Source organism: Alexandromys fortis, unplaced genomic scaffold (assembly GCF_014885135.2).
Source record: "Alexandromys fortis isolate MF-2015 unplaced genomic scaffold, M_Fortis_MF-2015_v1.1 scaffold_27, whole genome shotgun sequence".
Taxonomy (NCBI): domain Eukaryota; kingdom Metazoa; phylum Chordata; class Mammalia; order Rodentia; family Cricetidae; genus Alexandromys; species Alexandromys fortis.
Genome location: NW_026067952.1, coordinates 13,040,810 through 13,110,342, shown reverse-complemented (window position 1 = coordinate 13,110,342; position 69,533 = coordinate 13,040,810). Strand labels below are relative to the sequence as shown.

At 50.2% G+C, this 69,533-nt stretch overlaps 3 protein-coding genes across 3 annotated transcripts in view; all 3 read left to right on the top strand.

Annotated features, from left to right (window-relative positions):
• Bpifb6 (BPI fold containing family B member 6) overlaps nucleotides 1-6,124 on the top strand; it is a 10,923-nt gene extending 4,799 nt beyond the window's left edge. Inside the window, exons 8-15 of the mRNA XM_050151192.1 lie at nucleotides 309-482; nucleotides 1,628-1,678; nucleotides 2,034-2,207; nucleotides 2,687-2,754; nucleotides 4,102-4,147; nucleotides 4,849-4,912; nucleotides 5,258-5,334; nucleotides 5,947-6,124. Of these exons, the coding sequence (XP_050007149.1) occupies nucleotides 309-482; nucleotides 1,628-1,678; nucleotides 2,034-2,207; nucleotides 2,687-2,754; nucleotides 4,102-4,147; nucleotides 4,849-4,912; nucleotides 5,258-5,334; nucleotides 5,947-5,979 (687 nt within the window). The 3' untranslated portion in view covers nucleotides 5,980-6,124. The remainder of the gene's footprint in view (nucleotides 1-308; nucleotides 483-1,627; nucleotides 1,679-2,033; nucleotides 2,208-2,686; nucleotides 2,755-4,101; nucleotides 4,148-4,848; nucleotides 4,913-5,257; nucleotides 5,335-5,946) is intronic.
• A 6,808-nt stretch (nucleotides 6,125-12,932) lies between these two features.
• On the top strand, nucleotides 12,933-27,970 carry Bpifb3 (BPI fold containing family B member 3). The gene is made up of 15 exons (XM_050151351.1): nucleotides 12,933-13,044; nucleotides 13,836-13,992; nucleotides 15,523-15,627; nucleotides 15,946-16,086; nucleotides 17,183-17,246; nucleotides 18,962-19,022; nucleotides 19,828-19,919; nucleotides 20,044-20,223; nucleotides 22,791-22,844; nucleotides 24,096-24,266; nucleotides 24,761-24,828; nucleotides 25,951-25,993; nucleotides 26,726-26,789; nucleotides 27,186-27,262; nucleotides 27,941-27,970. The coding sequence occupies exons 1-15, from the start codon at nucleotides 12,933-12,935 to the stop codon at nucleotides 27,968-27,970; spliced, it is 1,419 nt and encodes a 472-aa protein (XP_050007308.1).
• An 8,037-nt stretch (nucleotides 27,971-36,007) lies between these two features.
• Nucleotides 36,008-63,332, top strand: LOC126506848 (BPI fold-containing family B member 4). Its single transcript, XM_050150733.1, has 17 exons — nucleotides 36,008-36,111; nucleotides 38,126-38,246; nucleotides 38,947-39,009; nucleotides 39,580-40,093; nucleotides 40,966-41,070; nucleotides 41,742-41,885; nucleotides 44,096-44,159; nucleotides 44,502-44,562; nucleotides 45,507-45,598; nucleotides 47,155-47,358; nucleotides 49,353-49,406; nucleotides 51,629-51,799; nucleotides 53,699-53,766; nucleotides 55,582-55,624; nucleotides 57,527-57,590; nucleotides 60,203-60,279; nucleotides 63,230-63,332. The coding sequence occupies exons 2-17, from the start codon at nucleotides 38,135-38,137 to the stop codon at nucleotides 63,251-63,253; spliced, it is 1,860 nt and encodes a 619-aa protein (XP_050006690.1). The 5' UTR covers nucleotides 36,008-36,111; nucleotides 38,126-38,134; the 3' UTR covers nucleotides 63,254-63,332.
• Nucleotides 63,333-69,533: the final 6,201 nt, after the last annotated feature.

Below are 69,533 nucleotides of genomic sequence, written 5' to 3'. Positions count from 1 at the left end.
TGCCATGCTGGGGCCTCTCTCCTTGCTTGTGAGAATGATGTCGCGGGGCTCATACCACACTCTGCACACATAAGGGCCCAAGCCAGAGTCAGAGCCACTAAAATGACCTAAACACTCCTAGGAGAAACTGCAAGGGACCTAGTGGCTGATGCTCTTGTCTTTTCAAGCCACCTCTACCCACTGCCACCTGTTCTGCTCTGACAGTGTCTTGTTGACTTGAGGTCTGACCCGAGTCCCAGTGGTCAGAGGACCAAGACTCCCCTGGTCTCATTCCCACATGGCTGAGTATCCCTCCTGTTGTACCCCAGCCTGTAGTGCAGCTTCAGGAAAGTCAATTTATCCAGCTTGCCACTGATGGGTCCGCCCTGGAGTTCCCCGAGGACACAGCCAAGGGGTCGCAGCTGCTGCTCTCAGCCTCCTTCCTCACAGCTGAGCTGGCCCTCCTGCAGAAGTCCTTGGAAGTGAACCTCAATGACAAGAGGGTGAGCCACCCCCTCACTCCCACTGCTTTCGCCCCTGCACCTGGGAATTGTCCAGGGTCAGACGCAGGACCAGAGTAGGAGAAGTGAGGCTGATGGGGGCTTTGAAGGCAGCTGTCCCTGCCTACAGCTCCCTCCTCTGCCCATGTGACCGGTGTCTACCCGTCTGCACAACCAACCATTTAGTGACCCACCTACATCTTTTTTAAAGGAAAAAAAAATAAGTGTACATGTGGAGGTCAGAGGTCAACTTTCTGAAGTTGGTTCTCTCCTTCCATGATGGTTCCAGGTACTGGGATCAGGTCAAGGCTTGCGTGGCAGGAGGTTTCATCCTCTCGTCACCTCAGCACCCTTCTCTCTACATTTCTCACACCCTGCCAACCACTACTTTCCTTTGATCCAAATCATCATCCACCTGTGTCTTCATGACCTGGTTCTATTCCCCACCTCACATCAACACCACAGACTGTGGATAAGTGCGCCTCTACGTCACCATCAACACCACAGACTGTGGATAAGTGTGCCTCTACGTCACCATTACCACTCATGGCTCACCATTGTCCCTTCTGTCACCCACCTGTTCATCCAGCTGGGTACCCACCTGCACACCCTTCCCTCTCCTCCATTGCTCCAACACACCATATTACCACCCATCTTGCCACCATCCATCCGTCTTCTCACCAATCGGTCCATCTATTTCGTCCCAGGCACCATCTGGTTCCCACTCAGCTACTCCGCATCCATCCCACCCATTACCACCCACACTGGTCCCTTCCCCCCACTCCCATCTACTCATCTACCCACCCTCCCCCATTCCCTCGCTCATCTGTTATTCTGTGCCCCCTTCTATTTGCCTGCCTGTCTATATACTTGCCTCGCCCTCTCGTCCCTCACACACACCTGGTCATGCTCCCATCCATCTCCCTGCTTTTTCATTTAACGTTTTCTCAGTATTTGACCTTGGGTCAGGAGCCATGGGAGCTGGGGTGTGTAAATAATGGTTGGGGGCCGGAGGGTCCTCCCCAGGTTGATCACAGATTTGTATGTGAGATGAAGGAAGAGGCTCTGAGGCCCCAGCTTTCCTGAAGCAGAGTGGTGGGTATTGGATAATGACTTTACACGGTGTCCACTTTGACTTTGATTTGTAGGTTGGTAAGCTGTCACACACCACTAGGACACTGGCTGGCTTCATCCCAAAGGTGAGTACCCCAGCTACCTGTGACCACCGCGCTCATTTTGTCCTCCAGGCAAAGGAGACTGGCTTGGGAGGCAGCCGCTCAATGTGCTTGCCCTTTGCCCAGTGTGGAGACAGTCCAACCTTTCCACAGAGCACCTTCTGGGCTCAGCCACAGACAGCTCAGCTCTAGTATGTTGTGAGTCCTGCGTTCGTCATGGAAATAGTTAAAATGTCGTGTTTTGCCTCTTTCCTTTCCTAAGAGGCACAGCTGGGCCTTTGCATACTGAGCTTCTAGCAGCAGAAACCAGCAACTCCCTGAGACACCCTTGGGCTGAAGTCCAAGGGCTGGCTTTGAGAATATGCCTTGGACTTTGCAGGTGGCCAAGACCTATCACAAACCAAAGCCCTTGCTGATCAAAGTCAAGATAAACAAAGCCCCCAAGGTCACCATGAAGGCTGGAAAGAGCCTGATGCACCTTCACGGCAGCCTGGAGATGTTTGTAGCACGGCGACGTGGCAAGCACCCGAAATCCCTCTTCCTCTTGGAGACTGTGAGTGGGGCCCTCTCACCTTGGGGATGCTCCCAGGCTGAGGGGTGCTAGGATATTAGTTAAGAGTCAAGGCACAGATGGACTGACCTGATCTTGGCATTACAGCAAGCTATATGGTGGTTTAGTGTCTCCTTTCTCCCTCCAACACTCCTCAACCCCCAAGGATAGTAAAGCCTGCTCCAGAACTGTGGAAGACTAAAGAAACCCCCACACCCAGTGCTTGCTGAGAGAGGTTTGAAGGGTTGAGCAGGAGCTGTGCAGGGGAGGAGGTGTTGTTGAGAAGCATCTGTTACTACCATGTGCAGACATTAGCCATGGGTCAGGTGCTTAAGAAAGTTCATGCTGATCCAGGATAAGGAGAGATAAGGATCCCGGGAGAGGGGTGTAGAGAGGCTTCTGGGTTCAGTCCCAGGACAGGACAGGAAGCAGAGGTGCCAATGGAGGACCAACTGCCTTCTCTGCTCCCTCCCCCATGCCAGCACCTTGGTCTGGAAATTCACTACTCAGTGCATGAGAACCGGCTGCAGATGGCCAGCTCTCTGGACAGGTAGGAGCTCTGGTACCATGGTGACATCCCTGTAGTAGCCCTGGCTCTATTCCCCACCTCACACCCCTCTCCATTACCAGGTTCTCCCCCACTCCCCCAGATCCATCCACCATAACCCACACTACCAGGATGCTCTCGTCATTCAGCCTGCTTTAGAACCCTCGCTAGCTCCGCACTGCCTATGTGGTCTTATCTTAAATCTTAGCTCGCCACTCCAAGGCTTTCTAAAATCTCCTTCCACCCTTACTCTTCCACTTTGCTCTTCCATAGTGAGTTTGGATTTGGTCTTTAGCCCCCTTCATTCACAGGCCTTTGCCATTTCTTCCAAATGAACCAGGGCCCATCTCAACTGCTACATCCCCCAGGGCATCTTTAGCTCTATGCTTTCCTCTAGTGAAGCACCGGCCACACAACCTCACTTCCACTATCCTGCTTGGTTCTTACACTCTCAGGGAATGGATCCTTACACCAGGGTTTACACTCAGCCACTCACTGACTCCTCTGCTCGCCTCAGCAATTCATCTGAATTGAATTGTCAGGACTCTTTCAGTCAGAGTCCAGCTGGAGCTGCTTTGCAGCCTGATAGGGAATCTTTTGGCTCATGTGCCCTTGGGATCCAGGCACTCAAAGTTCTCAAGACTCTGGCTCCCTCCTTCCCTTCCTCTGCTGAGCTCTTTGTTGCCTAAATTCTCAGGCAGCCTCTCCCCACCATCAGGTAGTAAAGGCACCCCAACAGAAAGAGGTGACCCCAACTGAAAAAGGTGCCCTGGTCTAGCAGTTCTCATAGTCACCAAGGCCTGGAGTCTTGTTTGGGTCACAGGGGCAAGGCTAGACCAATCATCGTTACCAAGAGAGGGAGTGCTCGTGGGTGGCCTGGTCCTGGGCTGCTGTCTCTGCTGGGGATTGTTTGCCCACACGGTTGGCTGTAGAGACATAGGGTATTTTGCTAAGACGGGTCATGGCCAGGCAGAATCCAGATGCCTGCCCAGTGTCCTGTCCTGATGCTGGTGTGTGTTAGTGTCTCCTGGGAGCTATGCTGTGGAGGGGAAAGGAAGAACTTGTGTCCTTCAAGGATCTGGGTCTGGCCTGCTGAGCTATAAATGGAGCTGCATACATGATCAAGGACCCAGAGTTTGGAAGAGCAGGGTTCATGAGAGGCCATTCAGGAGGGCTGTGAGCCATGAGGACAGAATGGGAGGGGACGAGTGGTGGTCACCATCTCATCACAGATCACATGCAAGCAGGTGGCAGAGAGAACACCTGTAGGGGGCTGTGACACTGAAGAGCCCCTCTCACAGTGACTTGTTCTGACCACGCTTTCTCCATATCCTTCCCTCTGCTTTGTAGTTTACTGAGCCTGTCCCGAGTGTCTTCTTCAATTGGCAACTTCAATGTAAGTGTCCCACGTGCTTTCGCCTGGCCATCTGAAGGCAACATGGGTTTACAGGGATTGGGCCCTACAATGGAATCAGAGTAAAGAGAGCAAGGCCACTCACATTCTTTGGGGCTCCTGACACTATCTGACCTTGATGAAGGCCTGTAACCCTTCTGAGTCCTTGTTCCCTTTCTCATATAGAACTTGAGCAATGCTATGGATTTATTTTAAAAGCATTACCATGGTAGTGGCTTGACTGGCCTTCATTGGCCAGGATGTTATTTCAATTAGTCTCTAGCCCCAGGGCCACCTGCACAGCACCCAATCAAGTAGGCACTAATATGACATCAGCCTCTATCTGTGTGGACATGTGAGCATTCTTGGGAACCAGGGAGTAGACATGGCCATAACTCACACTCATTGGCCCAAGGAGCTGGTGGACACATGGCCAATATGAGGTCTGAGTTTTCTGTCAGATCAGGAGTGCAGGCCATGCACCCCTCCTTCCTCCTGAGTGTACCCATTCCTGCACAGAGACCCATCACCCTACACATCACCTGAACAGGGATTAGGAGCAGGGTAGGGCTTAGCCCCCAGGCCTGAGGCTGCTTAGACAAGCTGTATGCTGTCTCTAATGTTCTCTTTTGTGTTTCCCAGTGAGGGCAGGCTGAGGAGGGATGCTGAGCTACCTTGGGGGGTTTCCCGTCTTTCTCTTCCAGGAGACGAAGTTAACTGACTTCATCACTGATTATCTCCAGAAAGCCTACATCCCTGTGGTGAACGGTGAGGCTTCTCCGAGAATCAGAATGCACGTCACCAAAGGGAGCTTTCACCTGTGAAATCTCTCAAAGTTTTGGGAGTAAATGAGCAATGGCTAAACATTGAGGACAAAGTAGGCTTAATGGCACCTTCTTGGAGGCAAAAGCCCATTTCATAATTTGGGCTCTGACCCTTGACCTCCTATCATGAATGTGATTTTGGCCTGTGATATAAAGGCAAGGCAGATAGGTGCTCTCTGACTGTGTGGCCAGCAGACATCAGGAACCCATCATGACACTAACCCCTACCATGCAGCTCCAGGCAGCGTCTTACTAATTGCCAAGCAGTTTTCCTGTGTTTGTTTCTCAGGTGTCCTCCATGTTGGGCTTCCACTCCCAGACCTTCTGGCTATCAATTACAACCTGACTGAGTTGGACATAGTAGAGGTGAAGGAGGGGCTGGGGGAGGCCATGTTAATGAACACTTTGGCCAATGGGAGATCAGGAAGAGCTAGCCTCTGGCCAACTGGAGGGGAAGAGTGGGATAAGGGGAAGGCTATCCCTGTAATCTCTCCAGTCCCAGAACAAGGGCCTTGGCCAGGACTGCACAGAAGGATTCTCCATCTTACCACTCTCTTGCTCTGTCACCTCAATCTTTCTATGTCCCTCCCCATTTCTGGATTGAAATGGGGGTGAGAATGTGGACATCAACCTCAGAGAGCTGTCCTGATTTTCTGAGACAATGAACCTGAAGGCGTATAGTAGTGCTCAGTAAATACGAGCTTCTCATTGCATGTTGGGCTTTGAGCCTTGAGTGTTAAGTGGACGTTTCCCTCATGCTGTCTCTCTACTCTAGGAGGTGACAAGGTATGTTCCTATTTGACAGTTGAAAAAGTGAAGGCTCAGAGGGGCAAAGGCACCTTCCAGGTCACAAGGCCTTTGCTTATAAAGTGTTGTTTTTCATCTCCTGGGCACGGCTGGTTCCATCTGTTCCTGAGCCTGGGTGTCTCTTTTCATCGCTCCCAGCCCCCTCGTCACTCAGCCCTTTTCTCCCATCAGGGTGCCCTGGTGTTGGACTTGAAGATGGAATGACCGTGGCAAGACTCTGACAACTGCCTTCAACTGCCATGGTTCTGTACCAGCCAAGGAACCCAAGTGTGAGCCAGATGTGCCTGGCCCTGCCACCACTGGTTACTTCCTGTGACAGGAGAAAGTAAGAGGCCTGGTGGGCCTCGGAAATAAACAGGAAGGAGACTCTCACACAATTCAGTGTTTCTGTCTCTTTTTGTAGCCAACAAACATGTGTGGTTTTTTTTTGTTTGTTTTTTTGTTTTTTTTGTTTTGTTTTGTTTTGGTCCCCTTTGATGGGTTAGGGTCTAAAACCAGCCTGGGATCTGAAGGAAAGCTGTCCCAGATTTCGGGTGGGTTAGGTATGTGTCAAGCATCTGCTAATAGTTACTCTCCATTCTTTCCCTGCCTTCGATTATTCAGAACCCATGGGAAAGACAAGTGGAGTCACCCTTATTCACTGAGCAGGTGGAAGCCTGGAGTGGCTCACTTTCTGTCCAGAGCCTTCCTGCTTCAACTCCGTGCCCCAATCCTTGGTAATCTGAAGATGTCTCTGTTCACATGGAGCCTGTGCCCAAGGAGTCTCTCCATGTGACCTCCTTTAGTCCTTATGACTGAGGAGGTGATTGTCAACATTTCCCAGACAGGGAAGTTGAAGCTCAGAGTGGCCTGACTGGCACATAGGGCTCATCAGGGCACATAGGGCACATCACGGCACATAGGGCACATCAGGGCACATAGGGCACATCACGGCACATAGGGCACATAGGGCACATCACGGCACATAGGGCACATCAGGGCACATAGGGCACATCACGGCACATAGGGCACATAGGGCACATCAGGGTACATCAGGGCACATCATCAGGGCACATAGGGCACAGGGCTGGGATTGGAACTTGAGCTCTGCAGCTAGCCTGCCTTGGCTTGACTAAACCCTGCCTCTTTCTCTGCTGTGTGTTTTGGGTGAATTATGGTACCAATGGGAGCCTCATTTTTTCCTTACCTGTACCAGTGCCAATCCCAGCAGGGCTGTTATAAAATTTATATGACTGGCATCGTAGGTAGTGCTCAGACAGAGGAAAAAGTGCTAGCTCAGATGGGGTTCTGAGGCCTCAAGTGAGCAGGTGTCTCTGAGCCAGGGTGTGGCTGAGCACCACAGAGTGAATGAGCATCTGGCCATGTACAGTGGGTTTGGGATCTGGGGCCACAATAAGCACTTGAGGGTCATGTGTAAGAGAGGCCTGAGCGTCTGCAGTATTTGCCTGTGTCTGAACAGCCCCTCCATTTACACATAACCTGGCCAGAATGCTCCTGTGCCTCCCATCTGCCCTCTGCCCCTTTCTTGTATATATAAATATATATACACACACACATTCTTAATATATATAATATTAATATAATATATATATATATATATATATATATATATATATATTCCAGCTAGGGCTGGAACCCAGGGCCTCACCTAAGCTGGGAAAGAGTTCCACCATTGAGCAAATTCCTAGTTTCATGGTTTTTAAATTGACTCTTTTTTTTTTTTTTTTGAGACAAGGTTTCTGTGTTACAGTCCTAGCTATCCTGGAGCGAGCTCTTATAGACCAGGTTGGCCTCTAACTCACAGAAATCTGCATGCCTCTGCCTCCTGAGTGCTGGATTAAAGGCGTGAGCCACAAACGCCTGGCTTTAAATTGACTCCTTTTAATCTACATGCACATTTACACATAGCTAAGTTAAATGTGTATGCTTTAAGTTAATGCTGAAAATGAGTATGACCTGCTAGAATGTAAAATTCATACAAAACCAGCCATGTGTATTGGACTCTTTCTGTGATCAGCCCTGGAGAGCATCCATACTCTGGTGTGTATGTGTGTCACAACACTGTGTCTGCACACGGCAAGGCTTTGGTGTAGGAGTTGGGGGCAGATGTGAGTGTAAGGAGCCTAAGTCTGGCACCTGCCCAGAGACTGGTTGGATACCAGTGCTCCTCAAGCCTGTGGAGCCTGACAGGTGGCTCTCTTCCAACCTGGCATAGATCCATACCACAGAGGAGGAAGGTCCGGATGCCAGGGCCATGCCCTTGTCCCTCACTGTCATCTAATCCCATCAGCCATCATCCCCTGGGCTGTGGAACAATAGCAACCTTGAAGCAGTACTGGCAGGTCCCGATGTCTAGTTAATCCATGGGCGGTGACACTTGACACGGTGTTAGAGATTTCTCTGTCCCTGTGTGTTCAGGAACATACTCACGGCCGCTTACAGACTTACAGTCATCTTCCCAGGTCCAGTGTGCAGCTGGGAAACCAAGGCACAGCGTGTTAGAGGGAAGTTCTGGGTCTACTGGGACCCCAGGCACAGTGTAGCTTCTCACACATGGCTGCTCCTGCCCGAGTCTCTGTTTCTTTGGGCAAGCTCTGTATGCTTGCTGTGTGTTCAGACCCTTTCAGATTGGCTCTGGGAAGGACAAGACCAGGCAAGGGAGCTTGGTGCCTTCATTTGGCTCCATAATGGATGCCCTCTGCCCCAGACTCTCTCATCTTTCAAGACTCTGCCAACTGCAGCAGATGAAAGCGAGGCTCAGAGGAATGAGGTAGCTTCCCTGATGGCCCACACGTGTACATGAGGCTGGCCTTGAACTCATCTGCCTGATTCCTAGCCAGTCTCCTTCCCGCTCCTCTCTGAGCACTGAGCACTGCATAGATCATGTAAAGAAGCTGAGATGCAAGGCCCCAGAGCAGGCAGGGAGCTGAGCTAGGTCTTCAGTGCAGATCCACGACTACCAATCTCCAGGGACATGCCAGGGTAGCCGACACGGTGATGCTCCTCAAAGCAGTGTCCCTCATACTGCTGCAAGTAGGGATGGAGACCTTGGGAGGGGGATGTAGACCTGGAGGAAAAAGAGAGAAAGCCAGCAAGGAACCAGCAGCATTTTCTTGCCTTCCAAGAGGCTGAGCCAGGCAGGTGAGCAGGATCAGCGTGGAGTGAGAGAGGTCAGGTGTGTTGCTTTTGTTTCCTCCCAGGATTTTTGTTTGTTTGTTTTTGACACAAGGTCTCTCTAGACAGACTAGGTTGGCCTTGGATTCACAGCAATTGTTGTGACGTGGTGAATGTGGACCCAACAAGGCAATAGTGCCTGTGTCCTTCTCCAAGGCTGCCTGGACCCTCACATCCTCTGTTGTCTATGTAGTTCACTGGGTGGTCAATAACTTGGATGCTGGGGCTGCATTGTGATGGCCTTGGGCCAGCTGCTTCCCTTCGGCCTGCCCTGGGCTCCTGGGGGAGTAGGAGATGATATAGAATGAAGGTCCCTGGGCCAGGATGGCACCAGTCGCAGTTACCCATGCAGAGGCTGTGTGCACAGTCAATGCTGAATAGACGAGGGAGGTTCCCTTCCTTCTTCCTCCTCCAGAGTGTCTTCAATGCATTGTGGCTACCTAGTGCTGGTGGGCATGGAGCGGAAGCAATGGTGGCACCCACACGCCTGGCTGGAAATGAGGGACCTCTTAGCATAACCACTCAGGAGAGGCCTAGCTGGTGTGCTCATGCCAAGAGGTCCCCCGCTCCCACCGCTTGTGAGTGGACTTGTGGACTCTGCTCCTGACTGTTCACCCAAGAAATAGAAACTATAAGTACACGTCCATAAAAAGATGTGCCAAAAATGTACATTGTCGCTTCATTCATAATAGCCAACTTCCTGAAGGCCCTAATGCTTCTAGCTGGAAGATGGCAAAAGCAACCGAACCTTGGAGCATCCGTGTGTGGAGTAGCCCCAGATGGAGAAACACTGCTCCTCACATGACCATGTGAAGCAGTTATGTGGACATGGAGCGTCAGAAGGAGGGAGCTCATAGGACACAGACACCATTGTACGCTATCCCCAGCCACTGTGTCAGGACAGTGGTCAGCTTTGGTGGGCCGTGATTTGGAGGGACACTAGGGGACTTTGGGAGCGCCCAGTTTAAAAGTTCAACAAGCTACACACTTGAAACCCACGGCCCCTTTCTGCTTGGGTTCCATATTTCAAGATGCTTGCTGTTCAGAGAGCTGTGGTGAGAAATGGACCAGGCCTGCATCAGGAAGAATGTGGGTCCCGGCTTTAGCATTGCTGTGAGCAGCCAGGTTAGTGCCGTTGCTCTTGCTCATCTCCCTGAAGGGCCCTCTAGGAGACACCACAGACACATGGTGGTCACCTGGGCTGTCACAAGCTCTCAGGAAGGTCCAGGGGACAGAGCTGGGCTCAGAGGTGGTGCCTCTTTCAGTATAGAGTTCCAGAAGACCTCTTGGTGGAGGTGATGTTAGGACAGACCCCTGCAGAACTAAGGCCCCTAGAATCCCCTCCAAATCATGGCCCACCAAAGTTTTATTTCTGTCCGTGGTTGTTGACTGGTATGTGTGTGTGTGTTCCCTTCAGAACTGTGTGCCCACAGGCTGCCATTGCTTAAAAAGAAGGAAAAGCCGCTCATCCCAGTGTTCTGAGAACACATTAATTGGGAACATGCTGGCTATCTGTGCGTGGTTAAATGAATCATACTATGAAGATTAATTTTATCAACCTCTGTCATTTTTAATTCATGACTGCTGAAATGCTAAAGGGTGTGGCAGCCCTGGGGATCAAGGTTGCTTTTTCTGTTCACAGGGATACCCCACATCAGGTAAACAGTAGGCACCCCACAATGGACCTGCTGTAGAAGGACTGACTGACTAACTGACTAACTGACTAACCGAATATCTCTGCACCATTTTCCCGAAACTGCCTGCTCTGGAGTCCTGGATACCCCAAGTCTTGGGGGTGGTTGGAGTTGTCGTCCCTTCCCCAAGTAGCCCCAGTCCCTTTCCCAAGGCCTGGATTTCTCCATGGTAGGCCTGCGGCTGGTCAAGAGGTCCAGTTGTTTAAGCAGCTTCCTTCCCTCCAGGCCATTTTAAAAGGTGGGCAAGGGAGGCGAGGTGGACCCTGTGCCATTGGGGTCACTGTTAGGGACCAAAAGAGAACTGTATGGGACTGCCAGAGCCCTGCTCACCCTAGCTGGGGAGAGGGGCTGGCCCCTGTGGCTTCTATGCATTTCTTCCTGCCCCTGGGCACTGACCCCAGCCCCTGGCTTTTTCTACAGAAGGAAGGCTTAGTTCAGGCCCTCGGGGAAAACCGCAATTTGCTCCTGACATGACATATTGACGGGTTTCTGGCGGCTGTGTCCCCTTTGTGTCCCCGAGCGGCTGTGGATATATAAGGGCTGCCCCTGGGCTCAAGAGTGGAGGAGTTGACAGGAGGCTGGAAACCCACCTGCAGAGCAGGAGGAACAGGCTGGTAAGGCGGCCTCAGGTGGCCTGGCCCCATCCTAATCTCTTCCTCAGACCCAGTGACTCTTGCTGTTCCATCTGAATAATGGGTATAGAATGAATCTCTCTCAGAGGGAAGAGGGGCCTGGGAGCACCTGGAGGGCAGCAGGAGGGAACCTCCCAACTTACAGGTCTGGGGTCCTTGCTATATAAGGCCATGGCAGGGCTGGATGGACAAGGGCCTAAATCACCCATAGATAGAGTTCCAGGCTAGCCTTTCTTTCTCTAAATGGTGGGACCCAACTGGTCTTCTACAATCCTGGTGTTCCCTCCACGAGAGACCCTAAGGTGACAAGGCCACTCAGGACCATGTCTTAGTAAACAAGGTGTACGGTCAAGTTTGTTGTTGGGTCACACGGTGCCCATGGGACACCTTTGTGCCAGGGAGAAGGTGCCTGTTCTGGGTTGACTCAGTCTGTACTAGAGCCTGCAGCTCGGTGAGTGACGAGCTACTGGGTCCTGCCCTCACCCCATGACAGGTGCCTTCCTGTGCACAGGCCAGTTACATTGAGACACAAGACACAGTCCCCTCCTGCCTGTAGCTTACAGAGTTGGCCAGCCAGGATATGGACACATTTGAATAAATGCAACTTGTGAGAACTTCCTCAAAATAAATATCTCAGTGATCGGTAGGATTCTCGAGACAAGGCAAGGGGAGGGGCCTCTTCCAGAAGGCGGCTAACTGGATGGACTAGGAATCGATACAGAGACTTCCTAGCGACTGGAATAACACGTGCAAAGGCCCTGGGGTGGGGCGGATTTAGAATATTTAAAACTAAGGTGGTAAAAGAGATTTGTGGGTAATGGTGCGGAGTCCTGGGCCTCACTCAGCCTTGGGTAGTAGGAGTCACGGAGGGTATCCAGAGGGAGGAATAGATGGAGGTGTGCCTAAAGAGAAGTCAGCTCTGTGGATTTAGAGTTACAACCAGATATTTTTGCTCTGCCTTCAGCCCCTTTCCCATTGCAGTGACAATCAGAATAGAGGTGGAGAGGAGGGATAGGTGAGGCGGAGTGCTGCGTATCTCTGACCAGCCACTCCTGACATGGGATTGGCAGCCGGCAAGGAAGCAACCTGGAGCCACAGAGGATCTCACTGAAGCGTGTACCCTAGACCCTGCCAGGCTTACAGCGTCACATGACAACTTTTTTTGTTTTGTTTTTGTTTTTGTTTTTGAGACATGGGTTCTCTGTGGCTTTGGAGCCTGTCCTGGAACTAGCTCTTGTAGACCAGGCTGGCCTCCAACTCGCAGAGATCCGCCTGCCTCTGCCTCCCGAGTGCTGGGATTAAAGGTGTGCGCCACCACGGCCCGGCTCACATGACAACTTCTAAGCCACATGGATTCAGACTGGAATGTTGGTCCTGTTGGTGGTTAGCTCTTGATTGAGTTCCCTCTAATTTCTGGGCCTCAATTTCCCCCCACCCCTGCAAAAAGGGATCCAATGCAGGCCTCAGAAGTTGTGCTGGGCAGTGCAATGCTTGCTCTGTGTGCTGGCTGGATAGGGCAGGAATAAAGCCACACGGGCTGTCCAGGAAGGAAAGAGGGCCACAGAGCAGCAGTGACAGCGATGGAGAACAAGAGGGGACAGGCTGGGTGTGTGGAACTGGTCAAGTCTTTCCCCCCAACCCAGGTGTGCAGCTGACAATGCTGGGCGTGTACACACTGCTCCTGCTCTGGGGCCTGGCCACTCCGAGCCTGGGCTTGCTTGAGACAGTCGGCACACTTGCTCGGATCGACAAAGATGAACTGGGCAAAGGTGAGTCAGGGGCAGGTGGGCAGACTGGAGGGACCCCTCTGCAATTGTCTGCATCAGAGGCAGACATTCGAGCTGAGGCTCTTAGTGCTCAGCTGGCACTTTCTGCTATATTCTGTGGGGACCCTGGAGGATCCAGCAGCACACACTCTGACATGGACTTGCTCTCCAACTCCTCCAGTGGCCACTGTTGCCATTTCCTCTGAGCAGAGAACTGAACTGTGTGGAGTTGCCTGGAGCTGGGGACAGGCATGGAGAAGGGCCTGGCTGGGTCATATCTCTACTTCATGTTTTTGAGGTGACCATCTTAGGGACAATGCAGGGTTACCCATGGTAGGGCTTTTCCACCCTGCCCTCCCATAGCTACAGAGCCAGGCTGTGGACCTCAAGGCTGGGGTTGCTACTGCACTGACTTCAGTCCCTGGGTCCACTCTCCAGTCCGGTTCCAGGGTAGCCCTGGGTCCACTCTCCAGTCTGGTTCCAGGGTAGCCCTGGGATCTGGAGCTGAGTTTAACTCCAGGCCCTCACATCACATTTGCTCTGACACTGGGCAAGTTTCTGCCCCTTTTGGCTTTTTGTCTGTCTCAGATGAATGGTTTGTCAGGGGGTGTGGTCATTTATTCCTGGCACTCCCTGGGTACCATAAGTGGGGCCAGTGGGAGGAGTTCCTACCCCTTGAAGTGACATGTCAATCCTAGTGGAAACAGCTAAAAGGAAAAGGCAGCGGCCTCGGTCCTGGTCCTCAGTGTGGAAGAAGAGTTTATTGATCTTCCTCCTTCCCACCCTCTCTGCAGCCATCCAGAACTCGCTGGTTGGGGGCCCTATTCTACAAAACGTGTTGGGAACCGTGACATCGGTGAACCAGGGCCTCCTAGGCGCAGGCGGGTTGCTTGGAGGAGGTGGTCTGCTGAGCTACGGGGGCATCTTCAGTCTTGTGGAGGAACTCTCGGGGTGAGGCGGCAGGGCTCCGCGGGGTTCTGCAGGAAGGCTTGCCACCCCCCCCCCCCGCTTGCTGCTGGGAGGAACTATGGTCATTGGTGGGCAGTGAGGGTGGTGCAGGAAGGGGAATAATGACTGTGAGCCTGGCAGGGCATGGACAGCCTCTTGCCACTGTCACTCAGGGGCTGGAGACAATTGTAGTCACTTGCTGTGTGACCCTGGGAAGGTTGCTTGATTTCTCTGGGCTAAGCCAGGTGTCTGTCTGGCTCCTTCCCTCATCTCTTTTGGGAGTCTCCTCAGAAGACCCTGGGCCTGCTGAGCTCCTCCTCATCTCCTGTACACCTCAGGGTCTCTCGATGACACTCACTCTGTCCACACACACATTACTGGTGTGTCTTTGTCACCATGGCAGATTATAAAACCAAGGAGGGGAAGAATTCTCCTCTGGGCTGTTCATTGGAATGCCCTTGCCATATAAACAGGGTGTTGTGATAATTTTAGGATGAAGGAAATGGCAGGTGGCTAATACATTTAGCAGGATAGTCCCCAGCAGGGGTTTCTAGGTGACCCTAAGGACTGCTGGTAAGTTGGTCTACTAAGTGCAGAGATGGGACAAGTGTCAACTCCCTCCACAGGTGAGCAGGTGGAAGCCCCACAGGGAAGGAAGGTTTTTGCTGTGCTCACTCAGGGGTAGAGAGGACTCTGTATGTGACTGCAGCCCACACTGCTTACCCATCGCTGGAGTGAGTCAGGGCAGCCAGTAAGTTGAGGAGCATGGGCTTGTAATGGCAGAGGAGATGGGGGCCTGGTCCCCATGTAGCACCCATATCTACTAAGGGGACTGGTGATGGCTGATAGCATTGAGCTTCATCGAATAATTCTGAGATAGACCTTATCAATGCCCGGGTTTTACACTTACAAATACTGACCTGCAACAGCGGTATGACACTTCCGTAGTCACAGGTAGCCACAGAACACGGGTGTGAAGTGTTGGTTGGATACCATGATGTTAGGACAGCATTAATATGTATGCAACAGGCCAAAAAGAACCATGTATTCAGTGAGCACTCAATAAATGCTATCACTGTTATTAGATTCCCCATCTCTGTGGACCTCCCTGACTGAATGAGTCTCACATTGTCCTTGCTTCAAGGAGCCGTAGAATGTGCCAAAGCCTGATATGGCAGGGCTATAAGCTGCAGGCTGAGAACCAGGAAGGAGGACTTCCTAGAGGAGGGGATGTCTGACTGAAATCAGGAGGCCCAGGACTCAGGTGGAAGAGGACGCTAAGTTAAAGAGAGTCAGGAATGAGTGCTCCAGACAGGAATAGTGAGAATGAGCTGGAAGGAGAACAAGAAATCCCGTGTAGGGTGTTCTCTGTATGGGACCCCGTGTCACAGGCTGCCAAATAGGATCCGGCCTCCAACTCTGATGCTGGGGTTACACTGCTGAGCATGGACCATACTTGGAATCTGCCAGTCAGCTTCTCCCTGGCCTGGCGGCATATGTAGGAGTGAGCAACCCACTTCACCCCTTCTCCAGGCTGAAGATAGAGGAAATTACTCTGCCCAAAGTGTCACTCAAGCTGCTGCCGGGGTTTGGGGTGCAGCTGAGCCTGCACACCAAGGTTAGCCTGCATGGCTCTGGGTGAGTGTACTTCTGGGAGCCCCTATCCACTACACCCCCTCCCCCCATTTCCTCTACCTTACTTCCTCCCCAAGGGACTCCTATTCTGTTTCTCTTGGGCCCCATGCTATTCCCTTCCCCCAGAGAACCCCACCTCATTGATGATCCTCATGCTTCCATGGCGTTTCCCTGGCCCTCTTCCACGGCCTGAGGTGGGGCGAGGGGAGTGCCAACGCTTGGGAACCAGGCCCCTTGCCATCCAGACCCAAGGATGGAGTGGGCATGGTGAGATGGGGAAGGTCTGGAAGGCAGGCCATATTCATTCTGGGAGTTTTGCAGTCCCCTGGTGGGCCTCCTGCAGCTGGCTGCAGAGGTGAATGTGTCCTCGAAGGTGGCACTGGGTATGAGCCCACGGGGGACACCCATCCTGGTCCTTAAGCGCTGCAACACTCTCCTGGGCCACACCAGTGTGATGTCGGGGTGAGTCTGGCTTGTACGCATTCAGCCTGGGATGCCTGTCTCCCAGCTCTGCCTGAGAATGTCATGCCGCCCTGCAGTCCCAGGCTTTGTCCCAGACGTGAGAATCAAGTCATAGCGCACAACACACCTAGTCCAGAGTGATGTCCTCCTGTTTCTAGGGTCCCGCTCAGGGCTCCTTGTCCCCAAGAATCATCTCTGCTCACAGCATGTAAGAGCCTCAGCTGTGACTCTGACTTGTGTGATTCTGGCCTCAGTGTCTCCTGTGTACGTCTGCAAACACCTTCATAGGTACCACTTTCTGCGGGCACCCACTCACCTGCCCATACTCATGATCTGCCTCACTCCAGGGAGAGAGCAGAGCCCACATAAGGGCAAGGGGCCTGCCCAAGCTCCCACACACAGATGAGACAAACATGGAAGGTGGTCTCTGACCACTGCACTGCCCTCCCCCGACCCGCTCCTCCTCTGCCTCCCTGGCGCTGTCTTCATCCTAGGCCAAGTCCCAGCTTCCTGACCTTGCTGGCTTAGTTTTAGCTCCAGCAAAGGATGGGGTTCCTCTGTAAAGGCTTTACCAAGGGTGGGGTCTTTGGGCTCCTTAAATTCTAGCATGTGTTCTGATGCACTGGATGTGGTAAGCCCAGGGAACTGCTGCTATCTTGGAATGTGGCTTTGTGGAGATATGACCCTGTACCCCCATAATTCCCAGACAGGCCTGAATCCAACCAGTATCACTTATTCTGAGGCCATCTTCCTGTCATTCATTCATTCATTCTTTCATTCATGTTTATTAAGCCCCATGCTAAGCCAGGCATTGCTGCCCATGCAAATGACCCTGTTGGATGAAACCTGGGTTCAGACACTTCCAGAGCACAGGTTGCATAGTAGGCTTGTGAGGGATCCTCACAGTGGCATAGGATAGGGTGGGGCTGTCTAGCCAGGGAAGCTGAAGCCTTGGATGGACCAACGTAAGGCAGGGCCAGGGCTTAAATACAGGTCCCTAAAGCCCCAGCCAAGCTCACAAAAGGAAGAGACAGGAGAAAGGCAGAGGCCCTGGTCCACCTGCCCTGATACCCACCTTCATGTCTCCTCCATCCAGGCTGCTGCCCACACCGATCTTTGGACTCGTAGAACAGACACTCTGCAAAGTGCTGCCTGGCCTGGTGAGTGTGCCCCACCTCCTGCGCAGGCCACCAAGGGTAGTTATCTGGCATCACTGACTGAGGAGAACTGTGGTAGGTGGAGTGGATAGATAGTCTGCCCTGGACTGAAGGAAGCCGTGTAGCCATGGGAGGGGAGAAGACAGCTCGGGTGGACTCAAGGACGTTCACCTGGGCTCTGGGGCTGAGCATGGGCTCCTGGTTCTGTGTTCTGGCAACACTTTCTTTTCTTCCTTCTTTCTTTCCTTATTTTCTCCTTCCTTCCTTCCTTTGTAACATATTTCAATTGTTTTTATTGAAATATATATTTTTATATTTATAAATAAATATATAATTATATATAATTTCTCTGAGCCCCTCCTTTCCTTCCCTTCCCCCTTCTACCCTCTCCCACGATCCCCACACTCCCAGTTTACTCAGAAGATCTTTTTCTACTTTCCATGTATATTAGATCCATGCATGTCTCTCTTAGGGTCCTCTTTGTTGTCTAGGTTCTCTGGGGTTGTGGATTGTAGGCTGGTTATTCTTTGGTTTATGTCTAAAAGCCACTTATGAGTGAGTAGATATTATTTTGTCTCTCTGGATCTGGGTTACCGCACTCAATATGATGCTTTCTCGATCCATCTTTTTGCCCACAAATTTCAAGGTGTCGTTTTTCCTGCTGTGTAGTACTCCATTGTGTAAATGTATCACATTTTCCTTATCCATTCCTCGGTCAAGGGGCATTTAGGTTGTTTCTAGGTTCTGGCTATGACAAACAATGCTGCTATGAACATAGTTGAGCACATGTCCTTGTGATATGATTGAACATCCTTTGGGTATCTGACAATACTTCCGCCCAGAGTCCTTGGTTGATATTCTGGGTGGGTTTGTGCTTCGAGGTCAATGCTGCGCTATGGCTTCTCTGTCTAGTCTTCCTGGCTGCCCAGGGCTGCAGGTTACACCAGCTGGCTGCCCAGGGCTGCGGGTTACACCAGCTGGCTGCCCAGGGCTGTGGGTTGCACCAGCTGGCTGCCCAGGGTTGTAGGTTACACCAGCTGGCTGCCCAGGGTTGTGGGTTACACCAGCTGGCTGCCCAGGGCTGTGGGTTACACTAGCTGGCTGCCCAGGGCTGTGGGTTACACCAGCTGGCTGCCTGCAGCCATTCTCTTTCCAGTGCTGACCGGAGCTAGTGCACCAGTCTTGCCTCAACCCCATCTTAGGTGTCTGCCAGTAACTGTGACCTTGGCAGGTAGCTCTTCATCTCTGACCCCAGCTGTAGACTGAGGTGCTGGGCTGGAATCTCACGTGGATGGTAAAGTGCCTGCTCAATGCACTCAGCGCTCAGTGAGTGGAGGGCAGGGTGTGATGGGTTTTGTGGATGACAGAGGAGATGAGGTACCCTGGGACTTCTGACCACAGACCTCTCTCTGCACTGGGGTGGCAGGATGGAGCTGCAACGGTAGAGGGAGCAGTAGCCGCTGTGACATTGCTTCAGTTGCCCCTGTAATCTCTACTGCACCCCCAGTAATCTTTAGCACTTTAGAAAGTGCTAACGTGGGGTTCATGTAACAAAGATGTGAGGCTGTGTGCCCATATGTCCCCTCCCCATCTCCTGCCTGTCTTCATCCCCTGCTTTGCTTTGAGACCCAGCACCAGTTGGAGAAGGGGCTGCTATCTCTTGCCCCAAGCAGGGCGCACCCTTATCTCTGTGATAACTTCTGTCTCCTCCTATACAGCTCTGCCCTGTGGTAGACAGCGTGCTAAGTGTGGTGAATGAACTCTTGGGGGCTACACTGAGTAAGTTGGGGCCCTGCCCCGCCTCTGTGATTCTTTCTCTTGTCTGCCTTCCCTTATCACTGAACAGGTGACCATGGAGGGAAGTGGGGTAGAGGGAACACTTTCTCTTCAGACTGCCCACTCCACTTTGGGGAGATCTCTGGAGAAGGCCTAGGGTGGAGACTTAAGGAAGGGGTGCTAGCGAGGATGTCAAATGCAGACAGACCCACTGAGCTCTGCAGACAGACAGCCAACACCCACTGAGCACCCAGGCTCTGCAGACAGACACTCACTGAGATTCAGGGTCTGCAGACAGACAGACACTCACTGAGCACCCAGAGTCTGCCACAGACAGACACTCACTGAGCACCCAGGCTCTGCAGACAGACAGACACCCACTGAGCACTTGGGACTGAAACAGGCAGCAAAGGTTCTCTGGGGAGAAGGAAGCCTCAGCCCCAGAGGGCTTCAGCAAGGCAAACCCGGTCAGGCAGTCCAGTGGCTATCCTCTTCTGTGGGGTCCTCTGTACTCGGGGAAGTAGGCTAAGGAACAGGGCAGCATGGCGCTCTGGCCACACCTCCATCAGGGAGCCTGGGAAAGAGGCATGGGCAGGCATGGGTCAGTCATAGTAGGCCCTAAAACAGGAACACAGACTTTGTCACTTTGTGTGGCCTCGGGCTGTGGACGTCCTCGGGAGGTGGGGTGACAGCAGCACCCAATGAGTTCTGGATTAAAGGTGAGTATGCAGCAGGTGCTCAATGGATGAAGGGGGGACTGTTCCTGGTGGCTAGGTTGAGGTTGTACTGTCTGCCCTCTTTCCTGCAGGCCTGGTGCCCCTTGGGCCTCTGGGGTCTGTGGAGTTCACCCTGGCTACGCTGCCCCTCATCTCCAACCAGTACATCGAACTGGATGTGAACGTGAGTGTCCCGAGACCAAGGCAGCAGGGTCCATGAGGGAGCTGCAGAGGTTGATGGGCATCACTGGCAAGGCCAGGAGGCTGAGCAGTCACATATCTTCCTGTCCCCGTCTCCTGCCCCGTAGCCCATCGTGAAGAGCATAACTGGTGACGTCATTGATTTTCCCAAGCCACGCCTCCCAGTCAAGGTGCCCCCCAAGGAGGACCACACCTCCCAAGTGACTGTCCCTCTCTACCTCTTCAGCACCGTGTTTGGGCTCCTGCAGACCAACGGTGCCCTTGACCTAGACATCACCACTGAGATGGTGAGTGGGGTATGGGGATGTTGGGTAGGGACACCTGTAGTCAGACATACGCTAGAGTCATTGGCCAAGCATCTTTATTCATCAACCAGTAAAAGCAACACACACAGAAGGGACCTCCCACATCAGACACCTGATCCCCGGCCTTGGAAGACCTGGTGTTGGGTTTTCCTGTGGTCACTCACAGCCTTGCTTAGCCTGTTCTCTGTAAGTGAGGGTTGGGCATGTTTAGAACATACACACTGTCGTCCATGCTGTCCCAGAGGAGGATGCCAATCCTCCATGGCACGTCTGAAACCTTCTAAACTCAGCCCTCCAGAAAGCCACCCCCAGCAGCCAGAACTGGCACAGAGTCAACCTTCCTTCCAGCCTTGGGTCAGATGAACCTTTCCTGAGTGTCAGCTATTTTACACTAAAGCAGGAATGGCTGGCATCCCATCTGCTTTCTTAAGAATAGGTTTGAGGGGGCTGGAGAGATGGCTCAGTGGTTAAGAGCATTGCCTGCTCTTCCAAAGGTCCTGAGTTCAATTCCCAGCAATCACATGGTGGCTCACAACCATCTGTAAAGAGGTCTGGCGCCCTCTTCTGGCCTTCAGGCATACAGACAGAATATTGTATACATAATAAATAAATATCTAAAAAAAAAAAAGAATAGGTTTGAGCTGGAGGAAAACAGCTAACAGCTAGGGTTTGACTTTGCCGAAGGCCACTTACACTTTTGTCCTGGAGCTTCTGGGACCTCCTTGATTTTATGCTGGCTCCATTGTCCCAGTGGCTTAGAAGGCCCAGCCTCTAGAAGCCCTGCCAGAGGATTTTTCTTGGTCTCAGTCCTACCTGGAGCAGTGAGTTCTGAGCTATGTGGAGGCCTCACATGCAGCTTAGGTTTGAGGCAAGAGGTTTGGCCTCTTACTTCAAACAGGGTAGGGAGGGGTCTTCAGGGGACAGAGGTAGGGATCTTTAGCTGGGGATAAGGCAGAGTCTGAAGGAGGGAAATGTGTCTGTTGTGGAATATTTGTTCAGATTGTAAAGATGTGTCTTTGCCAAGGTGCCTTCTGATTGGTTTAATAGAGATCGGAATGGACAATAGCTAGGCAGGAGTTATAGGTGGAATTTCTGGGAGGAGGGAGAGAGGAAGAGTAATTGAGAAGATGCCAGGAGATACAAAACAAGTCGGAGGTACAGAATGAAAAAAAAAAGGTAAAAAAAAACATGTGGTAGAATGTAGATTAAAAAAATACAGTGCACTCCTTTAATCCCAGCATTCAGGAGGCAGAGGCAGGAGGATTTCTGTGAGCACAAGACCAGTCTGGTCTGTAGAGCGAGTTCCAGGACATCCAGGGTTGTTACACGGAAAAACTCTGTCTCGAAAAACAAAACAAAACACAAAAAGGGTTAATTTAAGATAAGAACTAGTTAGAAACAAGTCTAAGCTATAGGCTGAGCTTTCATATTTAATAATAAGTCTCTGTGTCCTTATTTGGGGGGTGGCAGAATAAAGAAAGACACTGGACACCATATGTAGCAAGTCTTTTTCTGTGCTGCCAGCTTCCGAATAAGGACACAGAGAATTATTATTAATTGTGAAAACTTGGCCTTAGCTTAGGCTTGTTGCACCAGCTCTGATAAACTGACTCATTTATTTTAAGCTGCATTCTCTCATGTGGCTTGTTACCTCCTTTCTCTGTACGGCTCTGCTCGAGTTGCTTTCTCCGTGACTGGCTGATGACCCTGCCTGTCTTCCTCTCTGAGTCCACTGTGTCCCAGGAGTCCTGCCTAACCTCTTCCTGCTTGGCTGTTGTCCATTCAGCTCTTTATTAAACCCATCACAGTGATACATCTTCACATGGTGCAAAGGAATATTCTGCAACATGTCAGTGAGCGACACGCCTGGGGCTGTGAGCATTATCATGAGAGGTCTTCCCAGAATATGTCTTATGTTATAACCACCACGGTGTGTTGACTGAGCCCGAGAGTGCGTCTGGAGCCCTGGGGACAGAGTGTGGACAGATCTATTCTGATAGGTGGTTCATGTGGGGTCACTGTTGCTTAGCAACCTATTGCTTAGTGGATCATGATTACCACTGCTTCCTAGCTACCTCAAGGGGAAGAGGCATGGGCCTAGTATGCTCACATTCCCAACATTTCCGCTACAGCTGGTAAGCTTATGTGAACCCCTGAGATGAAATGGTCATCCCATGAGTGATTGCTGAGGTGATGGACAAGAGCGCCTGGGGCCTAGCCTCTACTTTCCGATAATGTCTGGGAACAATGAGAGGGATCTGATAACAGCTGCACAACTTGGGCTGCCGTTAGCCAAGGATAGACATTGGGCAGAGCTTTAGTATCCCTTGCGTAAAATGAGGGCAGTCTTAGCTGCAGGGTTGTTGTGTTGGTTGTGCAAGGGAAGCTGGGAAGAACTCTCTGCACGCATCTGGTGCCTGGTACAGGGTCATCATCACTGAATAGGTGCGAGTGTCTGTAGTGAGCAGAGGTGGGAGGGACATTATCTCTGTATTGCCCATGTGCCCAGGGATTCCTTCCTTCTCCACTAACCTCTTGTTTGCTCTCAGGTTCCCAGAAATATCCCGCTGACAACTACTGACCTGGCAGCTTTGGCCCCCGAGGTGAGTGGCCCTCCTAGGAGTTCCCTTAGTGTAACTCTTTCCCCTTGAACTTGAATAGACTCCAAATCTTTCCCAGGGCATCTCTCTAGACACCCACGGTTAATACTGAGTCCAAATTCCTACTAAAGTGTGGAGTGCTAATGACCATATCCTTTCCTGATAGCACAGCTGGCGTAGAAAGGAAAGCATCAGAGTGTCCCAGAAGCCACCTGAGTTCACTGGCCACAGCTGCTCCAGCAGGCATAGAACAGGAGAGTCTCCCCAGGTCCCTAATTGCTGTGGTCCTTCCAGCTGCCTTCCTTCCAGTTACTCAGAAGGAAGCACACCATTAGAGCATTCTGTGTGTCCCAGCGTCACCTCCGTCTTTGAGAAGTGATGGAAATCAGGACAAGAGCAGTTTAGAACAGAGGCATACTGCCTCCCCACCCACGGCTTTTTGCTGTCTTGGAGAGACAAAGGAGAAGGGGCATGGAGGTGGAGATAGGGGGCATTAGTACGTGATATTAGGGCCCAACTTCCCTAACTCAGCTGGGCCTGGGCCCGCCACTCTCCAGCTGGGGGAATCAGAATCATCCTGATGTTGACATGACTCCCATCACTTTAGGGATCTTAGAGCAGCAGCAGAGTCTGAGGGGGGTCAGATAGAGGGACAGAGGATGTGGTGGCTGCTGAGTTGGGTGTGGAGGACAAGGTCTGTGAGTCCATGGAGGGGATGGCTCCAGGAAATCTCAGGGAGCAAGGGGGGACTTCACCCCTCAGAGTCTCAGGGCTGAAGGGCAGAGGAGGCTCAGGAGAGGAAGGGCCTAGGGTTGGACTCTCAGGAGAACCTCTTGAGGGCAGGAGGAAGGGGACTAGGGATTTGTGGCAGAGATAACTGAAAGGGCCCTTGGGTTGCCACAGTTCGTGTGTGTTGTTTTATTTTTGATCTTTGAGCTTGTTATTTAGCCAAGGCTAGCTTTAATTCTTGATCCTTTTGCTTCTGTCTTCCAAAGCCTGGGATTTTAGATGTGTGCCACCATGCCCAGCTTGCCTGTGCATGTGGTCTGATTCGGTGGCCCCACGGGTTAGAGTCTTGCCACCTTGATGGGGCCAGGTGCCTGCTCTCCTAGGTCATGCTGTGACCTTGATGTTGGCTGTGACGATGCTTCTTGCCTGGTGGATGGTCAGTGTGTTTGCTGACTGACCGACTGTTTCCGATATTGGGTGTCAAAGCTGCCTGAGTGCCCACTGCCCTTTCCTTGTCTCTCCCAGGCCCTGGGGAAGCTGCCCCCTGGCCAGCCCCTCCTGCTCTCGCTGCGGGTGACAAAAGCACCCATGGTTGCACTGCAGAGCAAGAAGGCCACAGTCTCCATCCCAGTGACCATCCTTGTACTGTCGTCTGTCCCTCAAGGAAGTCCTGTAGCCCTCTTCCAGATGAACGGGGTAAGTGGTTGAGTGGAGAGTGGGGAGCCCCATGTGTCAAACAAGACCCCCCCCCCCACATCATCTCTGAACTGAACCTGTTTAGCCAGTTTCCCACCTACCCCTAACCCTTCTCTGGCCCAGTGGATCCGTGCTGTTTCCTTGAGTCCTGGGTGTTGTTCCCTAATGGCCTAACTTAGCTCAGCTGTCTCCTGGGGGAATCTGCTGCCTGCTTCAGCCTGCTGGTCCCAGCATGCCTTGCGCTCTACCTGCCCTGCCTGTCTCCTCTGCTATCTTCCTAGGTTTGCTCAAGTGTGCTGGGGAGCCTCTAGCTCCCCCATGGGTTAAACAGTGGGTCTCTCCAAGGTCTGCAGCCAAGAATGCCTGCAGTTCCTGCCACCCAGTAGGACCAGAGCAACCTGTGGCAGGAATGGGCAGAGGTTCTCTTGGCTTTCAGGTGACTGTCCTTATGCCTTGCAGAGTCAGGGAAAATAAATGCCCTCTCTTTTTCTCAGGTTATGACTCTAAATGCCCAGCTGGCTCCATCCACTACCAAGTTGCATATATCCCTGTCCCTGGAACGGTAATGTGGGGGTCTTAGGGTGACCTTATCCCCTCTAGACACAAGAATCAGGGACTGGTTAAAATAGGAGCCACCTGGTGTCGGTGAGCATCACTGAGCTGGGTGTTTAGTGGGTTTGTCTCACCTTAGGGCCTACAGGGAGGGGACTGGCGATCACTTCAGATTGAGCAGGTAGGGCTCAGAGTAGGTGGCCTTGACTGGCCCCTCCACTGCTCCCTATGCTCAGAGGCTGCCCCTGCAGCGAGCCTGCACCAGGATAGAGAGGCTGCACCCTGTGCCACCAGTCTGATGCTGACCACAGGGACAGGAGCTCCACACTGCTGGCAGATGCTTCTGCCTCCTATGGACTCCTTCCTTGGATTCCTCCTCTCCTGCCCTGTGTTAACTGGACATCCAGAGCATCCAAGTAGCCAAGATGAAAGCGAAAGACCGTTCTCCTCATACTTTCATACACTTCCCAGTACAGTACTTTATAGTTTGTAAAGTGCACTCTGGCTCGAGAAATAGACCTGTGTTCTTGGCCTCCCTCTCCTCCTGGCGCTCTGGCTATGATGAAGTTGGTCTGGCCCCTGTCCCAGTGGTAGAGAATTTCTCAGATGTCTTTGAGATTCCCCTGTCCTGAGTCACAGCACCCAGTATGACATCTCTCTGCCTTTTGGCCTCTACAACTTCCCTGTGGTTCCATTACAGCCCCCCCTTAACCAGGCCTGCTGCCTGCTCCTCCCTGCCCCCTGGTGGCAGTTCATACCACAGCACTCCAGAGGTGAAGATGAAGGTCTAGGCTTACCCTGAACTAGGGTTCACTGGTATACATGACCATTAGTGAGCACTTGCTGGATGTGGACTGATTCAAGTACAGTATCATACACATAGACATCTGGGAGCCCCCTCGGAGGGGTTTGAAGCGCAGTCTCAGAAGGGAAGTGAGGGCCTCTCAGTCCATTTCACAGTGAGGAAAACAGAGACCTTGGGCCAAGGCTGGAGAGAGATGAACTAGCTGAGTCTTGTTTCCTGTCTCTGGAAGGCTATGATTGGGGTGGGCCAGGGTAAGCTAGGTGAACAGCCCTCAGTAGGAAGTGAGGAGCAGCTAGAACCTCTCATCCTTTCTCTTCTCTCTGCCAGGTTGAGTGTCCAGCTGGCCTCCTCCTTTTCCCAACCTTTTGATGTAAGTCCCTGGGAAGAAGGAACTTGGCACAAGGCGGAGCATTTGGGTGGGGAGTGGCGGCTGAGTCAAGGTCATGGCTGCTTCTATGCCCTCTGAGCAGAGCAGAAAAAGAGAGAAGGTTGCTAGTGTTCATGGTTGTGTTTGCCTGTGCACCTGCATTTGTGTGTGCACATGTGTGTGCATGTGTGCAAATGGCACTGATTACCCTAAGAAAACCAATCCCGTGTTCTTCCAAGGTCTTGGACCGTCACGCATGTAAATATTCAAAGGCTCACAAGTTCCGAAGACCTAGAAGTCACACAAAGTTCTGAACCCAGAAAGTTCTAGCATTTCAGAGCCCCAAAGAGTCCCGAGGCTGCTTCCTGCTTCTTATAGACTTCCGAGGCTCTGAAATCTCAGGGACAGCCTCACATTCTAGAATGTTCTGAGTGCTCAAAAACTGACTAAATTCTAAGATCAGACTTCACATAGTTCTACCGGATCTGGGCACATTCCTTCTCCTTTTCTCAGGCACACCCACCCTAACCCACAGAATCTTCTAGAACGGAATGTCTTCTAAGATCCCAAGCTAAGGGTGAAACCTGCATTAACCCGAGTCTCTTTTGGTGCTATTGAGTAGACAACCCAGTCCAGGGGATCCATTACCTGCCAGGAACTGTTTCTTTAGGCTTGCTGAAGGCTTCCAGGCCTCTGGCATCCCATGAAGTCCCTTCCACACACCCTGTGTTGCAGGCATCCCATCTAGAAGAATGGCTAAGTGATGTGGTCCGGGCAGCCTACATGCAGAGGCTCAACGGTATGACCGAACTGAAGACCGATTTGCTCCTCACTCCCTTGCTTTGAGAATACTGAGGCCAGGGAGATGCCAGTGTTTCCCTTCATGCAGCAATAACCAGTAACACCTTGCTCTACTCTGGGCCTCCACAGTTATCCTCCCCTGGGCCCTGCTTAAATGCCCATAGTTACGTGGGAAGTAGTCATATCAGCAAGAGATGACACCTCTAGGAGGTATGGCTGAAGGGGAACCATAATGTGATCTCAAAAACACAGGTTTTGTCTTGTTTTGTTTGGGTATGGTGGGGTAAGTAGGAGTTTGCCAATAAGAAGCTGAGTTCCCACAGGGAGGAATGTCTGCCCATCATCAGTGTCTTGGGACACCCCATCTTTGTCTTCACCCATTTTCTCTTCACAGAACACCTGGAGGTTGGGATACCCCTGCCTAAGATTCTCAATGTCAACTTTGCCAATTCAGCAGTAGATATCATTGAGGTGAGCCTCTCTGTGGCTGTGTTCAGATGACACCATCTTAGGCTCAGAGGGACATACTTGATACCTCTGAGAGACATGTTCTGCCTCACCTTCTGACCTGCCTCTGTATCATTTCTATATAGCTCGGAGAAATACAAACCATGTCTATGAGAAATAGCTAATAAATAGCTCGTGTATTTCTACCTTTGCCTTCCTTGCCCATGGCAGACATTGTCAATCAATCACAGAATTCTGTTGAATTATGACATGTCTGATCTGAAGAAGGAACCTCAGATAAACTCACAGAATCACAGTTCTTTGGTTTATGAATAGCAAATACTTGTTCTGGCCTTCCCTCGTCTTATGCCCATGGCAGGCATGACTAATAGATTGTGACATCCACCAACACACTTTTTTGGGCTACAAGCCTGTTCAAGTCAGCACACTTCTGAGTCTTGGGACAGTTCCAGGAAGTGAGCAGAACAGGGGTTTCTGTACCAGTTTTTAAGCTGAGGATGAAGGCCAAGGGGTGTCAAGGTTATTCAGGATGTCTGAGCCAGGAATCTGACCCACACCAGACACGTTCAGCTGCTTCCCCCTGGTTTAATGCTGGGTCTCAGAGCAGGAAGCAGGCACATGGTGAGGCAGATGCGCAGGCCTGGGGCTTGGAGACCTAACTGAGAATTCCTGTTCTTGCAGAACGCTGTTGTGCTGACCGTGGCACCATGAGGCAGCGTGGCCGTTGCTCTTCCTGTTCACTTCAGAGACCTGTCTGTCTGCACTCAGTTTCCCTCCCAGTCTCTAGCCTGCATTGGTGACAGTATACATGCCCCCGTCCACCCGGGCCCACCTTGCCCTCTGTCCCTGTGGTTCTGCTTGTTTGCGGGTGGGGAACAGCTGGGCAGCCCCAGGTCTGCTTCAGAAAGCACACAGCACCTTGGTTCAGTCCCAGCTTCAATAAACTGATCCTTGGTCTTGTGCCTGCCTGCTGGTTCATTCCCTGGTGATGCAGAGGAGCCTCCAATGACCTTTCTCTTTCTAAGCAGGAGCCATTGAGAGATGCAGGAACCAGGAATGTTGTGTCCCAGCCCACCTGGCTGGCCTGTGCAGCCTCTGGTCCTTGTCATGCCTCCCTGACTTTTCCTCTCCCTTTGATCCATTCCCCACTCTCTCTCCTTCAGAACCTGCATCTCTGAGTTTTAGGCACTTCTCAGAATGGTGTATGAGCTGAATTTTGAGGGGTGAATAGGAGTTTTCCAAGGAGAAAAGGAGCTGAAACTCCATTCAGCCAGGCTGAGACGCCCACTGACCAAGGAGAAGACAGGGATGCCTCTAGAACAAGAGAGCATTGCCAAATGCTCTTGACACACGGCACGGTCAGCTTCATGCACCAGTGTGACAACTCTACAGGAGATATAGTTTAAAGGATTTATTTGGGCTCGTGGTTTTGGAAGTTTCAGTCTGTGGCAGGCTAGCTTCATTGCTATGGACAGTAGCTGGGGCAGACATCACAGTGCTGGGAGTGTGTCAGGAATTCCTTCCTCCTCTTTTCTGTCCTATTCCCTAGACCTCAAGCCTATGGAAGGTTGGCCCTGCTCCCATCTGGCATGGGGCTCCCCTAGGGTTCAGCACTCAAACAAATTTATCACTAAACAAACAAACAAACAAAAGATTAGTAAAGTAGGCTTTACTAATCTTCCAGGCATCACCAATGCACATGGTAGGAAGTCATCCAAGCTCCTACTCAGAGGTCCAGGCAGCCTCCTACTGCAACTAAAGGGGCTCAGATGCCTGACCTTGGGCTCTGTCTAGTCCCATATTCCCATATGTGCTGATGGACTGCAACAGGATGTCTGAGACCGGCTGATTTACAATGAGTAACAGTACACTGGCTCATTGTTATAGAAGATAGGACATCCAAGATGGAGGAGCTGATGTCTGCTGGGCTCCTTCTTGATGTGCCATCCCATAATGTCAGACAGAAAGGCCAAAGATAGGAAAGAGATAAAGAAGGAGATGGGAGATGGAGAGGAAAAGGGAGAGGGACACACACACACACACACACACACACACACACAGAATCCTTTCTTTAAGAACCATTTGCACACCGTGGAATTTACCTCTTGTCTACTTAAATGGTACCTATCTGTGCACGAGGCTGGAGTCCCCACAAGCTTAACACCTCCTACCGGCCCCATCATACAGGGAACACATCCAGGCCACAGCATGTGCTTGGCTATGACTTGGGGAAGTCATGGTTCTCTCCCAGTTCCTCCGAGGGCTAAAGTCAGCCCTTGTCAGGTGCTGGGAAGAGAGCCTGGCATGTGTGAGTGAGCAGCAACCTGACCAGGCCTTCACATGGCTGCCATTTCTTGGCGCTTCTTCCCAAGTCAGGCCGGAGCCCCCTTTTCCCAGCACTGGGGCGCTAAATGTTCACATCAAGACACCTGGCCCTCCACTGAGCGTTCCCCAAAGGCAGGGACAGAGTCTGTTTGCCATCCTGCTGAGCACTGACTCCCACAGTGCCTAGATTGGATGGGGGTTCCATGCTGCTATGGTTCAACTATGAAGTGTCTCCACAGGACTCTTAGGTTAAAGCTTGATCTGTGCGGCACTATGGTGGCATGGGGTGAGCAGCTTTCCTCTATGTCCTTCTGCACGGTGCTCCACCATCCCACAGGCCCGAGAGCAATGGAGCCCGTCGACAGTAGACAGAGACCTCTGGGCTAAAAGGGCAGCGGGCGTCTTCCTTCACATTGTTTCCCAGGTCTTTTGTCATAGTCATGGGAAAACTGATGCCATACATCCTGGTTCTACAATGGAGAAACCAAGGCCCCGAGAAGTGGTATCAGGCAGCTCCTAAGTGGCAGAAGCGGGAAGTCTGCGACTCAGGCAGATCCCGCTGATCCTGATTCCGAAGCTGGGACGTTCACTGTGACACTGTGGTGCTGCTGCCATGCATTCACAAAGGGCTAGGCACAGCCCAACGTGCATTCACAAAGGGCTAGGCACAGACCAACGTGCATTCACAAAGGGCTAGGCACAGACCAACGTGCATTCACAAAGGGCTAGGCTCAGCCCAACGTGCATTCACAAAGGGCTAGGCACAGACCAACGTGCATTCACAAAGGGCTAGGCACAGTCCAACGTGCATTCACAAAGGGCTAGGCACAGTCCAACGTGCATTCACAAAGGGCTAGGCACAGACCAACATGCATTCACAAAGGGCTAGGCGCAGACCAACGTGCATTCACAAAGGGCCCAACGTGCATTCACAAAGGGCTAGGCACAGACCAACGTGCATTCACAAAGGGCTAGGCACAGTCCAACGTGCATTCACAAAGGGCTAGGCACAGTCCAACATGCATTCACAAAGGGCTAGGCACAGACCAACATGCATTCACAAAGGGCTAGGCGCAGACCAACGTGCATTCACAAAGGGCCCAACGTGCATTCACAAAGGGCTAGGCACAGACCAACGTGCATTCACAAAGGGCTAGGCACAGTCCAACGTGCATTCACAAAGGGCTAGGCACAGTCCAACATGCATTCACAAAGGGCTAGGCACAGACCAACATGCATTCACAAAGGGCTAGGCGCAGACCAACGTGCATTCACAAAGGGCCCAACGTGCATTCACAAAGGGCTAGGCACAGACCAACGTGCATTCACAAAGGGCTAGGCACAGTCCAACGTGCATTCACAAAGGGCTAGGCACAGTCCAACATGCATTCACAAAGGGCTAGGCACAGACCAACATGCATTCACAAAGGGCTAGGCGCAGACCAACGTGCATTCACAAAGGGCCCAACGTGCATTCACAAAGGGCTAGGCACAGACCAACGTGCATTCACAAAGGGCTAGGCACAGTCCAATGTGCCTTTTGCATCCTCATGGCCAACGTCTCAGCCCTGCTTTCTGCACAGGAAACCGAGGCACAGGGGATTTAAGTGACAAGCCAAGGCTACGCAGGTCAGGATTTGAACTCAGTGTCTCTCCTCCATGACTCTGAACTTCCACCCTTAGGATAGGGCTAAGACACGGTGTGAAGAGTTGTGGTGTTATCCTGTTTGTACTCTGACAAATAAAGCTTGCCTAGAGATCAGAGGGTGAGCTAGCCACTAGGTAACCGTAGAGATCAGAGGTCTGTGCACACAGGAAGTGAAATGGCTGAGCAGAGAGAGGAATATAAGGCAGGAGGACACAGGAGCTCAGCCCCCCCCTTTTTTTCTCAGCCCTTTTTTGGATGAGGAGTTAGCAAGGTAAGAGTTGGATATGGCTTGCTCCTTTCTCCTTCTGATCTTTCAGCATTTACCCCAATATCTGGCTCCTGGTTTTTATTATTAAGACCAATTAGAACTCATGCAACAATTAGTTTCCAACTTTATGGCACGAATTCACAAAAAAGCTGGAGTCATCACCCCACTGGCTAGGTTTTCTTTTTCTCTCTTTTTTTTTTTTTGTTCCTCCCTTTGAACGAGTTTGGGATTTTCCTATTACAGCCTCTCTACAACAGTCTCCAGCTGCCATCCAAACTCCAGAAGTACCTGGGCTCCAAACACCACAGGACTTACCTGCCCTAGACTGGCTGGCTCTGGCTTCAGGTGGTTCCTTCCACGTGTGCTTCCGCACAACCCCGTGTGGGTTTTTCAGACAGCCAGCTCCCTCTCCCCTGTGGGTTGTGGGCTTTCCTTGGACCTCTTCCTCAGGCTACTGCCACATTAGGTAGCTGCCTTGACACACCTGCTCAGGCTTCTACTGCTGTTGCTACTTCCACACACTCTCAGCTCACAGCTACACGCTTGCAGCCACAGCTGTCCTCAGCCAGGCTGTTCACCGCCTGTGTTCTCTGATCAGACATGCTCCATTTCAATTTTCACTGACATCGTCAGCAAATTTGGTGAGACAATAGGAAATTCTTAAAGAGGGGAATTAGTTAAAAAAAGAGGAGTCCCCCCCCACATTAAAAAAATGAGAAACACTATTATTATGGAGAGAGTTAGGTCTCTGTGTGATTACACAATGGATGGCTTAAAATTGGAACAATTAAATGAAGGGACAATCAGTTTAGCCAAGATTGACATAATGTTAGTTATCATTTTGATAATCTTTATTATCAGTTTGATAATTTTTGGTTTATCCCTAAGAAATTTGGTTGATATGAGTGCCAAGATACAGGCCTTAGAAAAACTTATTATAACAGATCATAGAGATGTTTAGATCCAGACAGAGGAATTTAATGGAGAATTAATTTTAGGGTTGTATTATAAGATTAGAGAGGAACAGCCTAAGGTTTTCAAATAACCAACTTTAATTTATCCAGATACCTTACAGGAACGAATGCCAAATGATAGATAGCGCCAAGCATGTGAAAGAGTTAAATGGACTCCTATGGCAATGTTAGATTTAAGGAGATTCAAGGAAGCAATCCTCTCATATGGCATGTATTCCCCCTTTGTGAAGCAGAAGTTAAACAAGTGGTCAACTTGTTAGACTTATCCCTCAGGTCTAGAGAGACTTGGTTACAGCAGTTTTGGAGTTTGGTCCTCAGTTACAGTGGAGGACCTTTTGTATTTTAATCAGTAAAGCTTATCTGAAGATCAAAAATGTTTATCTTTGTTTAGTGTGTTGGTTACAAGTTTTTATGGATAATGATCAGGAAAAAAAGCTAAACAAAGCAGATTAGGTTCAGGGTTCTTGTTTTGAGAAGGAAAAAAAGGGGAAATGCTGTGGGATAATGCTCTTGTATACTGTAAAGATTTATCACTCATATAAGTTTAATAAAAAAGCTACTTGGCCAATATCCAGGCAGGAAGTATGTGTGGGGCAACCAGACCAGGAGAATTCTGGGAAGAGGAAAGGCAAAGAGTCAGTCATCACCATGATACAGAGGAAGCAAGATGAGAAGGCTTTACTGAGAAAAGGTACCAAGCCACATGGCTAGACATAGATAAGAATTATGAGTTAATTTAAGTTGTAAGAGCTAGTTAATAATAAGCCTGAGCTAAGGGGTTAAACAATTTATAATTAATATAAGCCTCTGTGCATCTTTGGGACTGAGCAGCTGCAGGACCATGTGGGATAGAAACGTATGTCTACACTTGTCTAAAGATCAGAGGGTGGAGCTGGTCACTAGTTTACCATAGAGGTCTGTCCATCTGTACAGACAGACAGGAAGTGATATGGTTGAGAGGAATATAAGGGGGGAGGATACAGAAGATCAGTTCTTAATTGGCTTATGATTTAGCAAGGTAAGAGTTGACTGTGGCTCGCTCCTTTCTCTCTCTGCTCTTTCAGCATTTACCCCAATATCTGGCTCCTGGTTTTTATTATTAAGATAAATTGAAACCTGTGCCACAAAGAGTACCCCATGTGGGCATTCCTAGTGAACTGACCATTCATACAGGGGACGGTGATGAGGGGAGGAGGCCATGGTGGAGCCGGAACTGTTTTCTATCTCAACCGAGTGACTCAGCACACACGCACACACTTCCCTCCCTTTATAACTGGGTCACCTTCAGGGTCAGTCATCTCCTGGGAGATCTGTATGTCCTTCCACCATGCTCCCTTCACGGCACAGCTCTAGACAAAGGGCCTTTTGGACACTAAGCCCATGCGATCTCCCTGGCGCCGCTGCACTAATCCTTCTAAGATATCAAGGTGGCCCAATGAGACAGGTCAGTCTTAGAGCCACTGGGGCTGCTCAGGCCTCAGAACTGAAGGCAGTAAGAGAGCCTGGAGGGGGGACAACAATCACCCCCAGGCTGTAGCCATGCTTGGCCCTCAGCAGATCACATGGCCTTCCTTTTCCTTGGGTGAGGAAAACATATTTGGATTCTTGGATTTTACTTCAATTTAAAAGGTGATAGATATGCTTGCTTATCTGGCATCTGGGGAACAACTCCTTGGTGCCATGCAGCCGAGAGTCAGATTTTACATGATGGAGGCCCAGTGACGTACATGGGACCATCATTTACAAATGTTACTCCTAAACTCTCCATGACAGAGGTGCAGACCGAAGCACAGGGAAGAGCAGGTATGGTCCAAATTGGTGGTCAGAGCAAACAGGGTAGAACCCACTTTACACAGGGCTCTTGTTCTCACTCGGGGAGCCATGGGGGACTGCTATCTTCTGGGGCTTCCGGCAGGATCTAGACATTTCCTACCCAGCCTTCTACACTCTCTCACTGAGGCCAGAGAGGAGGAAGTCGTCCTGGTTGAGAGGATAAACTCCAATCCCTTAGCCCTCTGGCCCTAGTGGGATTTAGACAGCTCACTGTGAATTTCTTCTTCATGCCCCATGTGACCTTGTGGAGCCCGAAAGGACCCTAGATGCTGAAGCTGAGAAAGCTCTGTCCCTAGCAACATTGTGTGCAAGTCCTATCTTCAGTTTCATGGACCAGGATGGATCTGATCATCAGTTTACTTTAAGCAGGCGGAATGATGGCAGCAGAACTCCCATTACCAGACTGTGTTCTTAGCTAGTCCGTTTATGCCCTGGATTGAGAGATGGTCACACTCATGGTTTTCCTGGAGAATTCATATCTTAGCTGGGGTCCAGGGATTGCTGAGTGGTCCAGAGGGGAATAAAAGGCATGGCAGACAGCAGGGCTGGCAGGCGCAAAGGCCTAGAGGCAGGGAGAAACAGAGTAACAAGGACCATGGAGGAGCATAAGGGGAAGACAGGAGTGGGAGACAGGAGTGGGGCTGTGGAGTGTCTTGGATGTCAAGGGGAACCTGGGCAGTAGAGTGGTCAATGGATGCCTCTCGGGGAGTAGGGAGTGACTGGGGAAAGGAAAGCTGGGACTTTGGGGGAAGGAACGTTGTGTAGTATGGTAAGATGCAGGCCACATGGATACATGAAATCATCACAAGCTTGGCCCTTTCACTGTGTGGAAATGTATATAAAAAACTGTGGCCTGTGTGTGGAAGTGGGTAGTGTCACTTCCTGGTGTCCGTACCTCATGAACCACCTCGATTAAATGTTTTCATCAATAAGAAGTGCTGTGGTTAAGGTGTCTCTTCACAACAATAAAAACCTTAAGTAAGAAAGAAAAAAAAAAAGAAGTGCATTTAAATAGGGCAGAGAACCGAGCTCAGGTGGGTGAGGGCTCACTAGCAGCATACAGAGAGTTGAAGCCACAGCATACACAGCTGTGGTGGTGACTGACTGTAATCCCAACGAGATGGATGAAGGAGGCTCAGCTGTCCGAGGTTATTCTCAGCTACATGGTGAATTAGAGACCAGCCTGGGATGCCTGAGGCTTTGTCTAAAAGCATAAAAAGTGAAATACTCATGAGATAAAAAGGGGCTCTGTGGTTGGATAAAAACGTGACAGACCCGGTGCCACAGAGCACAATGTTGGTGAGACTGGAGAGAGCTAGCAGGGGTGTGGTGCTCACTGGATGCTCTCTCAGCCTTTCTGTACAAGAGTTCTTTTTTCTCATGGTGAAACTCGTGGGTGTTGGGATCCTTCTGTAGCTCTAAACCATCTGCCTATGAGCTGCCCCACACCTGAACATCTGGAACCCAGATGTGCTCACCTGAAGGCCTCTCTGGGATTTCCAGGAATGTACCCAGATCAGGGTGATAAACCCCAGCTCGTGTGACACCATCCGGGGCTGAACACACTTCTTGGAATTAGCCACAAACCACAGACTCTTGTGGTTTTGGGACTCAATACTCGAGTTGTAGAGAAAATCTAATTCCGGTCTTATAATTCTAGTCTTTCATAATTACACAGCCCTTCCCTGTCCGGGTCCTTGTTTGGACTGTGGCCACTTTATAAGGCTGACCTGTGGCCAGACTCAGCCTACAGCAGAGGCCTGGGCATCAGATCTCTCAGGATTGACTGTACAACCCATCGGGGGTAAGTAGGAATCCCTTCCCTGTCACAGGTCTAGGGCAGCAGAGGAGGCTGAGGTCTCGTGAGGGATGAGAAATCCCACACTGTAGGCCTGCGGGGAAGCCCTGCCAATGGTCAGAGCTGAAGAAAACAGCAAATAAGCCCAAATCAGGACATATGAACGTATGCAAAAGCTGTGCCCAGCTTTCCCAGGAGTCTGAGCCAAATGGGACCTTTATTACCCTATTGAGCTTTTCATCCAGTTGCTTGCTGATGCTGGGAATGCCTCAACTGCTGTCTGTTTTTGTTTTTATGAAAGGNTTCAATGAAACCCAGGAATAAATGTAAATAAAATGACTCCCAACAATCACTATTCTGCACAAATACATACAGAGAGAGAGAGAGAGAGAGAGAGAGAGAGAGTTCTTTAGGCAAGGGGTCAAAATGAGGTGAGGAAGCCAGGAAAGCATTCTTGGACATTCAAGTTTTTAATACTAGAAAGGAGTATCTCCCAAACTCCTGGGATCAGATGGGTATACGGAGCTCAGAAGTTTTGTGAAATTCAAGAGTGGTGGGAACAAGTTAAAGAGAGGAGAGTGTGTACGTGGAAGGCGCTGAAGTCAGCAAAGGGAGAAAGGGAGACTGTCGGGCACTGGCGCTCTGAGGCAGACGAGTGAGCAGCCTGGGAAGATGAAGTGGGCGAAGGAGGCAAGGGTCACGGAGGCTGCCAAAGCTTCATGGAAGCTGCCATCCGAGCTGAAGTCAGGCCTCACCCACCTCAGCACGCTCATCGCTTCCTGAGGGTCGGAGGAGACTGTCCTAAAACAACAACCGCCCATTGCTAAGCACCACCTGTGTGGCTTAGATGCCTCATGCTTGTGGTTAGGAATTAGAGGTCCAAAAGGGCAAAGTCTTTTGCCTAAAGGTCAGATCTACAGGGCTCTGATCCAAAGCTATGGTCTTATGCATATGGTGTGGATCCCACTGCTCTAAGGGAGGGAAGACTTTGGATTAATGGATGAAAGAATTGCAGAGGTTCTTAGCCTGTGTGTCACAACCCCTTTGACAAACCTCTATCTCCCAAAGGGTGCATAATAGTAGCAAAATTATGGTTATGAAGCAGCAGCAAAAATAATTTTGTAGTTGGGAATTACTGCAATGTGAGGAACTGTACTAAAGGGTCACACCATTAGCAAGATTGAGAACTGTTGGATTAATGGATGGATGGATATATGACCGGATGGTTTAGCTGCTTAGATAACAGATAGGAAGAGAGATGCGGGGGTGGGAGGTAAATGTACTAATGGATGCATGGGTAGATGGACGGGAGAGTAGGTAGGTGTAGGGATTGGAGTGTGGACAGATAGATAGAAGGATAGGAGGGTGTATTGGTAAATGGTGTACAACTTAGTAGCTCTTTGGCTAATGGCTAGACTGGAGTGTGGATAGAGGGCTGAAAGGATGCCTGGATAGGAGGAGAAGAACAGGTCAGTGAACATGTAGGTGGATGTGTAGATGGGAGACCTTCACAGAGCTGCTAGCTGCCAGAGTGCTATTTGGTTTGAAATTCCCGTCCTTGCCCTTACAGCTCGATCATTCAATTCCACCTTGGGTGATAGATTTCCATGCTCTGGGATCATTTGTTTAATGAGTGATCTTGCCACTAGATCAATTTTCCCTCGAACAATTTTAAAGTGATGTCAGGAATTCTGGGCTATGCCCTACTGTGTAACCTTGGTCAGTTTCCTGTCTCTGGGTCTTGGGATTCTCATGTGACTCCTAGGCCAAGGGTGCTTATCTTTGCCTGCTGACCAGAACTGAGTGGATAAAGACAAGGAGGACAGATGGATGATGGAAGGAAGGATGGATGTGCGAGTGGATGGGTAGACGGATGGACGAATGGATAGGATAGACAGATGGGTGGGTGGGTAGACAGATGGATTAGTGGGTGGGTGGATGGACAGATGGATGAATGGGTGGGTGGATAAAGGGATGGATGGTAGGACAGTCACAGTGCTGACACACTGTGTTTCAGCAGGAGAGCAAAATGAATATGTGGACCGCGTGGTGTGTGGCTGCTCTGGCGGTGGCAGCTGTGTGTGGCACACCTCAAGACACAAACACAGTCCTCAGAGTTACAAAAGATGTACTGAGCAGGGGTGAGTCCAATCCCCACGGGGATCATGAGTGGATGGGAGGAGCAGGGGAGGCGAGCAGCTCTCCAGTACCTGGGTACTCTCCACGCTAGCAGACTCCGTGGCTAGAGACTGGGTGGCCTCTTCCCTTTGGGCTGGAGTTTCCCTTCTCTCTTGCATGCCACTTTCTGGGCACTAGCTCATCCTCTCAAGGTAGTAGAGAGCAGAGGTTAAGAACTTGGGCCCCAGAGCCAGCCTTCCTGGGATTCAAACCCTGGTAATACAACCTGAGTCTCAGTTTCCTCATCTGGAAAGTGGGTGGATCTATCCTCACCTCTGAGGACTGGTGTATGGAGCACTAATGGGATGACTTCTGGAGACCTGTGTAGTCCCCAGAGCACAGAAATTCAGGTACAGGTGCCTCCGAATCTCAAATCCTTACTCTGTGCCCTGAGAAATGAGGACCTGCTGTGACCCAATCTCTGCCCAGGGCTCCAGTGAGGATACAAGGTTTGGCCCAATGATGTGGGAACCTAGTTAGAGGGACAGCAGTAAGACAGGACATGAGCTCACTGGGTGCTGCTCTGTCTTCTTGATCTGTTGCTGCTTTTTTTAAACTGGGGGCGGGGGGATGGATGAGACCCCACAATAGAGTGATGCTCTGAGGTGGTGCTTGGGGACTGGGAAGGGGAGCCCCGGGGCTGACCCCTGTGTTTCTCCACAGCCATCTCAGGCACAATACAGACAAGCGATGCCTTCCGCTCCGCCCTGAGGGAGGTGCCCTTGGGTAAAGCCCGTGGTGATGGTGGTGGGCCCTTCCTGGGTGGGCTGCTTGGTGGAAGTGGAGGGAGCAGTGGTGGGGGAGGAGGTCTCTTGGGGGGCCTGCTTGGTGGTGGGAGTGGAGGAGGTGGTGGTGACCTCTTGGGTGGAGGCCTATTAGGTGGCAGTAGTAGCAGTGGTGGGGGGCTGCTGGGTGGTAGTGGGGGGCTTCTGGGTGGTGGTAGCAGTGGTGGGGGGCTGCTGGGTGGTGGTAGTAGCCATGGTGGGGGGCTGCTGGGTGGTGGTAGTAGCCATGGTGGGGGGCTGTTAGGTGGTAGTGGAGGGTTGTTGGGTGGTGGTAGTAGCCATGGTAGGGGGCTACTGGGTGGTGGTAGCAGTGGTGGGGGGCTGCTAGGTGGTGGTGGAGGGTTGTTGGGTGGTGGTGGTGGTAGCCACGGTGGGGGGCTGCTAGGCAGTGGTGGAGGGCTGTTGGGTGGTGGAGGGAGCAGCGGTGGGGGTTTGCTGGGGGGCAGCGGTGGCCTTTTGGGTGGTGGTCAGCACCACTATGATGACTACAGACGAGCTGAATTTCCTCGAGGTGTTGGTGGTGTCCCCTACAACGACTTCCATGTTCGAGAGCCCCCCCCAGTATACACCAATGGCAGACAGCTTGGTGGTAATTACAGATATGGGCACATTGAGAAGAACGACAACACTGCTCAGTTGGGGGGCAAATACCGCTATGGGGAGATCCTGGAGCCTGACGGGAACCTCAGGGACCTGCGCCATGAGGACTACCGCCATGCAGACTATGCCTACCACCGGAACTCTGGGCGGTACAGGTCTGCAGCAGACACATCTGCTGTGGGCCGGCTCCACCGGCGCGAGCTGCGGCCTGGAGAGATCCCAGCCGGAGTGGCCACTGGGGCACTTGGTCCCGGAGGCCTGCTGGGCAGTGGAGGCTTCCTGGCGAATGAAGGCATTCTGGCAGGCCAAGGTGGCTTGCTCGGAGGAGGTGGTCTCCTCGGAGACGGAGGACTTCTCGGAGGAGGTGGTGTGCTTGGTGTGCTGGGTGAAGGAGGCATCCTGAGCACTGTTCAAGGCATCACTGGGTAAGGAAGGGAGCTCTGCCTACTGACTGCTAGCCACAAACGGGTGACCATGCACCGAGGCTATCCGAGGAGATGTAAGGACTGGACACCTTGGCAGGTCCCAGTTTGCAGTGTCCAAACGAAAGAGGCTAGAAGCCTAGACCTGGCAATGTCTCTTTTATTTGTGTGTGACATTAGGACATTCTTTTTACCTTTCTGATTCACAATTTACTGGTCTGTAGAATGGTCAAATAACTCAATTTATGAAGAAAAGAAAAAGCCAAGGACTTAAAACCGTGTGACATATCTAGTAGACCATATGCTCTAATCTCATAATGAAGTACATTATGATTCCAGCCATGGCCAGATTCCCTGCCATAGATATTTAACTCAACAAATAGACTGAGCTCTTAGGATGTGAGGGACATGTTGACCTGAAAACAGGCACAAAGTCCCAGGGAGCTTGCTGGCCAGGGAGGTGTGTGGGCTCGAAGAAAAATCCTTCACACAGTCACAAGGGCTGGCAGGAGCTGCTGGGGAGGAAGAGTGTACAGAATGAGGGACTCACCAGCTTGGGGCTCAGGGCGGGTGGCTTCATGCCTGAGGACCCTGGCTGGAGTCTGGGGAGTGTGCAGGAAGGATCTGGCAGGGAGCAGTGTCTTTGCAAAAGATTCTAAGGAAATGAAAGGCACAGATGTGCAAACAGATGCCCCCGGGTGTGGGATGCTGGGCCATGGCGTTTCCTCCCTTGAACTCTATATTCTGCCCATGGATCTCAGGCATCCCTGTGGTAGGAGGACAGAGTATGGGGAGCAGAGGAAGAGCAGTGAGGGAGGGTGCTCTGAGGCAGTGGATGGCAGCAGTTGCTAGCTCACCTCTTTGATTGCACACAGGCTACGTATTGTGGAGCTTACCCTTCCCCGGGTGTCTGTGCGGCTCCTGCCTGGTGTGGGTGTCTACCTGAGCTTTTATACCCGTGTGGCCATCAACGGAAAGAGGTGTGTGCTCTTGGCTCAGAAGGGGTCCCTGACACTGGACCTGGGGCAAGCTGTCTCTTATCATCATCATGTATGGTTGCTCCATCCATCATGGTGGGAGGGGCAGGGAGGGAGGACACAAGTGACTGATCTCCAAGTCAGCCTTCAGTCCCTTCAGCAGGAAATGCAGCCCAGGGTGGTGTTTAGGGTCTTGGAGGCTGGAGGTAGGGAATAGCTTGGGTTCCAAAACTTAGACAATCCTCCTAATGCCATTGAGTCTTCTTGAGTTCACTTGCCCAGGGTAGCAAAACCACTCCTTTTCTGGTTGTCTGCACAGTCAGAGTGCCTTCCTAGACACCTATTATACAGACCTTGGAGGCTGGGCCTTAGCATAGTGTCATTTCCTCATGGGGTGAGGTCCTGTCTACAAAGTCAGGATGGTTACCTTACAAACCAGAGTTTATACCAAGTCCTGTTCCCAGATTTTAAAATTCTCATTGGCGGAGGTCAAGGGAGGTTTATCACACTGCCTTGAGGTGGTAGGGTAGCACTGTCTGGGTCCCCTAGACACAATTTCAGAAAGAACCAGTGCTAAAACCTGAGGTGACAGATTCCTGACAGGCCTGCAGAATGCCAAGACTCCTGGTGGCGAGAGTGGCTCATGGTCTCATTGGTCCCTTGGTCTCTTCCAGCCTCATTGGCTTCCTGGATATTGCAGTGGAGGTAAACATCACAGCCAAAGTTCGGCTGACCATGGACCGCACAGGCTACCCACGGCTGGTCATTGAGCGCTGCGACACCCTCCTGGGGGGCATCAAAGTCAAACTGCTTCGGGGGTGAGTATGAGATGGAGAGGCACAGGGCAGGGCTGCAGAGCACTACAGTCACCCATGCCAGGAAATAAGATGGCCCCACACAGAGGTCACTCCTACTGAGCCATCTACACTGGCTGACACCTGCTTGGTGGCAATTCAAGGGCTGTGCTTTGGAGCCCAGGAGAGACCTGCTCAGATTCAAATCTCAATACCATTGCTGCTGTGTGACCCTGAACAGCTCTGTTGGTCCCGAGCTCTGGATTCTCAGTCTGTGAAATGGGGTAAACTCTGTCTTTGGGAACTGAGATAAAGAGGGTAAAGCAGTTGGCACAGAATCTGACCTGTTGTCAGTTTAGGGAAGTATCCAAGAGGGCTTATGTGGCCTTGAGTGTCCCAATCCCTGGAGAAATTGCTCATCAGGTTGTAATCAATGAGCCCAGATTGAGGGCATATGTGAGATTTTTTTCATCTTCTCTACAAAGTGACCAAACCCCTCTCCTGTCTAGAGGGCTGTCAGGCATTCTTGCGTTGGTCAGCACGTTGTCCCCAGGCCTAAGAGACCTTGGATGAGGGCACACTCCTGATAGTTTAGAGCAGAATGCCTCTCTGTTCACACCCTCGGTCCTTAGTGTCCCTATTCCCTGTTTTCTCTCTTGTTCACTAATCCTTGGCTCCTTGCCCCAGGCCTCATCTCAAGTGGACTCTAGGAGGGATAGACTCACTGTACAACCAGAATTGCAAACCACTGATCGTGTAGCTTTCCCCTCGTGCTTTAGGATGGATGGGCGCAGGACAAACAAGGCTCCAGGGTTCACAGTACAGACCTTCTCAGACTTTACATCCACATCGTTCAGAATGCTAAATGACAGAGGTGCAGATAGAGCTGACACGGCCACTCATTGAGTCCCCCTCCAGCTTCCTTGAGTTACCTCAGGCAGACACCAGTGTGGCTCTCCTCCACTTCTCCATGCAAGCAGGTGCCTGCTCTAAAACCTTCCCTTTACTCACCTGGGTAACTTCTCTGCACTCAAACACTAAAGCGCCCTTGTCTGACGTCTTAGGCTGCCTACTGCTCCGAGATGAGCTGTCATTCATTTGCCCATTCCCTGTTTTGTCCATCTTTTTCTGTGATATGAAATGCTGTCTATAGATGTTGTTTTATGGGAGGTCTAATGTAGCTCATCACTTATCATAAGGGAATAGGTATCTCTATATATCTATGTCTATCTGTCTGTCTGCCTGTCTGTTTATCGCTATATCAGTGGCACAATGTCTCCAACACACCAGTACATGTGCACTTGTGTGTACCCCTGTGTATATTCCTAGTGACCTCAGGAGAGCCAGGACAGGTGAATCCATCTACAACGAGGACCAAGGTGCACAGCAAGCATTGGGGAGGAGTCTAAGCTGGTGTTTCTCTAGGATGTTGCCCCACAGCCTGGCAGAGAAGTGACAGTTGGTTCTTTGTTGGGGAGGGGCCCAGGGTCAATGTGAGGGCAGAACAGGAATGATGTTAAGGACCGAGTTCACCTGTGTCTGCACCATCTGTGTGTGTAACCCGTCTCTGTCATTCACCAGCTGGGATTCAGGTGGGCGTTGAGAACCCACTCTGGTCAGTACTCTGACCTCCTTCCTGATCTATTAAATGGCTCCCACCACCCAAGCTTTTCAGTTCCACTTACCTGTCTTTGAGTGTGTGATTATTTTTATTGCTAGGGTTCTGTCCCCTCCACAAATGTTTTTTTGAGCACATGGAATGTCCTAGATGCCATGCTGTGAGCTTAGATAAAGTAGTAAATTCATTTGTCCCCTGGGAAGATGACAAGCCTTTAGCTCTGCAGAAGACCACCCGAGTTGGAGGGAAGGTCTAGGCAGCTAGGAATCTGGGATGCCTCAGACTCTCTGTCAAAACAGAGCCCTGGCATCTTGGTTTGTGGAAGGAAGGAAGGAAGGAAGGAAGGAAGGAAGGAAGGAAGGAAGGAAGAGAGAAGGAAGAAGGGAGGGAAGGAATGAGGAGAATAGAAGAGAGGTTAAAGAAGAGAGAATGGGGTAGAGAAAGAGAGAAAGTAAAGGAGAGGCAGAGAGGGAAGTAAGTTTGTTGCTGGCCCATGTGGGCAGGCCTAGGGAGAGCCCTCTGTCCAGGGTCCAGGGACTCTCAGTGCTCAGAGATGGAGTTAGACACTGGTGTGTATGCCTGTGAGTCTGTCCTCATCCTGCCTCTCCCTCTGTAGGCTTCTCCCCAACCTGGTGGACAACTTAGTGAACCGAGTGCTGGCCAACGTCCTCCCTGACCTGGTAAGAGAGGGATTGTGTCTCCAGAGTCAGACAGGTGGCCCAGCGGGATGGAAAGAGTCAGGAATGGCTCATCTATGTGAGTGAGGAGATGGGAGGTCCAGTCTGAGCACTCATGGCTCTGGACCCCAGCTGGGGTGCTTTCTTGTTGTGTGACAGAGCTCAACACCTCCCTAAATTTGTTTCCCATCTTAAAGATGGGAATAAAGAGAGATCCCTCTCCCCTGGGCTGTGGTGAGGACAGGGCCCACAGACAGCAGTCACTCTGTCTCTACCACCATGCTGGGGCAAATGTTCCTCCCCAGCTTTGTACCTCCTGAGCGCCCTTGATGTCTCTCTCCACAGCTTTGCCCCATTGTAGACGTGGTCCTGGGTCTTGTCAATGACCAACTGGGTCTTGTGGATTGTAAGTTTTCCCTCTTTGTGGTGTGAACAATGTCTATTGATGCCTGTTCATCAGTGTCTAGCCCCAGGGGCCCTGCAGCAGCTGGGAGGAGGGCCCAGGGTGGTGGGCAGTCACTGTAAGCCCCAGCAGTTTCAAAAGAATAGCCAGGCCTTCCACGCTGGCTGTTGCTGTTACCATGCACTGCTTAGGATCCGGAAGGCCTGGTCTAGGCAGCAGCCAGAATCCTGGATGGAAGCCTGGCTCTACCCTGGCAGCTATGGCATCGGAGAGATTCCTCATTCTCTCAAAGGCATCGGTACAGACACCAAACCCATCCCGAGGACCAGGCTTCAATGCTACCACCAGTCCTGAATTTCCTGGAGATCGTTCCTGAAAGCAAGCCAGTCCTGTATGGCTGTGCACACAGGAGCTGCATAATCCACATGGCAGTACCCACAATGCTTCAGTGCTGAATTCCCGCAGTCACACAGTGGAGCCCTCTCTGTTGGGGAGCCCATGTCCCCTGGACATCAGGCAGTTTGAGGATGATTTTCTGAGATGAGGAAAAGAAGCACAGGAGACAAAGGGTTTATTGCCAGCTGTCAGGGTGATGGGGATCCGACCAAACAGCACAAGGCGTGCTCTGGTTCACGGCACTACACAGCTCACAGGGCTCATCCACACTGGGATTTCTCCCCCAACCCTGCCACAAATCTAAGAGGTGACATTGAACACACTTTACAAAGGAGAGAGTAAGTTCCAGAGAAGAGCAGCAACCTGCCTGAGGTCACACAGTAAGGAAGAGTCAGAGCTGGGCTTGGAACAGAGCTGGTTCTGCCTTGAAGCATGGGGCCTTGTTTGGTCCATACCCCACCCCATAACACATCCATAGGTGTGGGGGCATTGGAGGTGTGACTGTCTGGTGGAGAGGAGAACCAAAACGTGACCTTCCCCTTTGCCTGCAGCTCTGGTGCCTCTGGGGATACTTGGAAGTGTGCAATACACCTTCTCCAGCCTCCCGCTGGTGACTGGGGAATTCCTTGAGTTGGATCTCAATGTAAGTGATGGGCTGCAAACTTTCTCCCTAAAGTTTAGTGTGGCTTACTATGGGCTTGATGGGGACACACACACACACACAGACACAGACACAGACACAGACACACACACACAGAAACACACACGAAGCATTTATGCATGCTGTAAGCAACATCTGAGCAGGGCCCTTTGTGGACTAGAGACCTAGGGCAGAGCTGGGAAGCATCCTCATACACTCTTCAGTGCTTCCTGGGAGTCAGGCACATCCCAGTGAGTACTTCCTGCTGATGAGCTCAGTCTCATAGGAACCACAGTGCGAGACTTGTTTACTGGCACACAGAGGTGGCTCCACTTGTCCAATGTCACACAGCTAGTGACTGCATGCCTGGGTTCTGAACCTAGGGACCCAGCTGCTGGTGTCTGCAGCTGCTGGAACCTGGGTCTGCTGGATAAACAACTGGCCCTTAGCATGCTGGTATGTAGCTAACAGCCTGCTCCTAATGATTTTTTCAAAAGTTCTGATTGGCAGCATTTGCTGTTTTCTGTATGTAGTACAAACACTCCCACGGTGGTCAGTGACAACCTGGGGAACCTGACTTCACTGAAGGTGAAGTTGGGAGATTGGATCTTGTGGGCTGGTTTGAGCAACTCCTCCAGCACTGCATGGGTCTGGTACTCACTGTGCATGGGTCCCTTTGTAGGCAGGCCAAGCCTGGATCATGTGGACATGATGCTCCCCGGAGCCTTCAGCACAGAGATGCAAACCATGTCACGTAGTTGCATTGCAACATGTGCACAGACACACATGCCCATTGGAGAGGCGTGCTGCCAGGCCTGGGTCCTGTGTTGAAGGCACAGCAGGGACTAGGACAGAGCCTCTCTTTAAAGAATTTCTGGTCTACTTAGGAGAAGCCATGAGAATCCTTTAAGCAAACTGGCAATTACAGGCCAGCACCATGACAGTACCTAAAGCAGAGACTAGGATGCATTAGCAAGGTCAGTGAGGGCTTCTAAGAGGAGGCAGCCCTTAGGCTAAATCCTGCTGGGTGACAAGAAATGAGTGGGGGAAGGTGGGGGTGGCAAAGAGGTGGGAGGATGGCTTGCCCAGTGCTGGCCCTGGTGGCTGAGGGGCAGAAGGAAGGTGAGGGCAGAGTAGCTGGCTCTGAGTCCAGAGAAGAGCTGGAACACTGCACAAAGCATCATCTTTGGAGATGGATGGGCCAGTGTGGATGGTGCAGGTACAGATGTATGCACATATTGAGACACGGGTTCTGTGCCACAGTGTGTATGTATGTGTGTGTGTGTGTGTGTGTGTGTGCGCGCGTGCGCGCGTGTGTGTGTGCATGTGTGTGTGTGTGCATGTGTGTTCATGCATGTGGGTGTGTGCATGACTGTAATAATTGTAGTAGCAACTGATCATAAAGAAAGAGCTGCCATGACCCCCTTCCCTTTTAAGCAGACGAAGGGCTGTCCATAAGGGTAGCTCAGAATCTTGGGTTCAATCGGGAAGAACCTGCCCAGAACCCTCTTCCAGACTGCAGCCTCCTCTTCTTCCCTCGCCTTTTCTGTGCTCCTCAGACTTTAGTTGGGGAGGCAGGAGGCGACCTCATTGACTACCCCCTGGGGAGGCCAGCTATGTTGCCCAGGCCACAGATGCCAGAACTTCCCCCCATGGGTGACAACACCAACTCCCAGTTGGCCATCTCGGCTAATTTCCTGGGCTCTGTGCTGACCATGCTGCAGAAGCAAGGCGCGTTGGACATCGACATCACTGATGGCATGGTGAGTCAGCCCAGCAGGGCACTGAGTGACTGGTTTGGGGTCCTTCCTAGCCTGTCATTTACCCTGTACTCCAGGGTCTCCAAAGATGGTGATCCACCCACCCATCCATCTATCTACCCTTCCATCCATTTATCCATCCATCCATTTATCCATCCATGCATCCATCCACCCCTCTGTCCATCCACCCATCCACCCATCCATTCATCCATCCATCCATCCATCCACCCATCCATTCATCCATTCATCCTTTATCTGCCCATCCACATTATCTGTCTACCAGAGCCTCTCTCGAGCCTCATAGGCACCACAGTAATCTGCTTCTGGTCCCAGGAGAAGGCATTAGCTCTCTGTTTGATGTGGTTTATTCACTACTTTTTGAAAAGACAAAGCCTATTCACATGTAAGCACCTTAATATGAATACTTATAATTCTTTCAGTTGACCAACATGCATGCACCAGCAATCAAAAGAAGCATGAAAACAAAACACTAATACCCTGGAGTAGTGCTCAGGAGTCCATCCCCCCAGTCCCTTTAAGAGATTTCCCACCTCCAGAACGGCTGCAGAATAATGTAGTCATGCTCACATGTGCCTCACCCATTTCCTAGATCTTATTTTGTCAAATGTGATTCATATCCACCCCTCCAGATACCTTCTTCATGACCTACCCATCCACTCACCACCCACTCATCTGTCCATCTACCCCTCCATTCACCATTTATCCATGTACTTGCCCTCCAGCCATTCAAACACCCATCCCAACGTCTGTCCTTCAGCCAGTCCACCCATTCTCTATTATCCACCCAGGCACCCACCCATTATCTCTGTCTATCTATCCATCCATCCACCCTTCTATGAGTCCCCCATCCATTATCTGTCTATTGATCTATCATCTATCTATCTATCTATCTATCTATCTATCTATCTATCTATCTATCCATCCATCCATTATTCACCTAGCCACCTGTCTATTCCATCAATCACTATCCATTATCTATCTATCTATCTATCTATCTATCTATCTATCTTCCACCTAGCCACCTATCCATTCTATCAATATATGCATCCATCCTGCTTCTACTAAAAATGAGGTATTTTCTAAAAAAATTAATACCCAAATCATGAAAATATGTAATTCTGCTGAAGAAAGTGCCCAATTAGGTCCAGTGTAGGTAGCACTTGCAGTTTTAAGTGTTTAAGTGTCCCTTTTGGACATGTGACTGGTGCTCTGCCCAGACAGTGCATCTCTCTCTCTCTCTGTCTGTCTCTCTCTGTCTGTCTGTCTCTCTCTGTCTCTCTCTGTCTCTCTCTGTCTGTCTCTGTCTGTCTCTCTCCTCTCTCTCTCTGTCTCTCTCCCTTTCTCTCTCCTTCTCTCTCTCTGTCTGTCTCTGTCTGTCTCTCTCCTCTCTCTCTCTGTCTGTCTCTCTTCCTTTCTCTCTCCTTCTCTCTCTCTGTCTGTCTCTGTCTGTCTCTCTGTCTGTCTCTGTCTCTCTGTCTGTCTCTGTCTCTCTGTCTGTCTCTGTCTCTCTGTCTGTCTCTGTCTGTCTCTGTCTCTCTCTGTGTCTCTCTCTGTGTCTCTGTCTCTGTCTCTGTCTCTCTCTCTCTCCCCCTCTCTCTCTCCACTGCATTTCATTGTTTGGCATCTGACATGGAGGAGACAAGAAGGAAATAGCAGAGAGGTCAAGTAGACACTAGGTGGCGCACATGGTCTTGGCCAAGATTTCCTAAAGAATTCCTAAAACATTCCACCAGAGAAGAAAGATTTGGGCTTGCCATGAACACATCAAGCCATATTTGTAGACAGAAAGCCTAAGTGGCTGCTCCCATCCATTGAGCCACACAACTGCGATGTGGGCTACACAATGGCTGGTCTGGAGTGTACTCTTGGAGGGTGTGGCTTCTTAGGGGATCTGTCTGTTTTATATGTACTGGAACTTAAGCACCTACCTGTCCTCATAACCTCAGGACTCACATGGCCTTGTCCTTGTCCCACAGTTTGAAGATCTCCCTCCACTCACCACGTCCACACTGGGGGCCTTGATTCCCAAGGTAAGTGAGCTATCCTAAGATGTCCTTGTCTCTAGCTGGGCTTATGTCCTTAGGGGAATGCCGCATGCCACTATATAACATATAGTTAGTTCTCTGAAGTTTTAAATGGTACCTTTGGGTAAGAGACAACAGAAGTCACGGCCAGAGCCCTCTGCAGACAGTGATGACCATGAAATGGGGGACAGCCTTGTCTCTGCATTCAGGCAGGGTTCTAACCTGGTTCCCTGGAGTTCGGGGTAGGTGTGAAGACCAGATCCTGGTGAGGGGGTACAAGGAGGGTGAGGATGACAGATCCTGACCCCTGGTGGTGGACCAGCCTGCATAGTCTTCTGGCTTGGCCACTCCTTGGCTGGGTGACAATGTAAGATTGGAGTTTGAACTCAGGGTCTTGCATATACCAGGCTACTGATCTCCCTCTGTGTGACCTTGGACACAGTCTTAGCATATGTCCAGGTTGTCTAGGGGGAAATCCAGTGAGGGCACACATAGGCACATGACAACTGAAAAAGGAGCTGGCAGGTGTTTAGAGCTGGGCATGACTCAGCATGTCCCAGGTGTATTCCCACCACCATTGACCTCACCTGTCCAGGCCCCTGTTTTCTCATCTGGAAACAAAGGCCCAGAGTGGGCATTTGGCAGACAGATGTTAACAGCTGTTCTTGCTAATCCTTTACAGATTCTCTTTCAAGTGGCCATGTAAAAGCAGAACAAAAGTCTCTCGATTCCCAACCCTAGTTCTTGGCCTGTTCCCTGGCATCAAAGAACGCTATGGGTAGGAAGTGCCACACAGTGCGGAGGGTACTCATTTACAATCCTCTGTACCTTACCCCATCTCTTTCCATATGCCCCATTATAGCTCAGAGATAGAGATTGCGAACAAAGCTCAGCAAGTGATCGCTACTGCCCTCGTGTGGTTGGCATTTGAATAGCAGACACATCCTTAGTCCTAAGTTTCTGCAGCTCCACCTTGGATACTGTAACAGTTTGTGTGCTCACTGCTCTGGACAGCTCATGAGTCTGTCCTGGAATCTCCTCTTTCACTGGGAGACAGACCCTGTTTTCAGATGCACACCAGGCACAGAGAGATCAGACCAAGGACACGGAGTTTTACAGGGCTCAAGGTGGTCACCGAGTTGAGGCTAGACAAAGTGGCACATGGCTGGAGCCACAGAGAGAGCTTGACCCAGGCTCTGGTGGCCTCCTGGAGCCCTGCTTATCTGGAGACACAGTTCCAACTGCCTTGGGGTCTCTCTGAAGGAGGTATTGTAGTCTCTCAGAGACACTGCCTGTTTGGGGGCAATGATCCTGAAAATCTCTGTGAAAAGTCAGCTGGCCAAATGCCTGACTATTGATGCTCACACCATTGAGGGTGAGTTCTCAGGGTGAGTTAAATAGCTGAACATACTGAATTTGTTCACTGACCAAGAGTTCCCACAGAAGACTATCGGCACACTTGTGTCAAGATCAAGACCTGTCTTCTTAGGCTTAATCACCCTCATCCCAGCCATGGGCTGTTTCTGTTTGAGAAACAGGTGCTCCCCACTCCCTCTGAAAGCCACCAAGGGTTTGAGTAGTGTCTGGTGCCTGATTTCCATATTTAGGAAAGAGTTTTACATGGAATTGATCAGGTGTTTAGTAACTGTGATAAACCCGTCTTTTCAGCAGGTTAGCGCTGGGAATCTGATCTGCAGAAACAGGCCCAAGCGCCCTCACTGGGGCACTCAGGGAACCCAGCCAGTTCTTGCTGGTGAACTCTGCCTTGAGATGGCCTGGGGCTTCCTTCACGTCCCTGGAAGGGTGCAAAGGGCGCTGTGCCCCCCAGTTGGCCACAGACAGTATGCTGTGTTCTCCTCTAGTCCAGAAGTAAAATGTGCCCCAGAGTTTGAGTGATTGAATTAATGAAATTTTGACTGTCACTCTGTACCTGGCCCAAGGCTTCAGGAAACCCCACTTGACTCTGAGCCATTTCCCAATCATCTCTATGTGTCTGGCATTGATCTGTCCATCTTGTCACATGTAGTTTGTATGGTGCTCATATGTGAGGGGATCAGAGAGGGCCGGCAGTCTCTTCCCCACTCCACAGTGGGTCCATGTCTTTTCCTGGAGTGTGAGGGCCTCCTGTGATGGGGAACCTGCCCTCACCCCTGTTCATTCTGTTTGAAAGTTGCCTGACAAAAACTCACTTCTGGTGACCCTGTGCACACATCTGGTGCCACCCACAGGTGTTCCAGCAGTACCCCGAGTCCCGTCCACTCACCATCAGGATCCAGGTGCCCAATCCCCCGTCTGTGACGCTGCAGAATGACAAGGCACTGGTGAAGGTGTTTGCCACCTCGGAGGTTGTAGTGTCCCAGCCCAATGATGTAGAGACCACCATCTGCCTCATTGATGTGGTATGTGCCTGAGGGTGAAGCTCTAACAGCCGGGTCTAAAGACAGAGTGACAAGGTCTTCTCAGGCCCCTGTCTTCTTCACATCCTCACAGTCCCCACGAATGTCAGTCAAGTTATGAGAAATTCTTGTGAACACTGTCACCTTGCATACTATAGAAGACTTCTCAAGGAGTCTTAAAAATGAAAACCAACCTTCTCCCCTGCTTCCCTCAGCCCTCTGAAGGAAAGCAATCTCCTAAAGTCCTGCAAGGTCTCCTCTTGGTCACATTTCAGCTCCTCAATGCCTTTCAGGAAAGTCAAGCATAGTTTAACTATGGGGCCTTTGCTTGGCCTGTCCCTCGGTGTCTGCATGGCTCATACCCTTGCTTACTATAGGTTTCTGTTCAAATACCATCTTCGCAGAGGTTCCTCCCACACTCTTCATCTAAAGCAAGACCCTCGTTCTCATATCGCTCACCTGAAATACAACCCTCCCACACTGTGTCTCCCAGGCTTGAAGTCTTAACCTAATGTAACAAAATTAACTTGCGAGTTTATTGCTGGGCAGAGACTGATCCCATTCACTGTCAGATTCCCAGGGCCTGACCCAGGCCCAGCACATGGTAGCTGCTAAGGAAACCTTCCTGAAGGGATGCATGCTAAGGACCACTCCCTCCGGAGGAGGGGAGCTTCAGGCAGACATTCAGTGCTCTGGTCCCATCTGCTGTGTCTTCACAGTGCCTGTCACTTCCGGGGTTGGGGACCAATGAGATACTTCTAGGTTGGAAAATGGTTGCTTTAGCTGAAGTATGACAAGCCACTATGGAAGGAGTGGGGATGGGGGATGTCCTATCTGGGCATCATCAGATGAGAGGTGGAAATGGGAGTGTGTGTTCCCTGCCACGTGAGTGTGTGCTCCCTGCCACGTGAGTGTATGTGCTCCCTGCCACGTGAGTGTATGTGCTCCCTGCCACGTGAGTGTGTGTGCTCCCTGCCATGTGAGCTGGCTAAGCACATTGCCATGGTGATGTACTAGTGAGACTGTGATCCTGGCTTCCTGGGCTCACACAGTCTGGCCTAGTCCGGTCCAGATTATTCCACCTCAGCCTCAGAATCTTCTCACCTCCCTATTACCCTGTTTTCTCTTATACAATGCTTCCCTCTTTCCTGCCTCAGGGCCTTTGCACTTGCCTTCCCCTACAGCCCGAATGACTCTCGTACCCTTTTTCATCTGCTCAAACACTACACACCCTTCGGTCCTTGGCACAGACAGCATTTCCTCAGGATGGCTTCCTGTGCCAGCTTAGACCCCTGCCTCTGTCACCGGGGCCCTAGCTCTTCTCCACCACTGTCTTACCAACTCTACTCCCTCAGTTTGTTGGAGGCAGACTTTAGTTTTCCTAAGACTGTTTTATTTTGTTTATTGGAGGAAGGCTTCGGTGGGGCAATGAGAAGTTTTCCTGTGAGTACTTTTCTTGAAGAAGGGGAGGAGTCTGGACATTTCATGCCTCTCTTAAGGGGCCTGGCAGTTATGATTGGCACGGATGCTGCCCAATTGTGTCTTCTGTGGCTCACGCCCAGTAAGTCCCACAGGCTAAAAATTCCCTCTGGAAGGGATCTTGGGGGCCTTTGTCAACACAATGCCAGTCTTGGGCATGTCTCTGAGAAATGTTCACTCTGCCAGTACAGAGACGTAAGTGGAAACAGTCTGGGTGTTGGTTGACTTCTGAAAGCGAGCCATGGGTTTTGGGGTACTCTTGGCAATATTGTGCTTATGAAGAGGCCAGGCCTCTTGGCAGAGGAGTGACCTACCATACTAAGGTGAATGGGTTGCCAGTGGGCGCCGTACACTGTGAGCATCTGGCCTGCAGCGCTCTGCATGACCACAGTGGTGTTTGTTCTCCTCCTCTCCTCCCTCCAGGACACAGACCTCCTGGCCTCATTTTCCGTGGAAGGGGACAAGCTCATGATTGACACGAAGTTGGACAAGTAAGAGGGTCTGCGTGCATGCTTCTGCTCCTCAGAGCATGTCTCCTGACCGAGACTGCTGGAAGTGGTTCACACAGGGCCGCCAGGCAGGGGTGGGAGTCTGCTGTGTGACTGTGAGGGCCTGCAGAGCTGACCACAGCCTGTCTGCTGAGCCCGCTGTGGGTCAGTGCCAGGAACAGAGCCAGAGAACCCACAGAGCCAAGAAGCGCTTCAGGGCTCAGCGGGGTGCAGGGGACAATAAGGTGCTCTTGGTCCTTCATCCACGTGTTGTCTCCTTCCTAAAGGCCCATCATTCTCCTGTTTCAGAGATGAGAAACTAAGGTTCAGAGAGGTGGATGTGCTAACTCAATGCCACACAGAGTGGAGCTAGGATCCAGTGCAGGTCCAGGTGCCCGCTGTCCTGAATGCCGAGCCCTGTGTCTAGAGTTCAGCAGTACCATTTAGATCCTGATGCGATCACTGACTGACTGTGTGATGTCAGCCAGATGGCTTCTCTGAGCCTCAGTCTTCCCATCTGAAGATTGGGACAATAGCCTCTATTTCATAAAATTCACGACAAAAGACTGCCGTCCATTGGGTGCCTCTGGTGAAGGCGCTGAGGAAGGTTCTGGAAGTTTCTCTGTTTAACCTTGACCTAATTATGCAGAAATAAGGGTTCCTGTCACCGCCATCTCAAGATGCATAAGTCCCTATTTTGGACTCTCAGTAGACACTTAGGTTAGGGAGAGTTTTCCTTCTAACGATCAGTGTTTATGTAGCCCAGTGATGGAGGACACTCACAGGTGGTGCTGTAGGCCAACCAGGATGGTCTGAGGGCTAACCAGCCAGATCTGGTGAGAAGAGCGGTCATGGGGAGAGCAGGGACTTCTGGGGAAGAGAGCCGGGCTTCTCAGTGGGGAAGGTGACATGGACAGTGTGCAGTGTCAGGACATTGGGGTGGTGCGGGGGAGGGGAGGGCTGGGCATGAACCTTAGGATGTCCAGCCAGGAGGCTGCTGTGAGGGTTAAGTGAGGTAGAGGTAGCCAGTGTCCACAGAGGGTGCTGGCTACACATCACACATGGTTCCAACTACTTCAGAGGACTCCATCCCCATTTAGTCCTGCAGGATCCCCTTTACAGATGAGGAAACTGAGGCTCAGAGAGGGGAAGTTCCTAAGATTGCACAGCCTGTCTGAGGCAAAGCCGTAATTTCAGGTTTACCTCTGTTAGTCTGGGGTCTGAAAGGTTCTTAGTGCTCAGTATAGGAAAGTGAATTCCTGTAATCTGTCCTGCCAGGATGAGTCTTCCCGTGGGTGCTGACAGACGCTTCTGACTGTTGGTTATGAGTCCTGGGCCATTGCTGCTTTTAATGAGCACTTTTTTTTAAATTTAATTTTATTTTATTCTATTCATTTTGCATACCAACCAAAGTTCCCCTCCCTTCCCTCCTCCATCTCTTCCTCCCCTAACCCACCCCCATCCACTCCTCAGAAAGGGTAAGGCCCCTCACGGAGCATCAACAAAGCCTGGCACGTTCAGCTGAGGCAGGACCAAGCCTCCAAGCCTCCAAGCCAAGGCGTCCCACCATATGGAATGGGCTTTAAAAAGCCAGCTCATGCACTAGAGATAGATCCTGGTTCCACTGCCAGTGGTACCACAAACAGACCAGGCTACAAAACTGTCACCCACATGCAGAGGCCCTGGTTAGGTTCCTCGTAGGCTCTCCAGCTGTCGGTGAAGAGACCCTGAGCTCCCACAGGTTTGGGTCAACTGTGTCTGTGGGTTTCCCAGTCATGATTTTGACCCCTCTTGACGAGTGACTTTCTTTTACTGCAGGACCAGCCTCAACCTCAGAACTTCAAATGTGGGCAACTTCGATGTAAGTATTAGGGTTTAGGCATCAGAAAAGCTCTTCTGAGGGGACTGTGCCTCTGAGCCTCACGGAGCCCAGCATGGTTGCTAATCACAGGGGACTGGCATTGGCGCTGTCACCCTTCTCATGGATGGAGACTGAGGAGGGATGGAACAAGGGGCAGGGTGTGAGCTCACAGATCCTGCTTGCTGCCAGTGGCTCTGCACATTTTAGCTGACACCCTGGGCCTTACCCAAGTCGTTTTTCTTCAGAACAAGGAGGACCCAGGGAAGCCAGGCGCTTGGGGGGCTTTCTCCCCTTGGAATTTGTGGGCCACTGACCCAGGTGTGACTGTGAGCATTGGCCACTTATGCCGAGCCTCCATTTTCTCCTACAGAAAAGAAATAGGTTTGGATTCATTTCTCTTCTAAATTTCGGGTCCTGGAGAGCTAGCTGCCTTTCAGGGTCCATGAGGGGCTCAGAATCAGGACTGATTGCCAGTGCTTTTGTTCACTCCTGGGTCCCCACATGAGGCTTCTTAAGGGTGCGCCCTCCTTCCCCCCTTCATCTCCGTCGTCTCCCTCTTACAAATGAACTGGTTTTGGTTAGGCTTGGGTGAGGTTTCTGCTCGTGTTGAGAAAGGCAGATCCCTTTTCCTGTCACTTGCTTTTGAGCTTCTCCAACCGTCTCCAACACCAGTGACGTCAATGTTACCAGCTCAGTTTTCGGCAGAGAAACTCCCGCACTTCACAGCTCCAGCTAGAACAGACGTCTCCGGACTCCAGTGGGGAGGAGCACCACATCCCATGGGCATAGTAGAAATACATGGAGTCCCCAGGCCCACTGGCGGCTCAAATCAAGTTCCTGCTTTAATAGCTTTTCTCGTTTAGTCCTGGCCACATTCTTGTGACTTTGGCAGTTAGTGAACCCTGCTTTTCCAATAAGGATTGCAAACTCAGTGACTTGTGTGACTTGCCACGGGTAGCCGAGCCATGCAGGAGTGACTGCACACAGCCTGTGCAGAGCGTCGTGACAGCTGTTTGTATCCATCACTTGCTCTGGTTTTCAATGAAGTAGTGCAGTTCAGCCACTCCTGTGTGCAGACAGGGAACCAAAGCCTAGAGCCGTCAGGAGCTGCTGTGTAGCTGCCCCTCAGCATCAGCATTAGCTCCAGGGTCGCCAGGATGCTCATGCCCTGTGTGTAAACAGTGTAACGTTTTGTTTTTATGTGGCCAGGCATTCCTTTTGTGTACTCTCCATCTGTCCTAGATCATATAATGTGACTATTTATTATTTGCATTGCTCCGAGAATCATGATGAGGAGAATGAACTCAAACACATTTAGTGCAGATTAAAACACTTTTTGTTGTTCTTGAGACAGTCTTATCTTGCTAGCCCAGGCTTACCTTGAACTCACGGCAATCTTCCTGCCTCAGAATAAATGGAATTCTGTTTTACAATATTCTGAAGCGCATTGACTGAGTCCAGAAGCAAGGGTTCATGGACGCAGAGGCCTGACTTTGTGATTAAGGGCTGAAGGCCAGGCAGGTGACAGGATCCCTTCGTAATCCCCGAGTCCTTGCATGTGGATCCACTGTACAGCTGAGGGAGTTCAAGGTCAGAGAGGTACAGAGCCTTCCCCTGGTCCCTGGAGGCTGAGCTGGGGTGTGTAGGCTAGCTTTGGATCCCGGCCTCCTAGGGGAGGAGCCACGTCTTCTTTGCCTCTTGCTTCTTAGCAGCCTTGCTCCTCATCTTTTCTGTCTGTACTGTGAGCAGGTGGGTCAAGGACTCCGAGGGACTGTCATTTGTGGCCTCTGGGGTTCTCTCAAGCAGCACTAGGCTTTCACGTTGGACTCTAGATCCCCCAGGTCCTCCAGGGTCCATCAGAGCGGACTGCAGTCCTGCCTGAACGCAGCTCTTTTTCCGCAGGTGTTCATCTTGGAAATGCTGGTTGAGAAGATCTTTGACCTAGCCTTTATGCCAGCGATGAATGGTAAGAGGGGGCGTCCAAGCCTCTTGGGGCTATGTGGGTCAGGGACCTAGCGACTACTGGCTTACTAGATATATTGAGTGTACACTATACTGTACCGTGCCATTTTCAAGGACTTTATTAAAATAGAGTGATTTAAGTCTCTGAAGGCAAATGCTCTTCAAGCTTGCAAGTTAATAAGAATTATTTTTAGATTTTTTTGAGACAGGATCTCATCCAAGCTGGCCTCAAACTTGTGATCCTCCTGCCTCAGCTGCTTACATGTTGGGATTACAGTTGTATACCACCATGCCCACTACAACGTTTATCTCTACATAGCAAGCAACAAATGCCCACGTTTCTGTTGACAGGAAACAGGATGGTTCCCCAGCTCCCATATCTGCTTCCTGTTTGGTTGTTGGCTTCATTTTTGTTGATCCTTATGAAAATTGTGTGTGTGTGAATTTTACGAACCACAGAATAACTTTTAGAAGGCCCCGCCCAGGATGACTTGTGAAGTCATCCAAACACCCAAGTATTTAGTGTTTCCTTCTAAACTCTTTCTCTTCACTGTTACACCTTTAAGATCCCCCCTGAGTCCTCAAGTGCCCCAGATATCTAGCAGGGAGAGAGGGGAGTATCAGCACTGGGCAGACCTCAGCCAGAGACCTTTTACCTGGCTTGTTATCTGTCTTAGTTAGAATTTCTATTGCTGTGAAGAGATGCCGTGAGCACGGCAACTCCTAAAGATAAACGTTTTACTGGGGCTGGCTTACGGTTCAGAGGTTCAGTCTATTATCATCGTGGTGGGACACGGCAGAGTGTAGGCAGAAGCGGCAGTTGAGAGTCCTACATCTTGCAGGTAACAGGAGGTGCTCTAAAACACTGGGCAGTATCTGGAGCGTGTATGAGATCTCAAAACTAGCCTCCAGTGATGCACCGCCTCTAACAAGGCTAATAGCACCGCTCCCTTTGGAGGCCATTTTATTTCAAACGACCACATTCCGCTCCCTGGCCTCCAAAGGCTTGTGACAATATCAAAATACAAAATGCCTTTAGTCGAACTTCAAAAGTCCTAAAAGTCTATCACAGTCTCAGCAAAGCTAAAAAGTCCAAAGTTCAAAGTCTCCACTGAGATTCATATAACCTCTTAACTATAAAATCAAAATAAAGAAAAAACCAGATGATATACTTCGAACAACAAATGGCAAATGATATCCATTGCTGTTCCAAAATGTAGGGAGCATAGTGAGGAAATACCAGGCCAAAGCAAGACTGAAAATCAGCAGGGCAAACTCTGCATCTCTGTGACCGATGTCCTCAATTCCTTTCAGCTTTGTTGACTTCAACATACTTCTTTCTCTTTGGCAGGTTCCATGCCCTCTTAACAACTTTGGCAGTTTTTCCACAGTATTCCACAACTTTGGCATTTCTAACCTCTTGGGGTCTCCAAGGCAATCCAGGCTTCAACTTTACACTTCACTCAATGGCCACTCTAGACCTCCATTCAGGGACACCCCTGACACAGGCCTGGCCTCAGTGACTTGAACCCAGGATTTAGCTCTTTCCACTTCAAGGTGCCTCTTTTCTCAGTCTGTCCATTTTGTATCTTTATTTGCCCAGTTTACCCCTTTTCATTATAAATCTTCATTAGAGTCGTCACTAACAGCCACACAACAGGGTCTATACTAGGCTGTTTTGAGATTTCCTCTGCCAACGGAATTAATCTACAACTCCTCACTTTAGTCTCAGGCAGACTCTTAGTACAAGGGCAAAATGTAGTCTCATTCTTCACCAAGATATCGCAAGAATGATCTCTAGGCCACATATTAATATTCTTCTCCTCGGAAACCTCTTGAATGAACAGTTCAAACTGTGTGGAGTTGGTTCTCTGCCTCCCTTATACGGGTTCTGGGAATTGAACTCACGTCATCAGGTTTGCGCAGCAAGCCCCTTTCCAGGCTGAGCCATCCCACGCTCTTCCTTCTTTTTTGCTTCTGACATCTTAAACCAAACGAAACCCCATGGCGACTCGCATGTTGGGGACCCACGTGCATCATTCAGTTTCTCCACTCGGCAGCTAGTCCTCCTGTTCTCTGGTTCTAGGGACACAGTCACCAAGGCACTGACATGGGTAAGTGTGAAGTTCAGAAAATCAGAACGAACATGCTCTAGTTTCTCTAGTGGCAGAAATTAGGAGTGGGGCAGAAGCCGCAGCTGCCTAGTTGCTGGCCTAAGGTCTAGGAAGCACTGTATATAACAAGACATGCGAATAGTCTCAGGGGAGGCCCAGAACCCATCATGGGGGGACTGGGGACGTGACTCAGTTGGTAAAGTGCTTTCCTAGTATACACGGAGTCCTGGGTTCAGTCCCCAGCACCGTGAACTGGCCATGGTGGTGCATATCTGTAATTTCAGCACTTGGAGACTGAGGCAGGAGGAGCGAGAGCTCAAGTCATCCTCCCCTTCACATAGCAAGCCTAAGTAAGGCCAGCCTGGGCTTCTTCTGGGCAGGAACCACAAGGAGGCTGAAAAGACAGCTGTGGTCTTGCAAATGCTGGCTGCTTTTGGCCAGGCTGCCACCTCTGGGCCACATGGATAACACCTGACCTGACTCTCCCCCACCCCCTTTACAGCTGTCCTGGGTTCTGGAGTCCCTCTGCCCAAAATCCTCAACATTGACTTCAGCAATGCCGACATTGATGTATTGGAGGTAAGGAGAGAGGAAGGGCTTTCCCTTTCTGCTCCTGCCATCAGCTTTGAGAGGAAGTGTGTATGTGTGTGTGTGTGCGTGGGGGCATCTCGAGTTTTCCCTTTCGAAACCCAGTACCAGAGTGAGGGACCAAGGTACAAAACGGAAAACTTGGTGCCTGTGGCTTCCCCTTTTTCTGTTGGGAAAGCTGAGGCTCTAAGTGGTGGCAGGTGTGCCAAGCTGAAGTGTGGCAGAGTTCACTGAACACCTACTGTGTGCCCACACACTAGAGGAGGTGGGAAACAAGTTCAGTCCTAGTTCTAACCTGGCTACCTCAGCCTCGTAGAGATCCACACTCATGAAGCAATTGACTAAGGGCACAGACAGCAGGTTTCTGGAAGTTCAAATTCAGGGGTTTTGTTTCCATTATAAAAGACAGGTGTGCTCAGCAGGCAACCTGTGGGAAGTGTAGGCCAGGTTCAACCCGCGTATCACTCAGGTGGACATTCAAGTCAGAAGTCACCTCGTCAGATTCGTTCATTCTGAGCTTACTAGAATTTCTACCTCAGTCATGGCTCTGACCCAGAGGGCACGGGGCTCAAAGACTCAGGACTTCTGCCCACCTCTACCTGGGTGGCCTTCGGCAGGTTACGCAGCTTCTCTGACCTTCACTGGAGTCAGTAGCCAGTAGGATACTTTTAGAATAAAATGAGAATCCAGGTAGAAAGGATTTGCACAGCCCTCGGAATGTGGTAGGCCTTCTGGATCTGTCTGCGCACCCTCCCCTCCCCCCAGTATCATGCTGCGGGAGGGACATCCGAGACTCTAAGCTTAGAGTTTATCTGCTCAGAACACACTCCCAGAATGGACTGAATAAGCCTGCCTTCCAAATGGGGATTTGTCCCCAGAAACAGCTGTGTGTATTTGCACTGTTCTGGATGTGCAAAGCACATACACATTGTGACTGGAGCTTGGCCTGGGATCAATACTCCCTCCACATCTGGAGAGTACTTCAGGGAGGTGGCAGTGACCTTGAATGAACAGTACAGGCCTGGAACCGTCCCCAGGGGCGCCTGCCCTGGTCCCATCCTTTGGGTGTCTCCAAGACTGATGCTGTCTAAAACTGTCAATCAGTGGGGAGCAGCAGTTCCCATCTCGCGGTGTTTGAGGGAGAAATGGCATGACATCACATGAACAAACAGTATGGCTGTTGTAAGCAAGGGGCTGGGATGCAGGAACGGGACTGACATGGATTTGCTGAGCAGATGGCCCATGTACCATAGCATGGTTTCGGCTGACGTTTGGACCTAGACAGTGGCGGCACTGGTAATGGTGGACAGTTCGCACACTAGGAGAAGGACTGAGTGCCAGCGGGGCAGACCTCTTACCCAGTGTCACACTGCTGGGGTTTGCAGATAATAACATGTGGTGATCCCACACACTGCCCCTCCGTGGGGCTGCCCCTACCCCCAAGCTTTTTTGAAACAGTAGGAATGAGTTTTTCTTGCCTAAACAATCACGCATGACAATTTCCATATCAAAATACTTACTATTTTATATTAATGACTTGTGCTTTATTTTCCCTTCAAATCCCAGTAAGGGAATTGTGTTGATCTCTAAATTAAACTTTACAATTAGAATTCATCCAGAGTAATTAGGAACTATCACAGTTCTGTAAGGAAGTGTAAACAGGCATCTGGAAAGTTTGGAGATAAGGTTGGCTCTGGGCCTGGCCTTGCAGCCGTTTTGTACTGTTTTTTTTTTTTTTTTTCTCATCATTTTTATATAAATCTAGGCATTTGTTTTTATCTTTTTGTCTTGATAGCATTTCAATTTTACAAGAAAATTTTTAAAAAAGAGCAAGACTAGATCATTCCAGTATGCTATTTCTCCAGCTTCCTCTCGTGTTAGCATCTTATATAACTCGAGCTTGCCAGCCAGAATCAAGCAGGGAGTCCAAGTGCACGGCTCCATCAGCTTCCCTGCATGTCCTCTGTCCTGCTCAGGGTCTGCTCTGGGATGTCTCAAATTGTGTTGTGTTGTCCTGTCTCCTTTGAGTCCTGCCATCTCATGGAGCCTCACACTTCCTTGGCTGCACAACTGTGACATTTTCTGTTTGTGGGGAGGGCCTCAGCTTAGAGCTGACATGGCCTTGTGATGGGGCTGGGGTTTTCTCTCCCACTATCACCTGCCAGGGCACCGTGAATCCACTGAGCTTCTTCTAGGCAGTCTCCCTGGTTGTTACTACCTGGTTCCTGCCAGGCTTCTCCAGTGTGAAGCCACTTTCTGACACTCTGGTAGGCACACATAGCTCGTGGAGGAACTGTGACACTCACACACACCTTGTGGGGAAACTGTGATACTCACACACACCTTGTGGGGGGAACTGTGATTCACACACACCTTGTAGGGGAACTGTGACTCACACACACCTTGTAGGGGAACTCACAGATGCCCACAAATCTGGCTTCCCATCGCACCCCCCACTCACTTTGGCTCTTGTCAGCAACAGTTCTTGCCGTGGGTTTGCCCGTTTCAACTTTCTGCATGCGTAATTCCCTTTATGCTTATTAATCAGAATTCTTATGTAAGAAAGAGCTGTCCCTCAACTCTAATATTTATGTATTAACTCAACTATCTGTATTAAGGCAGACTCATATTGGACATTTTGTTAGGGTTACAATCTATGCACTATTTATTTTGTTGTATAACATCCTTAAGTTATGTCTACTGCATTTGGGAAGGCTATAAACAGGCATAGGCCCCTTCTATGATTTGGTTGAAAAAGATGAGGGACAAAAAGAAGAGTCCCTCACCTTGCCCAAGATCCTCTGTTCAGGTCAAGATAATGGTCCAGAAAGGTGGTCCCCAGGCTGCTTGACTCTGTTCACCCCATAAAGTGGCAAGCAAATGGTCAAAGCTGCAGCCAGTGCCACCTGCTCCTCACGGGGTTGTCTCTTCTGCCCTAAAGGACCTTCTGGTGCTAAGCACATGAGAGACAGAGGCAGATGCTGCGAGAAGACGTCAGAACCAACTCCAGAGAGGATTGGCTTGGACACTGTCCTGCTCCCAAGTCCCTTCAGTCTTCACCACAGGTCCCCTCCTTACTCTCCCACCTTGCTCCCCTTCTGCCCTCATCCCGGGAAAGGATCCAGCTGCTGCCCATTGGTCAGCGATGCTCTGCACAGGACAGTCTGGGCACTGAGATCTTGTGCTTTCAATAAAATATTTCACTTTCCCTGCAGTTGGGGTGTCTCCATGAAGGGGCCTCCTGGGGCCTAAAGCTTCCTTTCCTCCTTGAGTGTGCTTTGGATATCGGGAGTGGAGCTTTGTCTGCCTGGAGGACGATGCACTGCAGAGGAGTGGGGCTGGGGTTGGGAGCGAGGATGGAGCCTTGGATTCAGCTTTTAGCGCCTTCTTTCTGACTCACTGTGGCTCATTCCTCTTGTCTCGGTTTCCTCATCGCTGCTCAATGGACAGTGAGGATCTGGATCCAGAAATAAAAAATTCAAAGCCAACAGGCCTTACATTACTAAAAGATTATCATGGCCTAACTCCCGGTTCTGTTATGACTAGGGTTCCCTGTCCCTTATGTTTTTTTTTCTCTCTCTCTCTCTCTCTCTCTCTCTCTCTCTCTCTCTCTCTCTCTCTCTCTCTCTCTCTCTCTTTTTTTTTTTTTTTAGCTATGATTTGCCCAGGTACAGAAGGGTGGGCAGATGTATCCCAGGTTCGCCCAAACTAACACACATATGCACATGCGCACGCATGCGCGCGCACACTTTCCTTCTGACTCATCCCCTGCAGATTCAGTACAGGGCTGTTAGGACTCAGGGGCTCGGATGACCTCCATTCACAGACTGTGAAACTGAGACACTGAGAAATTCGGGGACTTGACCAGTGTCACACAGCTGAAACCTGGACTTGGTGGCTTAGCTCTGGGACCTGTGCCTTAACTGTTTGCTGCTCTGCTGTCTCCAGTACGAAGAAAGAGGTTTCATGTAGCCTTAATGTCTTATGATCTCTACAAGAGGGGCAATAGCTCTGGGGACAAGCAGGTTCCCAAAGCAGTCCTGTGGGTACCATTCCTTGGTTTCTAAACACAGAGCTGATGACTGGAAATTCAGTTAACTCTAGGCTCTGGCCACTGACTGACTCATTCCCTCACAGCTGACACACTCCCAAACTTCTACAAACAGCTGAGGGCAATGGCCATCTTTTCATTGTTAAAAACAGCCAAGCAGTGTTCTCTATCAGGTACCCTGTGGCAGGCAGCTTTGCATTCTCTGCATCAGGAGGTCACTGTGAGAAAAGAGTTTGGAGTTAGAAAAAGGAGACTCAAGGGGTTGGAGGGATGGCTCATGGGTTAGGAGTGCACACTGCTTTTGCAGAGGACCTGAAGGCAGACTCCAGTGCCAATGCTGAGTAGCTCATATCCACTTCGGGCTCCAACTCCAAAAATATCTGACACCTTCACCCTTTCTTGGCCCCAATGGGCACCGACACACATAAACACATATACATATTTTTTTTAAATTAAAAATAAGGGCTGGAGAGCTATAACTCAGCAGTTAAGAGTATCGGCTGTCTTCCTGAGGATTTAGGCTCAGTTTCCAGCACCCATAATTGCCTGTGACTTCAGGCCCACGAGATTCAACACCTCTTCCAGCCTTTGTAGGCATTGACAGGTGGTGCAGTCATGCCTGCAACTAAATACCCATACATATAAAACAAAACATGAGAAGAATACTTTAAATAAAAATATAAAAGGTCCTTAGCTAAAAATGTATTATATAGATGTATGAAAATAATTATACTCAAAGAATTAATAAAAGTATTAATTAAAAGAAAAAGAGGACTCCAATCATACCTCTGACACTTGGTAAATTTCTCAGCCTTTCTGAAACTCAGTTTTCTCAAATGCATGATGGATGTGAGGCTACTAAATAAAATTATTTTTTCTAAGGTGCTTAGCACTGAGGCTGGCAGATAGTAGGTACTCAATCTATATTTGCTCTGGTTAGAATCAGAGCTGGCATATTCATTTGAAGATTCCTTTATTTTATGTGTGTGGCTGTTTTGCCTGCATGTATGCCTGTGTACGTTTGTGCAGTACCTACAGAGGCCAGAAGAGGGCACTGGATTTTCCTGGAACTGAGTTACAGAGGGTTGTTCTCTGCTTTGTGGGTGCAGGGAATCCAAACCAAGTCCTCTGGCTTAACCACTGTCCACCTCACCCTAGAGCTGGTGAATCCTAAAGCAGGATTAGAAGCTATTAGAAGCTCAACTAACTGTCTTAGGTGCTTCTCCCATCCCTGTAAGAACACACCTAACAGAAATACCATAAGGGAGAAGGGATTTTCTTGGCTTAATTTCATAACCAAATGGTGGGAAGGCATAGTGCCTGGAGTCCGTGCTGGTGGGAACGTTGCATGATGCTCAGATCTTGGCAGAACAGGAAGCAGAAGCTGGGTTTGGCACCAGAGCTAGTCTAGACCGTTGAAGAGCTTATATCCAGTGTCCTGTTTCCCCCAGCGAAGCCTTGCCTGCTAAAAGCCCCAGAGCATCCCCAAGCAGCGCCACTACCTGGACATAACATAAGCATGTGGGGGGAGGACATTTCAGATTCCAACTCTAGCAGTCTTCCTTTGGTTCCTGGAGGCTTATGACCATCTCAAAGAGAAAAATGCACTCGATCTAACTTCAAGAGCCCAGAGACCCATATCTTACCAAATACTCCTGAGAAACCCAGAGTGTCTTACACAAAGTCTTAGTTACGGACTTCTGTTTAAACAAAGAAGTCACACAGTTCCAATATACAAACCACAGAGTAAACATTCCCATTCCAAAAGTGGGTAAAGAGAGCAGCAAGGAAAGAGAGAGCTAGAGCGAGACTCACACCTAGGAGGAAGAGACACTAAACTCCAAAGCTCCCTGCCCAGAACTTAGAGCACGTGCTGGCTTCAGCTGGGCTTCAGAAGGTCTTGGGGAGCCCAGCTCCTGTGGTCCTGCTGCCTATTGCGAACATGACCTCTCTCTCTCGGTTCTGCTCCCTGCAATGCCTTGAACTTTCTTTGGCAGTGTTTTCCATCCCTGGCATTTCATTGTCCTGTGGACTCCATTAGAACTTAAGATCCATTTTCACACTCAGTCCCTCCTGAGGGAGCTGAAGAAACCTCCCAGGATCAATAAAAGATCTCTTTGAGAAGCCCTGAACTTGGACGATTTCCCAAGCTCCCTCTCCAGCTGTGTAACAGGAGTAAACTGCTATCGGAGGAGGAGACTCTGGACCAGGGAGCTACAGAAAGGAGAATGTTGCAGACATTTGATTACACTGTGTGAAAATGTGTCGCTGTTTTATTCTGATTGGTTTAATAAAGAGATAAATGGCCAATAGCTAGGAAGGAGAGAATAGGCAGGACTTCTGGGGAGAGAGGGACTCAAGGTTAGAATCTAGGCAAGTGAGAGATGCCAGCGAGGCATGGAGGGAATTGGACATGCAAAATAGAGGAGAGCTAATGAGACACACAGAAAAGCATAGATTGGTAGAAGCGGGTTAATTTAAGCTGCAGGAGCTAGTTGGGAACAAGCCCAAGCTAAAGGCCAACCTTTCATAATTAATAATAGGTCTCTGTGTTATTATTTAGGGGCTGGCAATCCAAAAAAAAAAAGTCCAACTGCATTTGGCACCCAATGCCTAACACTTATATCTTCATAGGGCCTCAGAAGCTGAAAAAAGTTCCAAACACAAGCCTGATGTACTGCCTGGTGACCGTGGTCTCTCAGGTTGGTTTGGTGTTCACAGAAAACAGAGGTGCTGCTCCTTTAAGAGTCTTTGCAGAAGAGCATTTGAATAGCAAGCTACCAGAGGGAGAGTGGTTAGAGACCACTGGTGGTAGAACATGGGTGGCTTAAAAGGACCCCAAAAGTAAGGTGAGTCACACAGAGGGCAGTGGACAAGACGTCTGAAAAGAATGCAAGCAGCTCAAAGCTGCCTCCTAATTGACAAGAAAAAGGAAGGGCAAAGCTGCAGTCATCAGGAGGAACTTATTAAGAGTCAGACCAGAGCCAGTAGAATCCAAACACTTCATGTTTTCTGGTTTACTGAACAAGGTAGAAGGCAGCAACGATAATTGCAGCTGGAAGGTAAGAAATAGCCCTAGAAATAAAGTAATTTTAACAGCTTCGCCGTACGGTCAGCTTTTCCCCTGTATTTGGGGTTGACTTGCTGCCATTGGCCTCAGACCTGAAAGGTGTCTGTCTCCTGTTGGCATGTCAAAATTGTTATTAGGGTCAGAGTTTGTGTTTTATCGGTCCCAGCAAGCTAGACTCAGTCATTCTCCTCCAATATGCCAGTTGGAGATTTAAGGAAAAAGGAAAAGCAGAGAAAGGAAATTTACTTTATGTGGCTCCATTGAAGAGAGGAATAAAGAAAGAGATTCAGTATCCCTCAAGTACATCTTTAGAGTATCGACATGAGGGTTGTGTTTGAATAGCCGGAGTGAGGTATGTATAACCCAGTATCCCCAGCGGACATCCGTCCCTTCCATCACTGACCCACTCACTCTTGTTGCAGTTCAGGTCTGTTGTGCTACATAGTTTAATAAGTTGTTAATATTGTGTGAAATGTTTTCCTGGGAGGTGAGTTCCTCTTCTGGCTGGTACCAGGTCTTCAGCGTTTCTCTTTTCACAGCTGGTGACTCCTGTGGAAATTTTTAATCTTTGGTTCCATGGCTTCAATAGTCTGAGAGCACACATACTTCTCTTTAAAATGTCCTCTCTATTGCCAAGATGACTACAGTGTCAATTTTTCAGGCCTGAAAGATCCAAGAATGAGGGAGTTCTAGAGACTTGTACCAGGGTTCTAGAAAGCAACTGGGTAATGTGTGACCAGATTGTTTTCCCTATACAGATGTGGGAGTCCCAGAAAACACTATGGACAGCAGAGAAAGAATTCACAAGAGGCAAAAATGAGACCCTGTTAAGTGTGACTTAGATGGCTGGGCTGGTTCAGACTTATAGAGTCTGACACCAGGAGTTTATTTTAACCATATCTAAGCACTGCACAATTTCAGAAAAAGCTTCCTGGCGACAATTAACTCAATCCTGTATATACAACAAGCTTAAGCAATGTTTACTTTGAAGCTCTTTACAAAGTACACACTTTCCATTAAGATGGGTTCTGTTGACTCAGAAACAATGTTCAAGATAAGGGTCTAGGGAAAACGACTACAGGAAACGTAATTGCTTGTAGGAGTCAGGTTTGGCTTGGATCTAAGACAACACAGAGGTTACTTAAGCTGTGTAAAATACAAGTGATAGGGCCTATAAGATGAATTTTATGGAATGAGAAACAGTTCTCAAACTCTAGTGGGACCAGGGTTGGGGGAGTCTGGGATAAACAAACGTAACAGTCTGGGAGATTTGGGTAAAGCCTTGTTGCACAGATAGCAAAAGGTCAGGTTGTGACTTCATCAGTTCCCAGCAGTTCAGGTGGAAAATGAGTAAACATATCTTTTCTTTGAAGAGATAAAGATGTATGTTTAATATTCCTGATTTCCCCATTGCTTATCTGTGTTATGGGATATTCAGTCACACTGTGAACATGTGACTGCATTAATTAAATAAATTTAAATAAAATTAACCTTGTGCCAGAAGGTGGAGCCAGCAATTAGTAAGTAGTACTTACTAACAGAAAGTAGTCTTAGAGAGTCAGAGGGAATTCAGAGGATAGACAGAGAGACACACAGACTCTGAGTGTGGTGGTCTTTTTGTGGTTTGGGGTGGTAGAAGGATGTTCTCTTGCTGGGTTGCTGACTAAAGAGGAAGGTCAGCTGGTTGCTTCTCTGCCTTTCTGAGCTAAAAGCTTTTCACTCTAGCATCAGACTCCCGAGTCTGTTGGTAAATAGAATGACAGAGATTTAATTAAAATTACACTTGGAGGCAACAGCAAGTGGCAGTTACTGTGGGGCTTTTGTGCCTCACTGGGTCTTGGCTTGAGCAGTGGGGACTGATGTGGGATTCTCCTCTGTATGTTGTGAATACCATTGGTGAATAAAGAAACTGCCTTGGCCTGTTGATAGGGCAGAACTTAGATAGGTGGAGAAAACTAAACTGAATGCTGGGAGAAAGAAGGCAGAGTCAGGGAGAAGCCATGGAGATGCCACTGGGGACAGACAGGCAGAAACGTTGCTGGTAAGCTACAACATTGTGGTGATACATAGATTAATGGTGATGGGTTAAATTAAGATGTAAGAATTAACAAATAAGAAGCTAGA

Excerpts from the sequence above, each read along its gene's own strand:
- LOC126506848 (XM_050150733.1), top strand. The coding sequence starts at position 38,135 with ATGAATATGTGGACCGCGTGGTGTGTGGCTGCTCTGGCGGTGGCAGCT. Across the intron at positions 47,359-49,352 it reads TCGACATCACTGATGGCATG|TTTGAAGATCTCCCTCCACT; the intron begins GTGAGTCAGCCC and ends CTTGTCCCACAG. Across the intron at positions 51,800-53,698 it reads CCATCTGCCTCATTGATGTG|GACACAGACCTCCTGGCCTC; the intron begins GTATGTGCCTGA and ends TCCTCCCTCCAG.
- Bpifb3 (XM_050151351.1), top strand. The coding sequence starts at position 12,933 with ATGCTGGGCGTGTACACACTGCTCCTGCTCTGGGGCCTGGCCACTCCG. Across the intron at positions 13,993-15,522 it reads CTTGTGGAGGAACTCTCGGG|GCTGAAGATAGAGGAAATTA; the intron begins GTGAGGCGGCAG and ends CCCCTTCTCCAG. Across the intron at positions 26,790-27,185 it reads CTACATGCAGAGGCTCAACG|AACACCTGGAGGTTGGGATA; the intron begins GTATGACCGAAC and ends TTCTCTTCACAG.